The sequence below is a fragment of the Myodes glareolus genome, chromosome 12 (genome assembly GCF_982192425.1).
Source record: "Myodes glareolus chromosome 12, mMyoGla1.1, whole genome shotgun sequence".
NCBI classification, from domain to species: domain Eukaryota; kingdom Metazoa; phylum Chordata; class Mammalia; order Rodentia; family Cricetidae; genus Myodes; species Myodes glareolus.
In genome coordinates this window covers 58,004,564-58,076,652 of record NC_142037.1, presented here as the reverse complement: position 1 = coordinate 58,076,652, position 72,089 = coordinate 58,004,564, and positions in this window count along the sequence as shown.

The window sequence follows — 72,089 nt, the reverse complement described above, 5'->3', positions numbered from 1 at the left end:
GGCATAGGCAAGGGGTTCCCTGTAAGTTCAAGGCCAGTCTTGTCCTACAATTTTAAAAAAAGTCATTTCCATAAAAATCCTTAAATTTGCCTTTGTATTTGATGGACTGCATAAGTATTTAGAACATACAATATATACTTTAAAATATGCATCATTTATGTAATGGCTCTAACAAATATAAAAATATGCATTCTTTCCCATATATACCATTATTTGTAGCCCTACAAGACAAATAAATATGAAGTACTTTCTGATAATTTATTACACACAGAAAAATAAAAAACTTGATTGAAGTTGTATATGAAGTCTTAAAAGGAAAGCAGAATTGAGAATGTTGTATACTGGAAACAAGAGTATAAAAAAGTGGAACTGGGGGACATGTTGGTCAAATGTTGTACAATTTCAATTTAAAACAACGAATACCCTACACGCAGTTACTACTTTAAAAATATATTGATTTCTATAAAAGATATTTGCAAAGTAAACAAATTTTAAATATTTATTCAGACATGAGTTTCAGAATGAGTCTACATATGCCAGGGATAAAATCAAAAGCAGTATCAGCTATATGGGCTTTTATTTCTTTGAGCACTTTATTCTGCAAAAGACTCCAGGTGGTAATCTAGAAAATTTAACTGTGATCTTAAAGAATACAAGCACAGTACTTGGTAGAGACAAGGTATAGAAGGATGCTGATGTGAGAAGACATGCACAATGAAGCCAGAGTGGAATGGCAGCATATAGATATCTTATAATCAAAGGAACAAGTATTTGTAATAAGTGACAATATGAATAAAGGGTTCACTCTTTGCACTTAATAGCATTTGTTGGGGCCAGAGAACTAGCACAATCCTTGAGATGCAAAAATCTTCATTCACCAGAAGGACATCTTTAAAATCAACTTCTGGAATATAACTAATAAAAACTTGGTCATGTTTTGTGCCCTATTGGCAATAAAGATGACATTTCTCTTTTCGTTGTTCAAAGGTTATCTTGTTCCTCATATTTTTAGCTGCTGAAAAGCAATATAATTCTAGTCTAAAAGAAAAATGTGTTTAGTGCTTTGTTTGAAACTAATTAAAAATTTTTACTTTATTCTTAAGTATATGATTTCTTTGCCTAAGTGAAGAAAATTGGTATATACTATTTTAATAACAAATAACTATATTTAGGGGAAAAAGGCATTGTAACATGAGGAAAATTTTAAAATACTGATATTCACAGACACACATAAGAAAACTGAGCAATTTTATTACTCCTGGTGATTTTTATTTCTTTGACTTATAGACAGAAAAACATATCTATCAGCCTCTAATTTTACTCAACCATCATAACATATATAGACATTTATACATACACACATATGTGTACATATATTCAAATATATTCATATTCATATATGTGTATATTAAAAATTGAGCTATGATTCACTATGGTTTATATTAGCCAATGGCGAACTGAAGCATAGTAATTTCTAAAATAAACAATTATTGGGCTATTAACACATAATTTTTTAAATGTCTTATTTAGTAAGAGAAAGTAATGAACTAAACAGATGTGCAGTGTCCTCGTGGACTTAACAGGTTACAGAGGCTAAAAAGTCAAACAATAAAAATCATTTCATAATTAGCAAATGTGGTAAGGTGGCAGATGTTATTTAGAACAATTATGGGCTATTTCTATATAATTTTCCAAGAGACCTCATCTATTCAAGGGTTTGCAGTAAAGCTGTTTGAGAAAAGCTTGAAAGCAAGTAGCAAAAAGTGATTCTTACTATTTTATTAAGTTTTAGCACATTTCAAATTTGAAGCTGTTCATTTACAAAGGGAATATTTATTAAATATGCAATTGTATTAGGTATTTTACTGTATGTTGGAGATGTAATAATGAATTAGCTGGCACAATTCTTGCTATTTTAAGCCTGTAGTCTAGAAAATAGAAAATAGGTTGATGGTTTCAGTGTGCATGTTTTAGAAACAAACTTTTTTCTGCAAAGATTGTGAGCCTTCAATAAATCATTTATTTACCATTATTAAGTTCTTGACACTTTGATCTTACTTAAATACATTCAATATTAGGGATCTGGATATATTACAACAGGCTTGGAGAACACTTGAAATGAGTTCCTCCCTTGTAATAACCAGATTTCAAAACCTGGAATTTAAAATGAAGAACAGAATGATCAAAAGATTGGGTTCTGAGTCATATCTGTAGGTAGGAATGTGGCACTTTATAAACTTCCAGAAAAGTCTTAATGTCAGTATCTAGAACAGAATTACTAGTAAGTAACAAAGGCCTATAGTTATGGGTTAATGAGAAATGTCTATTAAATATCTGGCAGGGAAATAACCATTAGAGAAATCTATCTTAGGAATTTTAGAAAATTCATAGAAACAGTTGGAAGATGTAGATTGTCACAATTCTTGTTAGCTAGTATCCATTCTCTCTCATTGAGTATGTGTTCTCCACATAAAGAAATATTTGACAATTTTTCACTCTTCTCCCTTGAGAATGTCCCACTTTCCTTGTTAATAAAACATGCCTATCTTCATCATTGTGTTATGACATGCCTCTGAATTCTTTCTGTATAAGTCAAGTGGGTTAAGGTTAGAGAGACATTCTAGTAACCTTAAACATTCATCCTTCATTTTGTTCACTTTGCATATGTGAGTTGGGGTGTACTAGCTATTTAAAAGGTGATCCATAACCCACTAAAGAAGTAGAAGAAAAGATGCTTGATTACTTTTTATCTTCAAATATCAATATTTGCAGACATAGACGAAGGTTTAGTGCCATATGAGCTCTAATAAGAAAGTATTTGCATAGAAACATTCTCATTCATGTAAAATGCACACATAAAATTGTTTAGAGTAGATACAATGTTGAAACTACTGCAGGAGCAAAACTACAAACAAAATGATAAGCCCATCTATCATAGTATTTTTAAATCAATATCATATGAATATTTCGTTTGATTAAAAAAGAAAAAAAAGTTGTATAATTTTCTTTGTGGTTTTCTATATTCCTACTCTTATTGAAGTGAGAAATTTTGCCTCACATATATTTATAACATCAATTTCAAGAATGGGGTGGGAATGGGGTGGGAAGTAGGGGAGAGGGGGAGAGAGAAGGGAGAGAAGGGGATTGGGGAGAGCTTGGGGGAATGGGATGGTTGAGATGGAGGAAGGACGGATAAAGGAACAGGGAAGAAGACATCTTAATTAAGGGAGACATTTTAGGATTGGCAAGAGACTTGGCTCTAGAGGGGTTCCCACGTGTCCAAGGGGATGTCTCCAGCTACGTCCTTGGGCAGTAGAGGAGAGGGTGCCTAAACTGGCCCTGTCCCATAGTCTCACTGATAAATATCTTGAATATCATCATAAACCTGTGTCCAGCGATGGTTGGACATACAGAAAGAGACCCACATTGGAGCACTGGACTGAGCTCCAAAGGTCCAGTTGAAGAGCACAAGGAGGGAGAAGATAAGCAAGGAAGTTAGGGGTTGGTCCACCCTCAGAGACAGTGTGCCTAATCTAATGGGAGCTCACCAAGGCCAGCTGAACTTGGACTGAACAAGCATGTGATCAAATCTGACTCTCTGAATATAGCTGACAATGGGTGCTGAGAAGCCAATGATAACGGCACTGAGATTTGATTCTACTGCATGTACTGGTTTTTTGGGATCCTAGTCTGTTTGGATATACATCTTCCAAGGCATGGATGTAGGAGGGAGGGCCTTGGACTTTCCACAGGGCAGGGTACCCTTCCATGTCTTAGAAATGGACGGGATGGGGGGACAGTGAGTGGGGGAGCAGGAGGGAAATGGGAGGAGGGGACGAGGTGGAAATTTTGAATGCTATTATTTATAAAGCAATTAAAAAAAAAGAAAAACAGCTCCTATTTTTCACTGTGAAATGATGACAATAGCTGATTAACATAAGGAGAAATTTCTTAATTTATACATAGTGAATAAATAGTTTGGACATGTAAAAAAAAAACATAAAGCAAAAAAGCCAGCCTACAAACCACAATCCCAGAGAATTTTGACAACAATGCAGACACTAAGAAAGACATACATAGATATAATCTACATGGGAAGTAGAAAGTAGAAAAAGACAAGATCTCCTGAGTAAATTGGGAACATGGGGACCTTGAGGGGAGGATTGAAGGGGGAGGGGTGAGGCAGAGAGGGGAGCACAGAAAAATGTAGAGCTCAATAAATATCAATGAAAAAGAGAAAAAAAAACAAAAAGCTGTCAAGAAACAATCCAAGCTAAGATCAACCATTCAAAACTAAGAAAAAAAAGCTAAACACTGCTATGAATCATACTTAGCAATATAAGCTTGCATAGCTATAAGTCATTGTTTTCTTAAGATTTTATTTATTATTATGTATGCAATACAGTGTGCTGCCTCCATGTATGACTGCATGCCAGAAGAGGTCACCAGATCTCACTGTAGATGGTTGTGAGTCACCATGTGGTTGCTGGGAATTGAACTCAAGACCCCTGGAAGAACAGTCAGTGTCCTTAACCTCTGAGCCATCTCTCCAGTCTGCTGTAAGTCTTTCTTTACAATGACTACTTGACTCCAGATAGTATTCTTACATTTTATCAATTCCTATTACATGTTTCTAGTGGTTTTCTTTTCCTTCTTTCTTGTATCAAGTAGAATTATATATTTCCTATAATTACTTTATTTTAATACTCATGTTATCAATATTACTATTATGTTTATTAAGAATAATATTAATTTTATAGGATATAGGCCTACTTATTTTAGGAATTTCATAGTAATTATAAAATTAGGCTATTTCAATTAGAACAAACTTTACTCAAATTTAATTTTTAAATCTATAATGTTATGGGAACTTATGTTTGACAAAATTACATTGAAAACACTCTAACTATATGCCTCAAAAATCATACATAATAACATTGAATTTGAAAAGCTTTTGTTTAAGGCAAATTAAAACTCTAAGCAGTCAATTTTACCCAGAACCAATAATATTTATGAGAAAGAGAAATGAGCTTTCTTTTTATATAAAGGTTTAAATTTGATAGTGAAATTAAATTATACATAAAATAAAAAATAAAATTATTTTATATTCTCACAGTTTAAAGTTGTGTGGAAAATTATTTCAATTATTTTTGTTTTATACCTGTTTTTTATAAATTATCAGAGTCAAATACTTTATTCTACTATTCCTAAAGTTATGCCAAGAAATTGCTGCTAACAAACAACACTAGCAAGCTAAAACTATATTTGTCCTGAATTTCTCTCTGAATCCTATTATATTTTAACATCCTAAAACCAGACCTATTCTGCCCAAGGAAGCTAATTAAAGAGTATCTATACACCACAAATACACAGAAGAGGCCTGAATAATACATGAAGATTGACTGAAGTCAATTTCTTTATATTTTGTCTTTATTCATTAGGGAATTCTACAAGGAACAGGAGGTGGTAATGGAGAAATAAATCCTATAAACCTTGCAGTCATTTGTGGTGCAGCATTAGAAGCTTTAAAGCTACACATATGAAGGATATCTGGGCCATAAAGTAATCAACCAGAACAGCAAGCCGTGTATTTTGCTATTTTCACGTATCTGTGCCCTGTAGATTCCCTTGGTTTGCCACTGCTTGTTTATCATGTCCAAACTGTCTTGTATATTTGTTTCATCTGACATTAGAAATGATGCATACTATTATGAATGATGTTCTTTATATCTCTTTTGCTGTCCCATACTTATCTACACATCCAGAAATTTTATGATATTACAAAACTATACCAAAGCTTAGAGATACTTAGAACAGAAAACATAAAAATCTATACTCTAATGAACCTTATTTTGGTGGATTAGATAGTGATTATATTATCTAAGGCAAGTAACATTTTTACTGAGTATTAACATCAATTATAAGTCTTAGAAGAATAGAAGGATAGGAAGCTTAAAGTTTGAATAGTTTATATTTGCTAAAATAGTATATATTTTATAATATATAAAATAATATAAACTAAAATAGGGAGGTAAAGCATAACATTTCACCTTTGACTAAATTGAATTATTTCCTAATAATTGTAGATTAACAAGTTCAATATGTACCTTCATTCTGATTGGGAACCGTTCAAACTTATGATTTTTATTTACATGACCACCAGCAAGAAAATAACAAGATACACACAACATGAGCACACACAGGTCAAGAAATGATGAAACACAAGCCATATTCTTTCCTTTTCCTTAATTGAGACAAGTTAACTTTATGTAGGAACAAATAAGACATGGTATTCAGGAAGTATCAGACTACTTCTATGAACAAATTATGATCTCTTTAATTATTGGCTTTCTGAGTATAAAAAATCTATGATTCTGCATAAGACCTTCATGGACAAGCTATTATTTTGAGATTGAAGATGCTAAATTTAAATATTTATTTGCATGATCAAATACAGAAAATGAGAAAAATATGAATTTTTTTTCATTTTTAAGACATCAGACAGCAGTAAGAAATTATAAAACTGACCTTTTAAAACAATCTCACAATGAATAATTTTATGTTTGGATTTATTATATTAACTCAACATGCTTTTAAAATTCTTATACCTATATTGTATTTCTATATAACCCCCAACCATTATGTCTCAGGGACCTATGTGAAAGAGATGATGAAAAGATTGTAGGGGCCAGATATTGTGCATTACTTCAGGAAAAGGATGATTATAAGCAACTTGTCAGGTGCCCACATGGACTCAGAATGACTATGACAGCATGCGCAAGACCTGAAAAAAATCAAGTCATGTGAAATCCGAGCATGTAGAAAGGTAAGTAGGCATTAAATTCCATCCATAGCCAGTGGTGGTTAATTTTATTTCCAGCTTTCAAGAAGATAAGATTACTGGGTATCTATCTGTTCAGGTTCAAGGTTAACCTGGTATACAAAGCAAATTAGAGAACAGCTAGGGCTAAATAGTGAGACCCAGTATGAAATAAACAAAAATAAAAACGAAAGAAATCCAACTAATATTGATGGAGCTATCTTCTATTATCACCTCCATATATATTTATGTATCTCAGAGGATACTTCCACAGAAACTCAATAAAATAAATAACAAGTCTTCCTGAAAAAATTGTTCCATCATACAATGTATTCTCCTAAGATATCTGAAAATAACAAAATCAAAACAAATCAAAGAAAATCAAATAATTTTATAACCCTAAGCCATACAAATATGTTATACATGAACAATTCATAATTGTTTAGAAAAAGAGCAAGAAGTGTTAAATATGAAATGCAAAACAATCTAGGAATCTTGCATATGCTAGATCCTTAGGGATGAGCTGAATGAGACTTCAGGTATAAAGCATGGAAGAGATATAACTGGGAATATCATGCATTGGTACATTGCAGGATAGTCGATTATTGGTTCCTGGGTGCCCAGCTATTAGACCCGAAATAATCACACAGAAACTGTATTAAATAAATCACTGCTTGGCCCATTAGCTCTAACTCCTTATTGGCTAACCCTTACATATTAATTTAACCTATCTCCATTAATCTGTGTATCACCATGTGGCAGTGGCTTATCAGCAAAGTTTCAGCATGTCTGACTCTGGTGGAAGCTCCATGAGTTCTCTCTGACTCTGCCCTTCTTTCTCCCAGCATTCAGCCTAGCTTTCCCTGCCTACCTAAATTCTGCCTTGCTATAAGTCCAAGCAGTATCTTTATTCATTAACCAATAAGAGCAGTGCATAGACAGAGGGACCTCCCATACCATTTCCCCTTTTCTATTTAAACAAAAAGAAAGGCTTTAACTTTAACACAGTAAAATTACAAATAATAAAACAGGCATCAAACAAGAATTACAGTTACAATATTTATATCTACTTTATCTGTTATCACAACTAAGAAAAACTATAACTATAAATTCTTCAGCACCATTAAAGACTCCAGAAGGATATAATATCACTTAAGTAAACAGGAAGTACATTGTAAACAATTTCCAAAACTCTAGAATTGGCAGAGAAATGTCACTACCTGGACAGTCACACAAAGTTCTTCTGTATTGTTGAGGCATCCATCTTCAGCCTACTGGCCCATAGTATCTGGCAGAAAGATAACACAATAATATATATATAATCCAGACTCTTTGTGAATTTTTCATATTTATGTTGCTTATTTTTCTTACTCCTTTTAATTTATGATTATCTGTACTCTATCTCTTTAAAATTTTACTCTTTTTAAAAAAAAACAAAGCATTAACTTTATTTAATGACTCTCTATACTCTTTTTCTTCTCTTTCTAATCCTATGTACATTTGTCCGACATTATGACTCATCTGTATTTGTCTTTCTTGTATATCTGTAATTCTTTCCTGTCCAGGAGAGCTTTTTAAAATGCTAAGTGCTTCTTAAAACTTAAGCTGGGCCATTTCTATGGTACTTACTTCTTGCCTCACCCAGTCCAGCATGGCAGAGCCACTTGTGCCTTTTGTGCCTCTGTATCATGCATACTACCCCACTCCCAGGCACACAGCCAGTCCACTTTGCCACCAAACAAGTCGCAGCACACTGCTCACAAAAAGAGTCAGAGTTCATGCTAGCAATATGGCCCATGACAAGGAAGCTGCCAGTTTGAAACTGAGTGGCTGCTACTCCTGAATCATTAAGACCACTCTTAAAAGAACCACAGCATGCCTCCTCAAGCAAAGTCCATTTGGAAAAAAAAATGCTGCTAACCTTTGTTTTATAGTGTCTAGAATTACTTTTTAAGCTCTCAGGTTTAAAAGTGGATTTTAATTAGCCACATAGGTGCCAATCTTTTGAAGGGAGGTCACTGGTTGTGGCCATCCAGCTAGTTTAGACCTGAAATAATCAAACAGAAATTGTATTAATTAAATCACTGCTTGACTCATTAGCTCTAACTCTTTATTAGCTAACCCTTACATCTTAATTTAACCCATCTCCATTAATTTGTGTATTGCCACATGGCAGTGGCTTACTGGCAAAGTTTCGGCATGTCTGGCCCTGGCGGTGGCGCCATGGCTTCTCGCTGACTCTGCCCTTCTTTCTCCCAGCAATTAGCCTAGCTTTCCCTGCCTACCTAAATTCTGCCTTGCTATAGATCCAAAGCAGCTTCTTTATTCATAAAGCAAAAGAAGAAACACCTCCCACACCATTGTTAATGCTGGGATTTCTAATAAACTTTCAGCTACTCAGCCTTAGATGACTAAACTTATAATTTTTTTGTCTTGTGTGTCTTCATCATAATTTCAATGTGCAATTTAGAAATACGTGTTTTTAAAAAATAAATGAAGATATTTCTACAACATCTAGATTTTAAATAATTGTTATTTTCATTATTATTTTAATTTGATTCTCTTGGTAATTTACCAGAACATGGGTAATGATTTTTGAATTTGAACTGGATGACAGTTCAATATAATATATACTACATGCTGTTTCTTCTGCACCAATCTTAAATAGGAAAAAAAAGTCATGATTCAACTTTTTTGTATCCTAGTAATAATGAACTACTTTTTTATCCTTGATTTAAATAAGTGGTGTCCTACAAAAGACCAGACTCTTATATTTGTATCATTCAAGCTTATAAACAGACCTATTGTCTTTAGAATTTAAATTCTCCTAATATTTTATAAATTTAGCATGCACTGCCTAGTCATTAACTACTAGTATAATTTTATATTGACACCATAGAAACAATATTACCAATTTGTTTTAATCCATTAAGAGGCTATTTTAATGCAATTTATTAATTAGATAGCTATTTCACTAATTAAGTTCATAATCAAATTATTTTGATATATTATATTTATCTAATATAACATTAACTAGAAAAATATTGAATCTTAAATACAAAAATTAAATGTGAACAAAAAGATTGAAATTTAATAAAAGAAACAATTTGTATAAAATGAAATGTTTTATAACTTTTTGACAAGGATATTAAAGCATAAGGAATAGAGTATTTCTGAAGAATGACTTTGAGTCTCTTTATAGTGACATATTTTGAAATGAAAGTAGATCCATATCTATCACCATGCACAAAACTCAAGTCCAAATGGATTAAAGACCTCAATATTAATCTGACCACATTGAACCTGACAGAAGAGAAAGTGGGAAGACAATAAGAGCAACAATGAATAAATGGGACCTCCTGAATCTGAGAAGCTTCTGTAAAGCAAAGGACACTCTCAGTAAGACAAAAAGGCTACCTTCTGACTGGGAGAAGATCTTCACCAACCCCTCATCAGACAAAGGTCTGATCTCCAAAATATACAAAGAACTCAAGAAACCAGACACTAAAACTCTAATTAACCCAATTTAAAAATGGGGTACTGAACTGAACAGAGAATTCTCAACAGAAGAACTTCGAATGGCCAAAAGACACTTAAGGTCATGCTCAACCTCCTTAGCGATCAGGGAAATGCAAATCAAAACCACTTTGAGAAATTATTATTATGGTAATCTTACACCTGTCAGAAATGCTAAACTCAAAAACATCAATGATAGCCTATGCTGGAGAGGTTGTGGAGAGAGGGGAACTCTCATCCATTGTTGGTGGGAATGCAAACTTGTGCAGCCACTGTGGAAATCAGTGTGGTGATTTCTCAGGAAACTTGGAGTCAACCTCCCTCAAGACCCAGCATTTCCACTCTTGGGAATATACCCAAGAGATGCCCTATCATACTACAAAAGCATTTGTTCAACTATGTTCATAGCAGCACTATTTGTAATAGCCAGAATCTGGAAACAACCTAGGTGCCCCTCAATAGAAGAATGGTTAGAGAAGGTGTGGAACATATACACATTGAAGATTTACTAAGCGGTAAAAAACAATGACATCTTGAATTTTGCAAGCAAATGGATGGAAATAGAAAAGACTTTACTGAGTGAGGTAACCCAGCCCTCAAAAGAGGAATATGGTATGTACTCAATCATAAGTGGATTCTAGCCATAATTGAAGGACTTTGAGCCTATAATTCGTGATCCTAAAGGATCTAAATAAGAAGGTGAACCTAAAGAAAATTATATAGTTATCCTTGTGGATATTGGGAGTAGACAAGATTGTCAGGCAAAACAAGGGTGCATGAGGGTGTGGGTGGAGGATGTAAGGGGAATGGGTAGAGAGAAGGGAGAAGGGGAGGATTCGGGAAAGCATGGAGGAATGGGATGGGTGGGATGAAGGAAGGGAGGATATGGGAACAGGGAAGTAAATATTTTAATTAAGGGAGCCACTTTAGGGTTAGCAAGAGATTTGATTCAAAGGGGTTCCCAGGTCCAAGGAGAGGTCCCCAGATTGTTCCTTGGGCAGCAGAGGAGAGGGAGCCTAAACTGGCCTTGTCCCATAGCCACATTGATGAATATCTTGCATATCACCATAGAACCTTCATCTGATGGAGATAGAGACAGAGACCCACATTGGAGCACTGGACTTAGCTCTCAACGTCCAAATGAGGAACAGAAGGAGGGGGAACATGAACAAGGAAGCCAGGACCACGAGGGCTGCGTCCACCCACTGAGACGGTGGGACTGATCTAATGGGAGCTCACCAAGTCCAGCTGGACTGGGAGTGATGGAGCATGTGATCAAAATGGACACTCTGAATGTGGCTGGCAATGAAGGCTGACTGAGAAGCCAAGGACAATGGCACTGGGTTTTTATTCTACTGCATGGACTGACTTTGTGGGAGCCTGTTTTGTTTGGATCCTCACCTTTATAGACCTGGATGGAGGGGGGAGGACCTTGGACTTCCCATGGGGCAGGGAACCCTGACTGCTCTTAGGACTATTGAGGGAGGGGGAAAAGGGGAAGGGGAGGGGAAAAAGGGACATATTTTGTTATAATTTATTTTATTAATTTAATCAATTTTAACAGCATACACTTAGAAATTTCTTACTGTAGAATTTACTCTAGTAGTATTATATTGAATATGCATAGAGTCAGTATAATATATTTACATATTTGTTTTTCTTATTAACTTTTTAATTTGTTAAAAACATGATGAATACATGGAAATGATTTGAATATTATCTAACAGTAATTCCTTGATAAAAAGGAATTATCCCATGTGAACATTGCTGCAACATGGTTTGAATGGTAGGTCCTTTGTTTAGACTCTGGGTGCTGTCCCCTAATTTCAAATAAACCTGGCCAAGTGGCTACACCAATCCTGTTGCTTCTTTTGAGAACATGGGTGTAAAAATAATTATGATTTCTAAAGTTTTAATAGCTATAGTGGAAAGTGTGTATAGTGCAATTATTGCTGACACAGTGTTGTTGGCTGTTTTTTACTCTTTTATCTTTGGCATTTTGGGGAACCGATCACCAGCTCTCAAACAAATCACTCATGGAGTCCTTTCTTTCTTATAAATGCCCAGTCTTAGCTTTGGCTTGTTTGTAGTAAATTTTTCTTAAATTATCTCATCTACCTTTTGACTCTGGTCTTTTTCCTTTACTTACTTCTTTAATCTTATTTTCACTCTTACTCCATGTCTGGCTGTGGCTGGGTAGCTGGCCCATAATATTCTCTCCTTGTTCTTTTACCTTCCATTCCCACCTTTCTTTTTTCCTCCTTGCTATTGGTCATTCAGCTCTTTACTAGACCATCGGGTGTTTTGGACAGGCAAAGAATTAAAGCCTGATAGAGCTAAACAAATGCCACCTAAAAGAATGCAGCACACCTTTGCATAATTAAAACATATGTTTCACAGCATAAACAAATGTAACACATCTTAAAAATAGAATTCCACAACAACATAGTAAGCCTTTATTGAAACCAATAACATAAATTAAAATCATAATACTTTAGAATATTTTCTACTTTTGAGTCTAAATATTCTATAACCATGTATGTTGTTTTAGTTTGATTTTGTGAAACATATTTACATGTTGCTGCATTTTAAATGGTGTTTTTTGGTATAGTATAGACAACATTTATAATTTTCAACAGTTTAAGAATACTGTACTACGGCATTAATTATTTTAGAACTTTGGATAACTGTCAAGACCACCAACCTCCAGACATCTTTGTCTTCCAAAACAAAAACTTCAGACATATTAAACAGTAATTGCCAGTTCTTCGACTGTGATACACTTTAGCAAATAGTATTTTACTTCATTTTGCTATGAATCCCATTGCTTGGGGCACTCCTCCCAATTGGGACTTAGTCTTTTTGAAAAGCTTTTTCTAATTAACAAGACTTTGTTATTTTTGTCTAGTTTACTTTTAAAAAATCATTTGGGATTAGCTCCAAAGGCATAAGTAGAACTGAGCCACCCTTGCCCAAGTCACTTATTTTTGTGATTCTAATTTCATTTCTTGACTACTTATTTGCCTAAATGGCCTAAGTATTATTATATTGTATTCAGTTCTTATTTAGTTTCACAGAGTAGTAACTAAGTGTGATAACAGAGTTTTAGAAAATAATATATTTATCAATATGGATGCATTTATTTATTTGGGAATATTTACAATGTTACTGTGGCCCAACAAATACCATACATATATTATAATTGACAGATGAAACCAATAAAGGTAAACTACTATGTTGAAATCAACTGTTTATTGGCTCCTCATTTCTGGTCAAGCAATTAATAATACATCTATTGCAACAATTTTTTAGGAACTATAACATAAAGCGGTTGACAGGAGAACAAAACAATGGTTAATTTTATAATCCTTCTAATAAGGATAATTAGTAAAAAGGGAGTTTTCCCGAGAAAAATGTTAGATTTTAATTAAAACTGCATGTGGATAAGATATATGGTAAGCTTTTGAAGGAAAGACAAAAATACCAGGTGTATGGACTTCTTGTCTCATGCAAATGTAGTACAGTCATTGAGAGAGCAGGAGCTGTGGGTAACAGTAAATCTCCCAAGTCATGGACAAAGTATCTAGTACCCATCCAAAACAGCACTTTATTGAAAGTTTGCTGCTAAGGAACACAATGTATAAATAGAAGTGTGTTGATAAGCAGCATAGCTCATCATCAATGCTAAAAATGTGTTTGTTAGTGCAATAAGAACATGGGCCACCATCAACTTCTCTAGCAAGGAAAAATCAACATATTTCAATGGTCTGTTTCTTTCATAATTTCCCGATGATGAAACATATCTTAGAAATGTAAAACCATATCAAAGTTTCAATAGATAATTATATTAATACTGACAAAATAGATATTTATATCTAAGCTAACAATATTCCTAACAATGATATATTTATTTAGACATTGTTCTATAAACAGCAGAAATTTAAGGCTTACAGATCTTCATGTAGTGTTTGGTATGAAGGATATAAAATATATTTACATACTTCTGATTTGGAAAATAAAAATGTGTTATAAATAGACATGTATCACACAAATTTAATTACAATTACAGTTATTTGTATTTCTGTTTCTTATTTTCTGCATTGCAATGAATTGTGTTAAATCTTGAAGTAAATGGTAGTAACATGAAGGACAAAACTATTCTTAAAAATAATGATATTTAAGGGCAAGAAATACCTGCAAGCCAGAATAAAAAAAATCAATTGAGAAAGCCCACTTCTCCTTACTGAATGTATATCATTCTGACAGACTTCCTTTATCCTTTAAAGAATAAGCTTTTACCATGTTCAAACCTAAACTTAACAAACCAAAACCTAAACTTGAACAATCAAAAGAAATAAATTTAAAATCATAGCACTATCTAATGACTCCCATTCATCCCATGACTTCTTGAACACTGGTCAGCAGTTGTCACAGGAAAGGCAGGCTAGCTACAGAGTTCTAACCAGCATACTACCGAAATGACCATAGAAGGAAGTCTGTTGAATTTTTAATTGGAAAGAATTTTTTCATTTTATGTGCCAACCAGAGTTCCTCTTCCCTCCCCTACTCCTGCTCAACCCCCCTTCCACAAGCTCTCATCCACTCCTCAGTAAGGGTAAGCTCTCCTATGAGGAGTCAAGAAAGTCTGGCATATCACATTGAGGCAGGAACAAGCCCCTCCACTGTGTATAAAAGCCATTTCATGCACTGAGGATAAATACTGCTCCTACTGCCAGTGGTCGCACAGACTACCCTAGCCACAGAACTGTGACCCTCATTCAGAGGCCCACGTTCAGTCCAATGTAGGTTCCGCAGCTATTAGTCCAGAGTCAGTAAACTCTCAGTAGTTTGGGTCAGCTGTCTCTGTTTCCCCATCATGGTCTTTACCCCTTTGCTCATATAATTCCTCCTCCCTCTTTTTGACTAGAATCCATGAGCACACCAGTGCCTGTCTATGGATCTCTGTATCTGTTTCCAAAAGTTACTGGATGGATGTTCTATGATGACAATTAGTGTGGTCATCAATTTGATTACTGGGGAAGGTCAGTTCGGGCACCCTCTTCACTGTTGCCAAGAGTCTTAGTTTGTGTCATCCTTGTAGAGTACTTATTTGTTTATGTGATTATCCTTTCTTTTTGAATTTTATCTTAACTCGTTTTTAAAAAGCTTTTATTCATTCTTTCCATAACAGAGGCTCTCTAAAGACAGGACAAAAATGGAATATCCAAGAGGAGTTCTAGAGTTCATTCATTATCAGTGGTGTAGCAGAAACCAGAGGTCTTGACCCAGACCAATGATTCATGGCAAAGAACAATTAAACACGTGCACATAAAGACAAATTGACTAAAGGGTAAACTGTGATTCAAGGGGCGACCAAGCTTCCACAGCAAGGTTCTTAGTTTTCTCTCTCTCTCTCTCTCTCTCTCTCTCTCTCTCTCTCTCTCTCTCTCTCTCTCTCTCTCTCTTTCATTTGGTTTGTCTTGCTTCGGTTTCTTTTTATTATGTTTGGTTTTTGGTTTTTCTTTTAAACTTGGTTTTGTTTTGGAGTAGAGGCGGAGATTGTAAGAACAGCAGGCAGATAGAAGAGAATTGTAAAATGAGTGGAATCTGAAAGCATGATGTGAAATCCCATGGTATGGGTGAGGGAACGATGCCCTCGCTGCTTTCCAACTTGCTTCCTGCAGCAGAACAGAGAACTGGCCGCCATGGGTCCAGCACACAGGAGAAGCGGCTCACCCTGTTAAGGCATAGATAAGCCAGTCCTGAAGGCTTGAGAGCAGGAGAGCTGATACCTTCCCTGCCTCCTCATATGCTCCCTACAGCAATCAGGAGACAAGGTTCTTTACCTTGCCTGAGCAAAACAGTAGAGACGGCCCCAGTATTGTGAATATGGGTGACCAGGATCTGAGGAGCTGAGAGCGGAAGAACTGTCCCTGATCCTTGATGCAGGCTGCATTGACGGAGCTAGTCTGGGCAGGGCTAGAGAGATGCCCTGGGAGGGAGATTGAGGGAAAACTGACCTGTTCATCAACCCAGGAACCACCCAAGCCCAGAAACAGGACTTTGAGTTGTCCCACCACAACATCCATCCTATCTATTTACTGTTGGAGCATATGAAAAGGATAAAGTTACGGAACTAGTTTTTATTGGTTCCTTCACATCAATAAATCAATAGTTTCTACCAGTTTACATGTGATTCCATTTTTAAATATGTCTTTATTTCCTTAAAACTAAATTATTTGAGTGCTAACTTGGGTCTGATTTTTTCTGGGATATATAAGCTCAAAAGAAATTAGAAAATAATTCCATTTTACATACTATAATTTGTAAGGAAATGAGAGAATTTTAAGATACTTCTGGAAACATAAAATTAACCTGTGAAAGAATTTTCAAAAATAAATATTTTAAAATTAATTCAATGATTTGAAATGTAATCTATGTGCATCTTGCAAAATTTTAAACATTGTGTACATAAATTATAAGATATATCTATTTCTCACATTCTTCTTGATAATTAAAAATATGAAGCAAATCTCACTGGCATTATCATCCTACTATATCTAGCAACAATTTACTTCATATTTATTTTTCTTTTGTAGAAAAACGATCCTACAATTCTCCATTTAGTGATATGTAACACAATTTCTGTCATTTTATTTAAATTATATAGGTAGGTTTCACTTCATAACAATTGCATAGTCAATTATAGTCTTGAAAATAGAAATTAGTTTCCGCAAACTTAATCTTCATTAATCATAAAGAATCTCATAATTATAAGAGAGTTTATGATATCGTTTATCTTTAATCAGAAGTTATTTTAAGTAAAAATTACATAATAGTCAGAAAAGACACAGACTAATTCAGAAATTGTAAATTTTGAATAAATAGATTTGTTCCCCATACAGGTTGTACAGTCATTAAAATTATTCTTTGATCAAGCTAACCATAGACTAGATTATAAATCATTATTAGATAGGTGAATATATGTAGAAGTAGAAGCAGCTAGTTCATATGAGTTAAGTAAAATAAAAAAATAAAAATTAAAAAAGGAAAGGTCATGACTCTAAAATTAAGTGTGGCTTAAGTAATAATCTCTTAAAATAAAATATAAGGTGATACACAAAATAAACACATTTTAAAAATATTGGAGTCATAAAAGTGCATGTACTTTAATGATTCTCCTCAATCACATTAAATTATCCCAAGTTATTAAATCTTTTAAATTTTGCTATTATCTCCTTCACAAAAGACAATAACTGGAATATTCATTGTGTATATGCATAACTTTTTCTATATGTTAGTAAGAGTTCACATATTCTAGTTAGCATATATCACAAATAAACACAGACAGATATATGTATTGCATGTGTATGTATGCATGATTATGTGTGGACATGACTTAAGCTGTTATCTGTGCTTTAATGGAGCTCAAAGCACAAAAGCAAGTATTAAGACCAGATAAATCTTTGCCAACAAAATAAAAGAGACCATAATATTAAAAGCTGAAAATGTTATAATATTTTGCTAAAGTTTTCTGCCTTGTGAGAATTGTATAAATTCTTAATATCCATGATTCCCTTTGACCATAAACCTTGTAACACTAATAGTGAGCCTTTACAGGAAAAAAAATCTGTGTATCAAAATAGAATGATTTTAAGAAAATTTATGCATAATATACCTACACCTGACAAAGTTTAAAAATCTATTTTAACACATGGTACAAAACACCATGACATGCAACGATAATTAAAGGAAAATATCTTAGGTAGAATTTGCAGGAGTAAAAAAATAAAGATTGTGCTTAATGTCTTATTTATATTAACCTTGCAACATTACTTTTTGATCATATATGTCACTTTTTATAATACTTTTGATTAAGAGACAAAAGTTCACAAGCTATATATACAAGTTAGAACTTTCTAATGAAGAAGTTTGAAGACTTCAGGATCAGTTTAAAGCCTTTACAGATGAGATAAATAAATTACATTTCTATTTCAGGCATATCAATTGAGAGCCAAAAGAGAATATCAAAAATAAATATTAGGGGCTGGAGAGATGGCTCAGAGGTTAAGAGAACTGGCTGCTCTTCCAGAGGTCCTGAGTTCAATTCCCAGCAACCACGTGGTGGCTCCCAGCCATCTGTATGAGAACTGGTGCCCTCTTCTGGCCTGCAGGTACATATGGAAGGAATGTTGTATACATAATAAATAAATCTTTAAAAATAAATAAATAAATAAATATTAAAGACTATCTATTTATCATTTTTAAATAAAAATTTTGGTAAGCAATATATCATAAATATTTATAACTGTTTTTTAAGAAAAAACTACAAATAATTACATGAAAAGTTTATAATATTTTAAATGCATTAATTAAATGGATTGAAATATGCACTGACAATTTCTACAGGTATATTCATATATATGGTTGAAAGTAGATAAATTGATAAATAATGTATAAAGACAAATCAATTGAATTTATTAAAGTACAGACCATATTTTCACTTGATAGTGACAGAAATAAAAATATTCACAAAAAAAGAACTCATAAAACTGGTACTTGGAAGAGAGATTGAAGAAGAAATATAAATTTGGAAACACAGTCTCTCAAAACCCAGAGTACTATGAGTACAATCTAAAGGATCCCTTTAGTGGGAATTCAGAAAGTCGATTACCAACACAATTAATTGAAGGCACATTCTAGACATAGACCTGTGAGAACTGATGCCTGTCTTGCAGGATTTGTTTTATTTTATTTTTGTTTATTTCATCCAGTCCTTTCTTATTATGAGCTACTTAACTTGTTAGCATGAGAATGTCTATTCTGTACCACTGTTTACTTAAAGTTTGCTTTGACTCTTAGACCAGCCTTTAGATTAATTTTGGTGAGTGTTCACACTGTTAAGACTACAGACTATAGACTTTTTAAATTGGAGTAAATGTGTTTCGCATTATGATTCTTCAGGAACCATGGATAGGATATTCTGGTTTATCCCCTTGATAATTTAAAATAACTTACCATATTTGAAAGACAATGCCAGCTAGGTAAAATGAGCCTAGCATATATTATGAGTTGCAGAGAGGCAGGTCTCTGAAAGTTACACTAATTTTCAACTCTCTCATAGATTTTTTTTTCTGTTTCTCACTTTGTTACTATATGAGGAGTCCACAAACAATGACACAACTGTGACTTATTTATGTACACTTTTACCATGATTTTCCTGACATTTGCCTCTGAAATGATTGGAAAATATAAAGTCTTCTTCTGTTAATTTATGTCATGTTTTGGACATATATGAAGTATGAAAACAAACAAAATTCCTAATGCATTTTCTTATCTTGGATGAAGGAAAAATAATAGTGATTATGTGCTTTCGATGTGGCATGAACTGTGGTAATCCTTTTAATGAGTAAATTATTCAAGTTGAAATACCTAACTTTTCTTATACTGTATATAAAATGGTTTATTTAAAAATCATATGACTCAACAAAAGTCATTTTCCTGCAACTATCTAGCTTGTCAAGTGTAATATTGATATATTTTTTTCCTGTGTTCCACTATATTCTATCCTTATCACTTCTTTTCCACAGGTTTTTCAACTTGCATTTCTTCAATGAATTTTTAATGTCTTCTCATTTAATTAAAGCAAATGAAATGAATCTATATAAAACATGTTTAAAATATACTGTCTTGCTTGGAAATTCTCTATTCTTAATTAATGGCACAGACTTGGCACTGTGAGGTGCATCAATTCAATTTCTGAGACAAACTATAGGCTGTCTATCTCTTGAAGAAAAAAATCTATATATTTGTTTTTCCTTTCCATTAGCCATCTATCCTTTGACCATTTCATTGTCCATTAAGTGTTGAAGTAGGCAGCGCAAATGAAGTAAAATAAATATAGGACAAGAAATCCAAATCTCTGACAGCTTTGGTGAAAAATAATATTGAATCTAGACAAATGAATTAGGTCATGGTAAATAAGTCAGTCAGGAAATTGGAGTTTTAACTCATATTTCCACTTAAGATTAGAGTCAATGTACCCTTAAATCATATGCATGAATATTTTAGTTACATGGATTTTTCATTTAATTAGAGAATAAAGATTACTTCATTGTAAATCATTATTTAATATAGGCACTATTATTTCCAGGGTGGAATTTTAACTGTTGGAACTTTGCTACAAGTATGAGCATGAATATTAAGCTTGACAAGGATTCAATGATTGCATTACCTGTTTTTTTATAGATCTTTAATTTTTAATTTATGAATACACTTTACCAGTTTAGAAAACTTGAGAAATTATTATTTAAATTTTTCATAAAGTCACTTGATAGAGAGTTACTAATAGTTCCGAAAAATCTTTTTTAAAATATATTAATTTGCTATTTCTGTAATATGCCTTATTGTGAATACATTTGATTTCCTTTTTAAAAAATTAATGCCAATAGAACATGGATAGGCAGCCCTTTGTTTTTTCTTTTTTATTTAAAATTTTTAAAACTTTACATACTACCTTTTGCCCTCACTCTCCTTCTCCCACCCTACACCCACCGCACCCCATTCATTGCTCAGAGTAGTAGGTAAGGACTCTCGGGGAGTCCACAAAGTCTGTTATACCAAGTTGAGTCAGGACTAAGCTCCTCTTCCCGTACTAAGGCTTATTAAGGTGTCCCAATATAGGGAATTGGTCCCAACAAGCCAGCTCATGCAGTGAGGTTAAGTCCAGATCCTACTGCTAGGGTCCCTCCCCCAACAGATCAAGCCACATAACTGTCACCTTCTATCAGAGGGCTTACTATGATCTCATACAGGTTCCCCAGCTGTCAGTCAGAGTCTATAAGCTCCCACTAGCTCTAGTCAGCTGTGTCTGTGGTTTTTTCCAATCATGATCCTGAACCACTCCCTTGCTCTTATGATTCCTCCTCCTCTTCTTCAACTAAGCTCTGGTGGTCATCACAGTGCTTGCCTCTACAGCACTGCGTGTTTCCATCAGTTACTGGATGTAAATTCTATGATGACATTTAGGTTAGTCACTAATCTAAAGACAGGGTTTGGCCAGTCCAGGTGCTCTATTCACTACTCCTAGGAGTTTTAGCTGGGGTGAGCCTTGTGGATTTCTGGGAATTTCCCTGGTATCTACTTTCTTTCTAGCCCCATAATGGCTCCCGCCACGAAGATATCTCTTTCATTGTACCCCCTCTTCATAACTTCCCCCAAAAGGCCATCTCAAGCCCTCATATTCCCATCCCCAATCCCATTCCTTATACTCCCCTTCCCAGTACACCCAGGAGATCTTTACTATTTCCTTTTCCTGGGGGTTTCCATCTATGGACCTCTTAGGCTCCTCTTTCTCACCTCACTTTTCTGAAGCTGTAGATTGTAGCCTGGTTATCCTTTGCTTTAGATCAATATCCTCTTCTGAGTGAGTAGATACCGTGTTTGTCTTTCTGGGTCTGGGTTACCTCACTCAGAATGTTTTTTTCTACCTCCATATATTTGAGATAGGCAGTTCTTTATATCTTTTTCCAGACTACAAACTGACCAAGTTTATCAAAGAACCTTTTCAATTACAAAATTCACTTTGTAAATATTTACAATATACAAGCTTATATCTTTCATTAAAATTATTACAGCATCATCATTATTATTATAAAATGTTCTTTGAATGATAAGAAAATTATAGCATAGCCAAGGACACTGCTGCTTTTCTATTTTTTTCTTATTTTTTTTTTCCAGATTTAGTTTCTCTATGTAATAGCCTTTGCTGTTCTGAAACTCACTTTATAGATCAGGCTGTCCTTGAACTCTCAGAGATCCACCTGCCTCTGCCTCCGGAGTGCTGAGATTAAAGGGACTCACTACCACTGCCTAGCCTAATTTCCTATAAGTTACACAGACAATAAAATGTAATTATAAGAAATAACAATAAAAATAGGAAAAATATCAATGTCTTCTAATTTAAAAATTGCCGTGCAATTTCAAAATACGAGAACTTTATAACTCAGAAGGAAATTTAGTTCTGCAACACATGTAACCACTATAGAAAGCCACATCCGATCAATATGCAGAGCTGTGGAACCCAGTCCCAATAAATACATATGCAAAACACTTCCCCTGCTCAGACTCAGGGAACAATACAGTAGATGGCGTAGAAAGTTTGAAAGAGTTAGTGGTTTGTGGAATATTCCTTTACACTATGTGAATATCTGTGGCTGTGCTTGGTTTAATAAAGGAACTGACTGAACAACAGCTGAACAGGATAAAGTTGGGCAGGAGAGCCACACTCAAAATGCCAAGAAGTAGGACAGACCTGGAGAGTAACCAGCAGACTCAGAGAGAATCAAAATGGGCATGCTGTACTGAGAAAACGTACCAAGTCATGTGGAAAAGCATAGAAAAGAAATATTCATTAATTTAAATGTAAGAGTTAGCTAGTAAGAAGCCTAAGCTACTGACTAAGAATTCACAGTTAATATTAATACGCTAAATAGTTGTTCTAGAGTGGTTGTCAACACAGGAAAACTCCACCTACAGCATCAGGGACTTTCTGTCTCCTAATATCATAAGAAACAGCACCCTTGGAGTATCACCATCATGACCACAAAAATTCTATGTGAGAAAGAAAGACAAGAATGACAATGACAAACTACATGGAGATAAACCCATGAGGCTTCAACCCTATACAATGAAGTGCCTGTAACTTAGTCAAACTGGTAGCAGGAGAGGCAGTCTCACTAAGGAAGAACACAGTGAGCCAAATGGTTATTCCCGAAAACATACATACAGGTAACATACATGAACTCAGAAGGTTACATTTGTGATAAGTATATGCATATACAAATACATATATCTATGTAGTAGCAATTGACATAAAAGAGGCCATGAATTTGAGAGAGCAACAAGAGATACACACAAAGGAGAAATGGGAAAGGAGAAGAGTTGTAATTAAAGTACATTCTCAAGAAAGAACTGAAACATTTTTCAATCAAACTGTTTTATTCCTTTCTTTTAAATTTAAAAACTTAACTATGTAAACAAAGAAAGGAAAAGAAGGACAACTTCATACAATAACTTAGAAAATATTAACTTGAGAACAATTACCCCTTTACTATTAGCAGCTTTCAAATTCCATAGCACATACATTTGTATGCATTAATAGCTCTTTCTTTTACTCTTTGTAGAAACTATGTTTTACTCTTTAACATTAAATATTGGTATTTTCAGAATTATTTATAATTTCTAATTTAAACAACTTTAACATATCCAGAATACATAGATTCATCCTATACTCATAATCTCAGTGATTTCTCAGGTGTGATGTCAGAAACTGTCCAATTATTCTAGATGCTATTAATTAATGACTCTCTGTAAGCTTGAGAGTTTTGGGAGTTACCCTAATTACAGCCTAACACTCCTTGCCCATTACTATTTCATGGATGTTTGCAGTAGAATGATAATATCTTTTTCAAACACAAAAAAAGTAGTCAGTGTTGGCTCACATCAGGTTTGCAATACTTCAAAATTCATTGAGAGAGAGAGAGAGAGAGAGAGAGAGAGAGAGAGAGAGAGAGAGAGAGAGATCAAACCTTATATTGAACACCTGCATTGTCAGTGAGAGGAGCTGGCACAGGAAAAGTCAATTCAGGATATGTGTTGTTTTTCCCCCTAAAAATGTTCTTTGAGGGTTTCATAAATGTTTAGACCATATGTACTGCCTTCCCCCAAATATTTAAAGATCCTTCCTACTTCGCTACTCATTCAGCTATTTGTGCTTTTCAATTTTTTTTACCCCATCAAGACAAATTTATGTTTGCTAAATATTCTTGATTTTATGGTATTGGTTGGAACATATTTAGTTTAACACAAACTACACTCTTGCAGGAAACAGTCCCTCCCTCTCCCAGAAGCTAAACTTGTCAATGGCTCCAATTGAGGGCTGAGAACCAGTGATATGGAAGATTCCTCCCTGCTTATCTTTCTCTGTGCCTGGAGGTACTACATATTACATTGGAGGAGAAAAGTAGTTATCAGTCATACACAGTTCTGAACACTGTGATTTACAAGAATGTCTTAAATTTTTAGAAAATGAAAGGTAATCCTGTTTTTAATCTGGGCATACATATTTTATTTAAAAGTGTTTCATTCTTAAGTGCACAAATCCTAAGCCTGTTTGCAACCAGTCAATCACTTACTCCTAGTTGTCTCTAACCTCTAAAAGGCTTTTAAATTACCAATTGTTTTTCATAGTTGTGAACACTAACCTAAATCAGATTACCTCACACTATCTCATGAGATTATGAAAAAGATTCTTATCAATCTCCCTTTAAGTTTTTCCTTTAAAATTATTGAGAATTCATGACTCTTAGCTGTATAAAAGATATAGGTAAACAAGAATAGAATCTTTCAATAATAACTTAGAAAAGATAAATGAAATATTTGCCTTCTTCCACTACCCCTCACATGTTGATTGAATATAAAATCTAAATTATTTTATTTAATATATTATATATTATAATGTATTACAAATAAATATATTATAAAAATATAATCTAAATTATCTTTACACTATACAATCTCAATCTGATTCTACTACAGTCATTTTTCTTGCAAATCTTATTAAAAAGACTAATTTAAGACTCTCACCTAAATTTATATTTTATAGTCACTTTATTTACTAACAAATAGTTCATCAGTAGAGCTTCTATTGCATATTGGAAACCACTAAATTAAAATATGCTAGATTTCCATATTTTATTTCTAAGACATTAGATATATTTTAATTTATTAATGGCACTCACTCAATTTTTCCTGATGACTTTAAATTCACAAGACTATATTTCATTTAGTTTTACACTTAGGACTGTTTGGTCATGACTACATTGAGATATAAATCTACATTGGTGGCAGCTTTAACATACTTCTACTCCACATACTCCTAGAATATGATATTTCTATTTTTTTTCCTCTATTTATTTTCCTCAGTGAGAAATGTGGAATGTTTGCTGTGTTTTTACCTTTATTAGGGAATAATTTTAATTAGTTACCAGTAAAGGAAGACTCTATCACTGATCCCCCATCTATTGTAATCACATACTTTGTATAGTTTCTTGATTCATTTTTACTCATAATTTATTCATAAACATTTATTGTTCTCTACATCTTTATTATCTTTATCACTGATAGACTATTGTGAAATACTTATATTAATGCTTACAGTCACTTCTAGCTAAAACCATAATTTAAGAAGTTGTTCCTAATACTAAATTACCAAATCATGAGACTTCTGTTGGAATGATTAGGTACCTATATCTTTACTCACAACCATACTGTCAAAAAATTTAAAACATTCATACATTGTTTTATATGTGTTATCTTAAATAAATATTCTTTAGTTATTGTTGATTTACTAACAAAAAATCAAGTCCTAGAGTAGAATAACTCAGGCCTTATAATTTCTGTGTAATAGCTTTCTCTCTCTCTCTCTCTTTTTCTCACAAGGTACATGGCCAATTTCTGTCTTTAGGAACAAAAGACCAGGAAAATATTCCATTTAACGATCCATTTAAGTAGCAAAAACATCAGCAAGTAAACAAAAAGTGTCAAATGTCACACTTAGTAGAACATTAAAAGGGACATCTTCATTCTCTGTGGGACATCTAAAACAAGAAGGCAGGGTGACACTTGATTGGACAACACCTAAACCTATATGGATGTGGATTGAAAGGATTTAGGTTTGTTTGTTTTTTTTTTCACATTGGCATGTCTGTAGGTGGCTGGATAAGTGTTGAAAATATTGTTTTGCTTTTTAACAGCAAATGCTAGAATTATCCATAAATTTTTTAAAAGATCAGATATTTGAAAGAATAATAATGTGTTTTTAATGTGTATGTTTGGTTCTATCTCCACAGTGTTCAGTTCTAAGAAGAATATCTAAAGCAGAGACACTTTTTCCAGTACTCAGGCTTCATTGCAGAAGCTGGTGCTGAACTGTGTGAGAGCAAAAAGATGTGGTGGATTAATGCAAGGAAACTGTGTCCTCTGGATACAGCGGGGTATCTTACAGTAGTTGCAAAAACATGCACAAAATCTTACTAAAAAATTGCTTACCAATCCAAGAGCAGGGGAGGTCTTTCCATTTTCTGGTATCCTCCTCAATTTCTGATGAATATTTTGCTTATCACCATAGATCCTTCATCTGGCAATGGATGGAGATAGGGACGGGGACCCACGTTGGAACACTAGACTTAACTCCCTAGGTCCAAGCGAGAAGCAGAAGGAAGAAGAACGTGAGCAGGGAGGGCAAGATCAGAGGGAACCTTCATCCGACGATGGATGGCGATGCAGACGGAGACCCACATTGGAGCACCGGACTGAGCCCCCCAAGGTCCAAAGGAGGAGCAGAAGGAGGAAGAACATGAAAAAGAAAATCAGAACCGCAAGGGGAGCAATCACCCACTGATACAAGGGGACTGATCTAATGAGAGTTCACCAAGGCCAGTTGATTGGGACTGAAGGAGCATTGATCCAACCAGATTCTCTGGAGGAGGCTGGATTCCCTGAATGTGGCTGGCCCGAAGTCTTTCTAAAAAGCCATTGACAATGACTCTGGGACTTGTTTCCTCTGCATATTCTGGATTTTTGGGGATCCAGTCTGTTTGGATACTCACCTTCCTGGACCTGGAGGGAGCGGGGAGGAACTTGAACTACCCACAGGGTAGGAAACCCTGACTGCTCTTAGGGATGGAGAGGGAAGAGGAGAGGGAGTGGGGGGAGTGGGAGGGTGTTGGGAGGAGGGGCAAAAATGGAAACTTTTATATTTAAAAAAAAAATTGCTTACCATGGATACCATTCGTTAGACTTTTCCAGTAAGTTACGAATACCTGCTAAGAGCAGCAAATATCTTACATAGCAGATACACTTTTTCCTTTTAAGGCCAACTAAGCTTCTTGTTTATAATCTTATACTGTAAACAGGTCCTGTTTACAGGATCTATTTTGTGCCATGTTGTTACTATTTCTGTCTGCTGATCATTGACTTCTGTCTCTTCTGATCCACTGTTTTGGTCTGTTCTTTTTGCACCTGTACATTTTGTTCCTCCACATAACACTTTTTATCATGACTTCACAGGCAATGCTGAATTTTTTATTTAGCATTCCAGACTTTCAGGAAATCTATGATGTTCTTCACAGAGAAAGTTCCTTCCTTAGATAATATTCCTTCAGGCATGAGTTATAGTGCTGTTGGTAGTGTTTTAATGTTACAGAATCAGCAAAGTATATTAAACAAGGTGTTTTAAACAAAAACACAGATAAAGGAAGATTATTAAATAATTGGATTATGGAAATGATGTAACCAAAGGCTCACAAAAATTAATCCTTTATTTTCTCCAAGGATCTGAATTGGCATTTATTATTTTTGACTTTTTTGTTTTATAAAACATGACTACAATAAATAATAAGAATTTACTACAATTAGCTTCCAATAAATATTTTATAATCAACAATGAATGAAAGGATATAGGAAATGAATTTATTAAGGATGTGTCTCTGACATTGGATGATAAGATTTTAATCAATTTAAGTTTTCTTTAATCTGTAGGGGAATGATGTGGGATTTCCCTCTGTACACTGTGATTACCATTATGAATAAAGAAACTTCTTTGGACGTATAGCAGAGTTATAGGGGAACAGAGCTAAGCAGGGAAAACTAAATAGAATGCTGAGATAAAGGAGGTGGAGACAGAGAGAAGCCATGTAGCTCCGCCTGAACCAGATGAAATTTTACCCGGTAAGGCACAGCCACGTGGTGATACACAGATTTTTAGAAATGGGTTAAATTAAAATGTAAGAGCTAGCCAATAAGAAGTTAGAGTTAATGGGCCAAGCCGTGATTTAATGAATATAGATTCTATGTGATTATTTTGGGGCTGGGCAGTGGGAACCAACAAGCGACTCTCTCCTCATAGAGGGGAAGAATAAAAGAAGTTTATGGAATTGGTTCATGAGGAATATGTTTGAGATATAACTATGAAGAATTCAGAATAATTTTAAGTGCTAAGAAACCATTAACATATAATTTATTAGGAATATTGGCTATATTACTTAAAATTTGCATATATATTAAGTATTTATCTGCAGGAAAAGAAATATCTAAGTTTATTTCTTTATGAGGAGTGACCTGAAAGCTTCATTAAATCAGTGGAAAGATATGAGGAGAAACATATATTTAAATTACATTTTACAACTTTCAATAAAATTAAAATAGCAAAGGACATATCTTACAACTGTTTATCTTTATAGCTGTAGGCTCAGAAGAACTGACAGTGTTCTAAGTCAATATTCTCTTTAAAGTTCATACCAAATGAATAATATTTAATTAATTTTCTTCTATAAGGACATATGTATTTTTAATGTTATTAATTCACTATCCTGCTACCTATATTTTGGATTTTCTCATATCAGTTTACATAATACTAAACACTTTATCAAACATTTCAACCAAAAAATGGCAAGTTTATCAATCATGTAATCAATTTTGCAGAAACCCTGATATATTTGTGCATGTTATTACACACACACACACACACACACACACACACAGACACAAACATACATACTGTGTTTTAAAATAAATATTTTCATATCAGTATGGATTTTAATTTACAAAAAGCATAGGATGTAAAAATAAAAATGTAAAAACATTTTAAAAATATTTCTACATCCTAATGCCATTTCAACTGAACTTTTTAGCTGAGACTTAGCTGGTCAGAATTATGTATGGTATTTTACCATCTATATGCATTTAGACTTTGTATTCTATAAAGACGTTCATAGTTGAATATTTGATTGCCTGACAACATGTAAAAGAAATTTACTGTTTTGCTCATGGTCAAAATCTTTCAAGTTTATTCAAACGTTAATGATCACAAAGTCTTTGATATCACATTTTAATATACTATCAATATAATTCCTGTTTTCTTCAAAGTTCGTTTGGCCCTGAAAATATTCCGCTTGCCCTCCCACTCCCAGGCCTCCTGGTGGACTATTTTAAACTTCTAAGTCACTGACAAAGTTAAAACTTTAAAGCAGTCTGACTGGCTCTGAGGTCACGCTGAGAGTAGAGAAGGAATACATCACTTGCTTTAAAATTCATCCTCTTGAGGAGCATGCTTGGGAATGTTTAAAAGCAACCTCAGCTTCTCTATTCTCAGACTAACACCATATTTCATTTCAGATAAGTCCAGCCATTTCATGAAAGGCAGGAATCTTTTGGTGCACTTTGGGCATGCTCTCTCAGCAGCTGGATCACGTATGTCTTTCAACTGCAGATTATCTCTACCTCCAGAGAGCTTCAGTAACTCTTGTCATGAAATCTTTCTTCAGGAAGTGAGATTCTTTAAGGAAGCATGGACAGAACCAAATTACATGGAAATATTAATGAAATAGTGGTATATGTATTATTAAGAAATGTTTCAAAATTCAATTTTATTACTGATGAATGCATGTTATATTTTAATACTTCCTTACGAAGTGAATTAGTTGTTCTCAATATTTTATAATTTAAGTGTGTTTATTTTACCTTTTTATATTCAGAACAAATTTTCAACCTAGGGTCTCATACATAGTGATTTCACTCATGCTATACTAACATGACTCTATTGAGTTGTATCCCCAGGCTTCTCTGAAATTTTTATTTTGACAAAGAATCCCAATAAGTTGCTGATGCTGTCTTCCTTGCACCAGACCTTGAACTTGCTTTCCTGAAGTCTCAGCATGCTTAGAAGCAGGGATATTGACCTGTATCTAGGATGGTTTTAAATACGATTCTTCTATATAGACTCAGAACTTGTAATTTGCAATATGTGTGATTAATATGTATATTAATATATACATATACAATATATAGTATATTATATATATAATATACATATATGCAATATATATTCAAGTTTAGATGACAATTTTTAAATTTTAGGAAATGTAATATATATAATATATAATTTTCAATATATATAATTGAAAACTGATTTTTTTTTCTCATAGAATACATACCAACCACAGATCACAAATTTCCCTTCTTTTATCAGTCCCAGCTCCCTGCAACCCCTCATTATTCCAGAGTCACTTCTTTCCTTTCCATTTCTCTTCAGAAAAGATCAGGCCTCTAACAGACAACAACCAAATATGACAAAACAAGATACAACAAGGCAAAACAAAAGCCTAATTGTAGACTGGACAAGGCAACCAGGTAGGAGGATAAGAGTCCTAAGGGAAGGCAAAAGAGTCGAAGGCAAAAGAGTCAAAGGCATAGCTGCTCCCACTATTAGCAGTTCCATAAAACAACAACCCAGCAGCCATAACATGTACACAGAGGACCTGATGCAGACCTATGTAAGCCCCATGCTGGCCACTTCAATTTCTGTGAGCCATTTGAACCCTGCTTAGTTGATCCTGTGCATCATGTTCTCCTCCATTCAATCTGACTCCACATATCTTTTCTTCCAGTTTTCCACAGGGTTCCTCAGCTCCAAGGTGAGTATAACTGAATATAATTAGAAATCATGTAGCTGATTTTTTTTTGTCAGTTGTGGTAGATTCTACCCAAGGTATCTAGGCTATCAAATCTCTGGTTCCTGCAGATTAAGCAGTGTAGGGCATGGGCATCAGGTTACATCAGATATTGGTTCACTACTCCCACAAGGTCTCTGTTTCCATTGACAAAGCTCTTCTTACAGATAGCACAGATTGTAGGTCAAAGTTTTTGTGACTCGGTTGATGCCCAGGCTTCTCTTTTGGTAGCCTTCATGCACTAAAAAGACTTACTTCATCCTGTGTCAAAGCATGTTTACAATTATAAAAAATTGCAAAATATCGTAATCATTGTAACATTCTGTTTTATTCAGGAGAGTGTCTAATAAAACTGATGACACAAGAACTGATGTGTTTATCATGAAATATTTTTAAGAAAAAAATCAAGTAGAGGATGTTATGCTTGAAAGCTCTGTGTAAGCAATACTGTTTCAATAAACACATATTCACTTCAATATCATTGCTATTTTGATGGCAGAACATGTACAAGATGATGATAGAAAATCATTCTATATCATTCATTTATTGGAAGAGTCAAAATTCATGTAAACTTGAATGCTTTATCTTGTGAACATCAGTAAATAAATAATGTGAAATTTGTTAACATCAGTGGGTAACTCAGAGAAGAAAATTTAAGTAGATGAACATCCCATATATGCTAAATGGTCATTCTCACTTCCTTATTAACCTAGAAATATTTCTGTTTAGATTTGCAACATTTTAATAAATTATAATGCAAACCACAATCTCTTAAGGTATTATTATTAATTAAAATTCTCATTTGAAATATTTTACACATACTATCTTGATATTTAATATAGAATATATTAATTAAATATGAACTATATTGCTCATGCCTTGGATAAAAATTTTAATATAAACTATGCATTAGAAAATTAGCTCAAACATTCTATTTTTAACTATATTACATAATTCTGTAATATAATATACATAATATTAAGTAGCTATGTAATATATCACATTATATAAAAATTTTATATAGATATTACATTAATGTATTAAATCACAGGAATGCTGAACTAAAGTATATATTTTTTATTAAGAATAGAACTATTTCAGGTATACTGGCATGATGACTTGTGAGACAGAAATAATAATTTAATGCTTTATAAAAGAGATTAAAAGGTCAGATATTATATACAGTATTTTAATAATATAAATTTGTAAAAGGTGTTTCATTATGATAATCTTTTTTGTTAATTTACTGGTGCTATAAATTACAACAATCAAACAGTTACAATAAGACCAATATGTCTATAGAAAAAAAGTACATTGAATAAGAAAAAAACAACAACACGGGACATATACAGAGAACGGCAGGTTTCAGTTAGCTTTGGCAGTTATTTAACAAGCTATATCAATTTTAAGGTCATGAAATAAAACAATAAACAAAGAGTATAGAGTTAAACACAAAATGAGTTCAATTGACCTTGTTAGAAGTCAGAATCTGACCTTGGAGCAATTGAAACTCCTCTTTGTGTCCAGACAGAGAAAAGTAGCTCTCAGTATGCAGAGAGAAGGTTACAGTAAAGACAGTTTGGGAATATGAGCTATAATTGATAACCACCTCCATTTCACACATGCCACCTAACCATTTATTTCCAAACTATCCGAGATATTGATGAATGGATTTCAAGATCAGTTTTAGCTATTATAAATATACATTCAGATTATCTTTAGAATAAATGTAAAAAATTCTCAACAGAGCCATGCTTTTAGAATACTGATATTAACATGTTTATCCAGGTGATAATATTGCTTTTTCTCTGGTAACTCGTCATCAAAACACCTAAAGAACAAGTGAGAGATCTTATTGTACTGAGTTCCTGAGAAAATATTATATTCATTTTATAATTTCCTTTTAGAATAAGCCTTTGGATTGAGGGTCAGAAACATGACAGTAGTGAATACATTGCTTGCCTTAGAAAGAGTGAAGGAACAGGTCATGGGTAAGGCAAAGGACAAGAGGCTGAAAAATTGAATTTTTTCCCTCTTGAAAATAATTAAAATTTCTGCAAGTTCAATTTTCTACAATTAAGAAAGTATAGCTTATCCAATGTGTTTCCAAGAAATAAATTCAGTGATGGTCTCTAATTCTATAAAGGTTATTGTATGAAACCTTTGTTTGTGCACATAATTGAAAGGGAGAAAAATATCTCTAAATAGTGATTAGCTACAGACCTGACAATAAATAGTGCTCATGTCTCAAGCCAGTTTCATTTTTTATGTTATGATTCATGTAAAGAAAACTCTCAAATGTTCATGTACTGTTACTTAACTGATTCTTGAGACAGAGCACTTGTTTAAATTGCCATGTTGATAATGCAGGCATATTGATGATACTGAGTGGGTGTATTCTCTCTGACATTTCGAGGAGACATAAGCTGACATCAAATTACTGCTTCTCTGGCTCTTACAATCTTTGTCGGCTCTCATCTGCATGATTCTTGAGCCTTTGATGCCGGAAATGTTTTGCAGATATATCAGTTAGGACTGGACTCCAAATTTATGGATGTTTATTTTTTATGGTTTTCTTAAAGGGTCTCTATCTGTTGCAAAGAGAAGTTCCTTACAAGAGGAGTGAAAACTAGATATACTTGTGGGTATAAAGATAGATATTTAGAATGTTATTAGGAATAAACATGGGGGGAGGAGGAAGAAGGGTAAAATAAAACCTTCAGTTCGGTTTATTCTTAGCAGGAATCTGTATTTTATTTCTGTTTAGGAAGGAAGTGGAAGTTAAAATCACATCACCAGCATCTTCCCTACAGAAAATATGAGCATGCTTTTGCTTTTGTTACAAAACCTTGGCATTCACATCTGTTATTGGCAAGCAATTGTATTAATATCAGAATAAATTTTTAGCTTAATTCTTACTTGAATTTTTCTCTTTGGCTACAAAACTATTGTTCATTGATGCATTTTCTAAATGACAGACAAAATCTATTATGATGTAAAATTTTCAAACTAGTTAAAGATTATCTTTTCCCATTGATGTGATTGTTTTCTTTCAACATAATATTTTTTAGGTTTGTTTGTTGTTGTTAGTTTTGCTTTGTCTTTTTAAACATTTGATAAAATATATCCTTTCCTCAAATGTGGCCTTATTTAACAACTGATTACGATTTGTTCTCGAAAATGTTTATGTATTTTTATTGCTTCAAAATCTTGCAATTTGGGGTGTCTTTCTTAAGAATATGATTTTGGAGTATCAGGACCACAGTGTAAAAAAAATCCATGCAGTAAAGAAGCATGTCCAAACGTGAAATCATTAGAAAGTCTGGGTCAACATGCCTACTATACACACTTACTCTCAATGGCTAATACGAAGAAGGTACTTTATTAGTCAAATAGTTATAATTGTGTGCATTTTTCAACTGAGGTTATGAGGAAGAGGTAATGTACTTTCCAGATCAATCCTAATCTGGACAAGTTGTTTCATTTTGCTTAAAATAGTCAAAGCCATGCCATCACCTCAATTTGGAAATAAAAAAATATCATATTCCCATGTTTATTATTCTCAGTGAGAATTATGCTTCCTCACCATACTAATTATACTGTTTCAGAGACAGAGTCATCTAATATTCTGAAAACCACAGGACAATCGATAGAAGACCGCGCTGAGTGTCTCACTGGCTATTAGCCAGTCCCAGAGAGGGAGGAAAAGTAAGTGGTGTGAAGGAGTATCAGCTTCCTCTGCTCAGAAACATGAGAAGCTCTTCTTAAACCATCATTGGAAAAAGACTCAGACATTTCATGATCTAACTTTGTAATGTATCTTCTCCAGAGACATTGTGGAAATTTACCAAACAAACATTTGAGACAAGAGATTTAATCATAAGTAAAAAAGTCAAACTAGAAATACAAAGAGTTTGATATGAACAATGGGATTTTCAGTAAGGAATGTAATGGTGAACAATTTTAAGAAAAGGTATATAATTTAATATATAATTTAATACAAGATATATGATTATGTATAAGGAAATTTGGACAATACACAAGGTGAAAAAATCGCATATATTTTTGAGAATTCTGTGAGGAAAGCTGAGAATAGGAACCATGTTTGTCACTTCGCAATTGTTCACCAACAGCAAAAATAGGCAAGATATGTAAGTGCTCTCTGTCTTCAGAGGTTTTGTGACTTCTCTGATCCAAGGAAGAGAGTGACATACACAGGTCAGAAATAAAAAATTGTTTCCACCTTTATAGTTATGAACTTAAGAAAATTTCAAACATCTTCGCAGTGACAGAAGCTTCTTGTTTTATTTAATGAAGCCGATAGCTAACCCATCACATCTTTTAGGTACAGGAATCACTAAGAAAACAGTTTTATTTTCCTTAAGAATTGATGTTTGTTTGTTTATTAGATATTTTTCTTTCTGTGCATATGGGTGTATGTATGTTTGTGTGTCCTCTAAGTGCTGGGTTGACTGTGCATGTTGCTGCATCCGCGTTTTATGTCAATACTAAAAACACAAACTTGGATGCTCCTGCTTGCACAGTAAACACTGTATAGCTGACTCCATCTGCCCAAACTGAAATTTTTCTACATTATAAAGTTATTCACATTGTATTGTTAAAATTTTCTGCTACAAATATTTTATTATTATGTGTATTATATAACTATCATATATTTATGTAAAAATAAAATATAAGGAAAGAAAGAAAGAAGTCCTGATAGAAAGTAAAAGTAAAAATCTTAGAGAAGTTCCAAAACAGTATTTAACCTAGAACTCCATCTTGAAGTCAACAATAGCCAGTATTTATTATTTAATTGTGATCCATTTTTTCTTAAGGCATAGAGTAATAGAAATACTGAATATAATGAAACTTTGATGTTTGCTTATTTAAATATCATTTGAGATCTTGGAGGAAAAAAAACGAAAACTATAGGGAAAACAGACCCAATGTATACACAAAGGTATGCAAATGATGACTGAATAATTCTCGTATTTTCCAGGACATGTTTTTTTTTTTTTTTTTTTTTTTTTTTTTTTTTTTTGTGTGTGTGTGTGTGTGTGTGTGGTATCTTTCCACAAGAAGTCTTTTTATGCCAGGCAGTGGTTGTACACATCTTTAGCCCAAGCACTCAGGAAGAAGAGACATGTGCATCTTTGTGAGTTCGACACCAGCCTGGACTACAGAGTAAGGACCATAACAAGCTCTAAAGCTACACAGAAAACCTCCATTCAAAAAACAAAAATAAAAAAGAAGTGTTTTTATTGATGTTTCTGATTTACTTAGGTGAATATTGTGTATGCCATTGATAATAAAGTACACGGATTCCAAGCAACATTTTAAACCTTAATTTTAGTGTTTTCTTACCAAATACTGTTTCAACTTCAAAAAAGAACCTTGGTTAAATGACTACAAACCTGTTCATACATCTGGATTTCTCTGTAAGTTATTGAACATATTAAGATAAAGCTAAGTAATTGGGTACAGAATTATTATCAGGACCACAATCAAATGAGTTTATTGAAAACCATTTCTACTGAAACAGCTTCCAAAATGCAACACTACATGGTTTGCTTAGTTCTGCAGCACTTCTTTGGCCCATGACTTTCTCTGCACTGTTTTCTAGTTTTCAATATGGTTGCCAAGAACGTAAAGGTTTGTTTTCCTCTGTTTGTAGTATTTCATTGATAGCATCCTTGAGTTTATAGTTTTATTTTATTTTACTAAACACATTTATCATTTTGATTTGTATGACAAGGAAGTCCAATATAGTAGCAGTGACCTTTCTGTGGTAGGTAATTCTTGTGGGCACTTTTTCAGATTTTCTCTGCCTAAACTTTAACATATACTTGTAAGGTTTTATAAGAAAATTAAAAACAAATGATGAACATATACATTTATCTTATATATATTTTCAGTAAATAAAGAGTGCATGAATCTTAGTCACTATATTTTTAAGTGTTTGTGCTTTTATATGTACAAGTTCCCAAAGAGGCAAAAATGGGTGCTGGGGCCTCTGTAGCTAGAATTACAGGTGGTTGTGAACCACGTGATGTGAGTAATGTGAAATAATTCTGGTCTTTTGCAAGAGAAGATTTTTGCCATTAATTGCTGACCTGGCTCTCCATCCCTAAGCTCCATATATATATTTAATGAGCCGTGGCATCCCAGTTCCTAGAAATGTTTCTCAAAACTAGTGGTTGCCATTTGAGAAAGTTTTCTCCTTAAGGAAGTTTATGACACTTTTGAGGGATATTTTCTCTTTCCACAACAAACAAAGAAAGATTTGTGGTAATTTTGACGTAGAGGTCAGAAGTATCGCTTATTATCTAGAAAAAGGCCCTAAGATGGACACTATTTACAAATAAGTATTTGAATGTCAGCTGTGTGACACTCAGGAACTCTTGCCGCACACCTGCGGATATTAAGATTTCTTAGCTATAACAATAGAATGACACTGTGAAAACTTATACTGAAATTTGAATAAATCTGAGAAAAGTTCAAATTTTGAATCTTTTGGTAATGTTCAATTTCATGACAGTTGTATTCATGGGTATAACTCCCTCAAAAATACATGGGCCCACTGAAATTTTAGCTTATTCTTTAACCTTGAACCTAAACCATACCATACATCTGCCTTTTCATTAAATGTGTTAACAGTCTTTTACATTCATGTGTATGCATTCTGATTTCCCTCATTACTCTCCCTCGCTCATTCCCCCTTCCACATCATCTTTTTTAGAAGTCCTCTCCCCAAAACAACGTCGTGTATATCCGTGTGTGTTTATGTGTGACCCATTTAGTTAAACACAAATATGTATTGGTCTTTGGGTTTGAAACTTTCCATTGAAATCTTGTGAATTAAGGAATGTGTACACACCTGAAAACAACATCCTCTGTATCCCAGAATTTCTGTTGCCAAGCAACACACACACACACACACACACACACACACACACACACACACAAACAAACAAACAAAAAAGCCAGGAGAGCCAAAACAATCCTATACAATAAAAAAGTTCTAGAGGCATCACAATCTCTGATTTCAAACTGTACTACAGAGGTACGGTACTGAAAACATCCTTGTATTGGCATAAAAAACAGAAAGAAAGACAAATAGAACAGATTCAAAGACCCAGATATTAATCCACACATCTAAGAACACCTGATTTTTAACAAAGAAGCAAAAAATATACAGTGAAAAAAAGAAAGCATACTTAACAAATGATGCAGATATAACTGGATATCAAAATGTAGAAGAATGGAAATAGATCTATATCTATCACCATGCACAAAACTCAAGTCCAAAGGCATCAAAGACCTTAGCCTAAAGTCAGCCACACTGAACCTCATAGATTAGAAAGTGGGAAGTACACTTGAACACATTGGCACAGGAGACCATTTCCTAAATATAACCCCAGTAGCACAAACACTGAGAGAAACATTGTTTATTAAACAATTAATATATGGAACTTCTTGAAACTGAAAAGTTTCTGTAAAGTAAAGGACATGGTCAACAAGACAAAACAATATCCTACAATATTGGAAAAGATCTTCACCAACTCCACATTTGACAGAGGTCTGATCTCCAAAATATACAAAGAACTCAAGAAATTGATCATCCAAAGAACAAGTAATCCAATAAAAAATGAAGTACAGACCTAAACAGAGAACTCTCAACAGAGGAATCTAAAATGACTGAAAGACAATTAGGGAAATGCTTAACATCCTTAGTCACCAGAGAAATGCAAATCAAAACATCTGAGATTCCATCTTACACCTGTATGAATGGCCAAGATCAAAAACACTGATGACAACCAGAGAGGTTGTAGGGTAAAGGGAACACTTCTGCATTGCTGGTGGGAGTGCAAGCTGGTACAGCCTACGTTTCAGAAGGGAAAATTGTCCTATATGTGTCTCACTTCTTAATGACTAACTGTCCTCGGAGTAATTCTTTCATGTATCGACTCAGTGCAGCGAGCAGCAGCAGCTCAAGGTTTCTAAATACGTCACTATGTCATGTCGAGATGCCATTTTGTAGTCCTTCTCATTTCTTCCAGCTGAAATTCTTTCTGCCCCTCCTTGTGAAATGTTGCGCGAGCCATCAAGGGGGGACTATAGATGACTTGTTTAGGGCTGTACTCTTTGCCATCAATTATTCTCAGTTCATTGGCCAGGCACAAGCCTCTAGGTCAGTTCACTGAGAACAGTGAATTTCCTAATTGAAAGTGAGGGAAACATTCGCCTACTGGTATACATGCTAGCATGTGATAGTACTGAACGTCTGTCCTGGGCAGAACTTAGGTCCCTTCTCTTTCCCTCCTCTCCTCTCCTCTCCTCTCCTCTCCTCTCCTCTCCTCTCCTCTCCTCTCCTCTCCTCTCCTCCCCTCCCCTCCCCTCCCCTCCCCTCCCCTCCCCTCCCCTCCCCTCCCCTCCCCTCCCCTCCCCTCCCCTCCCCTCCCCTCCCCTTCTCTTTTCTTCTCTTCTTTTCCATCACTCTTGTCCTCAGGGACCAGTTTCAGGCCCTTCTGCATGGTGTGACTCTTTTCTGCTGATTTTTAAATAAATAATACTGTTTCCTTGAGATTTAGCTGGCTCTCCTGCTATTTCATCCTGTCTGACCAGCAGTTTAGGGCACACAGGGAAACCTGCAACCCGGTTCACATACAGCTTTGCTTTGCCATCAAACAGAACACTGGGCCCCTACACCAATACTGACATTGGTTAAACACCTCCCCTCCACCCTTGGCTATTTTACAAGAGTGAGGTCTGGTATCTCTAGCATAGTTTCTCATAACAAGCAACCAGAACTCTCTCAGAGCCCTTGGCACTTGTTCTTTGCTTAAGGACCAAATGGATCGAATTCTCTGCGAATTCCTGTGACACTAGGAATTGCAATTACTTCTCTGCCCCACTCAAGGTAACTGTGTCCATCTTTGCAGCCATACCTGGTCTCAGTACCCCGTAGCAACCCCAATGGCTGCTTCGCCATACTTCTAAAACCACAGAGGTTTGTCCCTGTGGGAGGGAGGGGGCGACGGAGCCTTGTCCAGCCCAAGGTGCTCCCAGCCTTGTTTCGTGCCACAGCCCAACCGACCCAGCCTTTAGAATCAATCCTTATCCTGAAGTTACAGATCTTTTATATTTTATGGGACCTTTGCAACATCCTGTCAGCGACCCGATATGAAAGTATCGCCCTTTTTCTCTTTCACTCTTCGGTTTCCCCCCTCCCACAACGAACCTCTTACACTAACTGTTGCATAGAGCATGTGTACTTAGTGGCAGGGCCCACTGAAAGGTCGTCCCTTTATGAGAGCCTACCCACCTGCTCAACCCTCAACAGATCTGCTGTCTTCCACCTGCAGCAAACCTACTTTCTCACTCACTGGCAGCTTTGCCTTCCATTCAGTACTGGCAATTTGGTCTTTGACGTGGCTACCCGTCTCTGACCACTCCTCTGAATGAGGCTTCATTCCTCCGGCAAAGTCCTCTCCTCACTTGACTTTCATCAAAGTCCTGGTACCAGGTGACTGTGTCTCTCTCAGGCCCAGAACCCTTGGCCCCTGTTCTTGTGTGACGACACACGGGGAGCCCTGTGCCTCTTTAATCTGATCCTCTCTGAAATCCTGAGATGCTAGGAATTGCAGATCTCTGGGTCTTCCTCTGCCTCACTCTTGTGAACTGTGTCATTTTCTATACCTCCTCGCTCCCATTGGCATGTCTTTTGGAGACTCGCTGACCACTCCTTTCCAATCAAATCTGCCCTCAGTATTCCTTAGACCAGGAATACTGGTCCAAGGCAGTCAGGGAACAGAGAAAGAATTCTCCATTTCCTTTTTCTTTGTTTCAAAACCTGCTTGGGTCTGTCTGCTCTCCCTTTCTAAATGTCTTCTCTGGCTCTGCTGTAAATGGGAGTCAGATGGAGAAGCCAGTTTTCTTTCGCTCAGGACACACCGGTTTTCTCTTTCTTTGTATTTACTCAACTCCTGTCTCCATTTGGCCCTGGGGATCTTTCCCCTGTCACTTTTCCTTGCCTTCTCAGGAGAAAGCTGAAGCATGATTAATAAAAACTCAGAGACAGAAATTGGGGTTCAACCTGAAAGTCAGAAAAGCAAAGCAGCCAGCCACTGGCTCTTTGACCTCAGTCTGAAATGACAATCCTGCTCCAGGAATCTCAGCATGAGACTGTATCTGAGAGGTGTCTCTTCCCGTTTTATATTCATTTCTAATTCTGGGATTAAAGTTGTGCACCACTACTGCCTGATTTCTATGGCAAACTAGTGTGGCTATTGGGATTAAAGGTGTATCCCGATCCCCAGGCAAGCTTTACTTATTAAAATGTAAATCAAATGCCACCACAAAAAGCCTTAATTCTTTGGTACAAATTAGCTCTGTTTCACTTTTTACTATTGATTGCCCTCAGCAATCAATCCCCTTGTCTGTCCTGGTAAAAAGGGTAGAAAGAGGCTGTCCAGGTGATGCTGTAGTGATGGGAAAGGCACAGGTGCTTTAAATCCATGTGAGCTCCAGGGAGTCGACTTTTATCCACCTCAAACAGCATCTTGCCAGATCCAAGAAGCACTGAATGGCCCCATAGAGCCTGGGCAATGAAGTAAAACATCCAGATGCTCCAGGATGTTGCGAGCACCCCAGGTTTTCATGTCCATCAAAGATGCTCGACACCCCCGGGCCAGCAGGATACAGTCTCAAGAACACAGCATCCTCATCACTGCCTCATTTACTACCCTGTTCTAACTCCTCACCTTTTTATTTATTTTTTCCCCTCACCTTTTTATAATAAACAAAAGGGAGGAGTGTTAGTATTCAGGCGCCTGTACTAGCCGACCCTTGGGGTCCTGACAGGGGACATCGCCAGTGGCAGCCACAAAGAGCACCTCCTGTGCACATTTTCTATGTTCCCCTTTAAAAGGAGAACCTTGACCACTTCCCGCATCTTTCCCTCTCTGTTTCTGTCTCTCCCATCTCTCCCTCTCTTTTCTCTTCCACCTCTCTTCACTAGGGACTGCCTCTGCCCTCCCCCCCTTCAATAAACCTATGTGAGTCCTGTCTGCATGGCATGACTCCGTCCCACCAATTTTTAAATAAAAATAAGAGTATTGCAAGTAGTCTGACTCTGTACATTTAGGTAAACAGCGATACCAAGTTCCTTCCAGGCCCTATGAACTACCCAGGCATGGAATCTGGACTAAGGTTACAACATCAGATGTAGACTCTGTTCTGAATTTGCCTCATATCTTGGTCAAATGCACTTGCTCACCTCCATAGCAGTCAGGCGATTGTGACACTAATAGACACGGGGATATCTTACCTGGCAGGTGAGTGCTGGAGATCATAGAATTCACAGCTGTTTACAGCTGTTGATACCTTTCCCTCCACAGAAGCCTATAACCTTGTGACACAGTGAAAGACAGCCATCAAGACGGACATTTCCAGTTTACTTTCTGTTCAATTTATGTAGATCTTGAAAGCTGGGTGAGTAGTGTCTTCGGTAATAATATTTTATCACCTTTCTGTGCGGTCAACAAAGATACATAGGAATATTACGTATTAGTTGGGGAGACAATTTAAACCCGCTGATGAACAGCCACTGTGGAAGTCTCCTATACCTGGGGCTTGTATTTGACTTAGTAATCCACTATTTCTAACAGCAACAATAGCTATCCATAAAGCATACCACCTTGAAGCGCTTTTGATCATATATTTTAATCACGTTCCAATGTAGTTGCTAAGTATGACTTTCAATGAACGTTGAATGTTTTGCTAAACTTTCCCCCCTCTGTCCCCTCCTATCCCTATTCCTCCATTCCCCTCTCCATGTGTAAATCTTTTCATATCTAGTGCCCATCCACTGTGAATTAATTGTACTTCTGTTCTATTATCCTTCTAATTCATGTGGTGTAACATAAGAAGACAATGGGATTGTATGATGAGCTACAAGTCTAATGACCTAATAACACAAGAAAAAAACTCACCTCAAAGGCTCAATCACTTCCTCAAAATCTCTGAACCATTATTTCATTTCTTACTCATTTAAGGGACATTCAACATCCAACCACAATATGCCTTTCTGTCTTCCCTAGTGAGTTTATAATTTCAAATGAAATCTGTAATGCTACAGTTTTCTTTTCTCTAATAATCAGTGAAATTGGAAAAAATAAAACTGCCAATTACAACAGATATTAATCCTTAGAGCTTTCTTCTGCCCTCAATCTGTCCTGTTTATTCCTGAGGCTGAATTGTGTATAAAGGGATCAATTACAGAAGAAAAACTGAAATGGCAGTGTAAGTCTTCTGTGACTTGATTATATATAAACTTTCTTAGTTAAGCCAGTGAGATGCTCCCTACAGACATGACTCCTTGTGACAGGAACATCACCAAGACAGATACATTAAGAGAAAACGAAAGAGCTGTGTTGCTTATGTTTAATGCAGAACTCTGTATCTCTGCAAAGAGCAGAGTTTGGATCATGTTCAGATCATTTACACCTGTTCTTTACTTCTTGAAAGCATTTGATTACATTAAAACCATATATTAAGAAATCCTTAATTCATTGTACAGTGTTGATATCATTCTTAAAGGATGATATGCAGCTTGATAGTTCCAAATTTATTCGCTGTTAACTTGTCTAAGTATTTTTATTAATTCTAGTTTCTTCTAAAAATAAACTTTTCAAAGAATAAATGTTATATTTTCCTAATAAATACTAGTATTCAAATATTGTTCGTTTTAGCTTTTTTCTGATTTCAAACTGTTTTTAATAATTTTAAGAATACATTTGTCAAAGAACAGAGAAATGAGTACGCACTTAAGAGCACCTACTTCCTTTGCAGAGAACCCAGGTTTGCTTCCAAGCCAGCAGTAACTCAAGCTCCAGGATATTAAACACTTCTAGCCTCCTTGAGTACTGTGCATAAACGTGGTACACATCCATAATTCCAGTTTAATATCCATAACATCAAAAATAAATCTTTAAAGCTTGTTGTCTTATGACATATCAATGAAGCTTTTAAAAAATTAATCATAAGGACTGAAATGATAGCTTGGCAGTTAACAGCACTGAATGGATGTTTTTCTAGGGAACAGAGTTATACCCCCATTTACAATATGGTGGGTTAAAACTCCCAGCATTCAATTCCCAACCTCTTCGACTGCAGTCGTAGGGAATATTACACTTTCTCCTGACATAAAGGTTCCCTAAACACTTGTAGTACACACACATATGTATACATGGAAACAAACCCTATGCCAAACATAATAAACTAGAAACAAGACTTCATAAAAACTTAATTTTAAATATGGAAAATTTTTCCAAAAAATAAAAGTAAGTGATTCATACGCAAATGCATATAGATATCATGCAAGAAAACCATAAATAGATGAATTATTAAATAAGTAAAACAATAAAATTCAGATAATCTGAAAATTTTTATTTCTTCATGTCATAAAGATATTAATAAAGTGAATTGGCTCTGATCTTACCAGAAACCTTATTTACAAACCAGGAAATTATAATTAACAGATTATTTCCATTAGAACAGGAATGAGAAAAAAGCTCTGGCGTTAAATATTATATTTACAGGGAGATGATTTATTACGGCTTATTCTTTATCAGGGCAGTTACCCAATTCAGACAATTGTTAGTGACTATTATAGTTCTGGTAAGATACTCAAAGAATCAAGTAACATGAAGATTGAATTCTGTGCATTTATTAGACACTGAAATGATAAAAGGCATTTAAATGCTTATGGATGATTGAGGTTATACAAACATTGTCAGCATAGTAATGCCATGAGTCTTTTATAACAAAAAGATTTGATCTATAATACTGCATTTGATACCACCTGGGATATGAAACTTGCAGAAAAAAATTGCATCTGAAACTTTCAAATGCAATTGACTTCATCGACTGAGTCTCAGATGAACTTGGAATCATTAGCTTGCTGGATATTTTGTTCACTTTCCCTCCCTTGATGCTCTAAAATTCAGTACTTTAAAAGATATTAGACAGTCTTTAAGGTTCAATTAAAATCATTTTCTAACAACTACGATGACATTCTGGAGAATTCACATGAGAAGTTTAGCCACTTATGTATAAATAAAAACATAGTTCCTTCGTGTTTCATTATCAAAGTTGCTCAGGTTTGAAACAAGATAATTGACCAGTAGAGACCAGTTCAATCCAACAAGATAGAAATAACTATAAAACTTGATGAATAAAATTTACGTAAGGTAATTTTGAAACCACACGATAAGACTTTAATGAAATAAATTGGATAGTGAATGTAAAATACATAAAAGTGTTTTCTAGTGCATTTTTGATAATTTTATTAAAATCTAAATACTAATCAAGTCAATTGTTGAGTTTTTATCATATTTAAATGTTTTTATTAGCTTTTTATCTCATTTATATTTGGTGTGTTACAGCACATGAGAACATATGACTATCAGCTTGTCCTAGGAACTTAGAAAAAGTTCACAGAGATTTTTTTAAAAATACTGTATTTATTTATGGTACTCAGTATTGTTTCAATAATTTAGCCAGCCCACTGGAAATAATAAGTGGCACTAATATTTGATAACTTTTGTTGTATTATTCTAAAATCTGAATGAGCTACCCAAAAAATAATTCCAGTGCACTCTTCATTCTTCATGAAAAAGTGTATAAATTATAACTGTACAAATACCATGTTATACAATGTACACTGTGAGACTCTTCCAAATTTGTATCGATAACAAATTTGTGCTTTGTAAAATAACATAAATCAATTTTCAATAATTTTGTTTCAGTACTTTTGATATTTTGACTAACCTAAAACAGTTTTTTGATTAAGGAATAAAAAACCAGAAAAAAATTGCATATAAATTTGTACGTAATATGGAGTTGGAGTTACCACTTCAGTAGAAATTCAATACACAGCGAAGACACAGATACTTAGAAGTAGAAAGTCTCTTGTACAATGAAAGAACAGGAAGCAACACTAGCTCTTGATGTGACAAACACAGCTAATCTGGTTTTCTTAAATTGGTGAATAACAACAAATGTGTAAATATATCCATTTACCCCCACCTTTCTTCTTGCTCAAATGTGATAATTCATTCATCCGCATGGAATCAGAAGACCCCTGTAAATCCAAAGCTCATGTTCAGATGAAGGAAAGATGTCAGAATTGCAAATATTCTAGAAAATCCTTTGAAAGGGCAAACAGGGTTTGCAAGTGATCTCTTTACACCCAGGTATAATTTCACTGTTTCCCCAATACACTCACATGGTGCTTTAACTTCTCAAGACAGAAACTGCTTGAAAATGCCAGAACAGTGCATAATTAATATTCATTTAAGACAAACTATGCCGTGCACATTTATCTCTTCAATCATGTGTGTCTACACTGTTCTTTTTATTTGTGTTTTTTAGGAAAATAATTCAGCAGCAGTTGAAGGTAGGAGTTTATGACTTTTCTTCAGTGCTTTTCTAACCTTGTGTTACACGAAATTAATTAAGGTTTTTCCTTCTTGTTTTTATTTAATTTATTCTTTTCTTGTATAATATATTTTAAAAAAGTTTTCCCTCCAGTCATTCCCCAAACCTCCCATCTGCTACATATCCACTCTTCTGTTTCTCTTCTCAAAAGAGCAAGCTTCCCAGGGGTATCAATTGAATATGGTATTAAAGGATTTTTTAAAAAAGGCATAAACCTGCTGTGGGAATATTCTTCTGTATGATATAAACAAGTATATTCAGTGGTTATGTAAGTAATTCATATTAAGTATGAATTCATATTAAGTAATTCATTATAAGTATATTAATATTATATACTTATAATATTAAGTAAGTATATTCATGGGTTAAAAAAGAAGTTGCTTTGGTCTATAGCAAGATAGAATAGGCCAGACTGGAAATCCAAACTAACAGTACAAAGAGGAGAAGGGATGAGTCCGTCAGGACAGCGAGCCTGCTGCCCAAGAAGGCAGGTGCCAGCAGACTGGTAAGAGTCACAGCAAGGAAACAATACATAGATTACAAGAAATAGGCTAATTTAAAGATAAGGGCCAGTAAGGAATAAGCCTGGACTATATGGCAAATATTCTGTAACTGATATTAAGCCTCTGAGTGATTATGCAGAAGTGGCTGCGGCATGGAGAGGGACAGTAAACCTCCGTTTTCACAAACCTTCATATACAGGCTGGATTAGAAAACCGAGTAGGAGGAAAGGGGTCTCATATATAGAAAAAACGAATCAGAGATATCCTCGCTACGGCAATTAAACACCAAACAAAACAACAGTAACATATATGCAGGGGATTTAGTACAGACACGTGCAGACTCCTCGATCGTTGTTTCAGTCTCAGTGAGCCACTATGAACCCTGCTTTTTCGATTCTATGGGACTTCTCTGTCCTTGACCCCTCTGACTCCTACAACTGCCACTCCCCTCCTTCTGCAGGGTTTCCTGAGCTCTGCCTAATGTTTGGCTGCGGACCCCCGCAAATGTGCCCATTTGTTACCAGGTGAAGCTTCTCTGATGATGATTGAACAAGGCGCCACTATCTATGAATATTTTTAATTAATTTTTTTTCTTCAAATAGCTTTTGGTTCTATCCTAGAACTCTGTGCTACCCATCCTCAGTTCCTGACCATCGAGGTAGGATCCCACATGGGCTCCCTCCATAGACTTCTAGTTATACCAATAATTGTTTGAACACTCATGCAAATTCGGTGTCGTAATTGCCCCATCATGCTACAATCCACAGACCCAGAAAGGCTAAGAAACAGGAAGAATTCTAGGGCAAATACATCATTCTACTTGGGAAGGGGGGATAGAATAGATTTTAGAGGAAGACTGAGGTTGGATGGGGATTGGGACAGGAGGATTCAGTTGTGTGTGTTTGGGGAGATATGGAGGGAGAGTATGGGGAGATATGACTGGAGTTAGGGAGCCCTTGGGGAGCGATGGGGAGACCTGATGGAAACTTCCTGGAATCTACAAAGATGACCCTAGTGAGATTTTCTTGTAATGGAACACAGGGAGCATGGAGCAACCATCTTCTGTAACCAGGCAAGGTTTCCAGTGGTGGGGCTGGGTCACCAATCCAGCCACAAAACTTGTCACCTGTAACTGTTCTTCCTGAAAATTGATATTCGGGGTTTTCAGTGTCTTTGCTTATAATTGTAAGATTTACCATGAAGCAAAGAGAGCATTTAAGGTATTGTCATATTGGAACACACTGGAGACCACTGATGCCTTGTCTTAAGCTGAAAGGTTAATTTGTTTTTGTTCGTTGCTCAGAGTTTGCCTGTGCCATCTCTGTAACTATATTGAAAGGTTTTATATTGTGTTACTGATTAGGAAAGCTGGAGCCCTGGCCTACTCTTTATTTTCATAATTTAACAATTCCTGTAAAATATTTTGTCACCTATAAAATTAGACACTGGGCCTTTAATTAAATGAGTGACCTCATGCACCCAATTAAACTGTAAATAAAGTTGAGACACATCAACTGGCTGCTGCTTACATTCAAGAGGCAATGGTCAGTTACCCAACAGTTAGCAAAGGTAAAGCAGGTTCTTTCATGAGTATAATTATTGAAGCTCTCAGCTTGTCTAACATTTTGTAATCTATGTGAAAAATGTTGCAATGTAAATTAAAAGTAGATTGCTTGCATATTTGTGCCTTCAGTGCTGATATAAACTTCTGAGTACAAAATTGTACACTCTGCTGGGGTTGTCAATATCCAGATAGACCAGCGCAAAGGTACCCTGAATATCTAGAGCTTGTGAAGTCTCCATTTCTTTGAATAACAGTAATCTTATGACATTTTAGGACAATTGTCATTAAATTCACACATGAAATAATGCCTTACTATTTGTGTATTTTAAGGGTCAGCTGTCTAATCTGAGGTGGTAACAGTAAAAAAATAAGCTAAGTTAACTTAACATGTATAGAAATTATATTAGTTATTTTTGTAGTTGCAGCATCTTATTTTTCTTAAATGGAGATACAGAACTCATCTAATTATTATAGGCAACCTGGAATAATTGTGCTTGACAAACTTAAGAGTCCCTAAGAAGCTCAATATTTTTCTTTTGCCTGACTTATGGGGGAGGTGGAAGTTTCAACAAATCCGCAGACAATTAGAGATGACTTACTATGGAAAGAAAAGAAAGTCTGACTTCTGGGACAGTTATTGAGATGACTTTTTGACTCATTTGGCATTTTCCCATGTCATTACCCTGTCAAATGATAAACCCTGAGAAATAAAAACAAAAGAATCTTGTTGAAGATTGTATAATTTGGGGAAAATTAATTTTTGACACAGAGATTTGAAGCAATCACTAAGAGTCTAATTTGTGTCCTGTGTGAACAGTTGACTACAAGAGGGTGATGATGTCTTCCACTCAGGATACTGAAGCAGCTTCCTGGTACAAAGGCATAAAAATGTCTAAGTAAATTATAAAGATCTCTTAAGAATGCATGCTCTCTGCAAGTACTCAGCACATCACTATGTTATTTTACAAACAAAAGTAGTGAAAATTTAAAATTTTATTCATTTTAAAACTTCTAAGGAATATTCCTAAACTTTTAATTAAAACTGAGTTATTTTAAAAGTTAAAATACTATGTGAACTAAAGAGAAGCTAGATTATATGTTGTTATCTTAATGAAATGGAAATTATATTTTGCAGAATTTTAAACATTTATAAACTGCCTTTTTATACATTTTTAGAATAAACTAATTGTATTTTGAAACCTTAATTAAGATTTTTATATGTAACTAATGAAACAGAATAAATTGATATATCACATATTCAAGGTACATACCAAAATCATCTTTATTACTCTTTGTAATTCATATCTACTATAATCATTGCTACTACACTATTAAACACACTGCTTCATGTCTGTAGGAGGCAAATATACATATATACATATACATATACATATATGTGTGCATATATATACAAACATATACACACATGTGTATATATACAGCGATCTTATTACAGGTATATAACCAACATTCTTACTTGGAGTTAAAATTGTAAGTTAATGATAAAGGATACATTTTATTAACAATTTTACAGAATTAAAAGTATCAAATGTAACTTGGCTAATTTTCTCATTGTTCTTTCTAAAGTGTTTCCAAAGTAGCTGGAACAAAGCTGAACTAACGGAAATGAGGTGTGATAGAACATCACAGATGTCATGTGACCTTTTTTACCCTGCGATTTGTCCGACTTTGCCTCACAGACTGAAACAAGCAAAGGGGGGAAGAATGAGGAGATGTTGGCTGTAATGTCTCAGAAAAGATGCTGACCTAATCATTTGTCAAATTCTGCGTTTTCTACAAAGATTGATTCCAAAATTCATTACAGCTCCCGACTTTTTAACTACTGCTTTTAATCCACCGTAAGCGAAATCTTTCTCTACAGAGAGTCTCTCACTCTGCCTCCCACTCCCGATTCCTTTGGCAATATTTAAAATGATTTTGCCTACATTTTCCACAACATTGTCTCTATCTTTTCCTATATAAAGCTTTTAGTTTCTTCACTGTGCAATAAAAATCAGGAGTAACACTTTCTGTAATTGCACTTTTCTAAAGTATTTACAAAGCTGTTCCTCATCTTCTGTAGAAGAAATGAACAAATTGATGCCTCCCAACAAGCAAACTCACCACCTGCTGGCTTGCGAATTGTATATAACTGCTTTTATACTATACAGACAGAAGTTAGCAACTCTGTCTGAAATCATGTCACCTATGAAAGCTACCCCTAAATGTAGTTTGCAAAAAATTTTTTGCTAAACCTTGCTCTAGATACACTATGGGACAATGGTTTGTACCCTGTCAATTGTATTTTAATAAAACGCTACTGTTTGGTCAGTAGCCAGGCAGGAAGTATAGGCAGCACAACCAGACAGGAAGTGGAGGCAGGTCAATGAGAACAGGGGGATTCTGGGAAAAAGAAAGTACTAGTCTGCAGTCGTTATCCAGCCACAGAAGAAGTAAGATATGATTGCCTCACCGAATAAGGTGCCAAGCCACATGCTAACATAGACAAGAAAATGAGCTAATATAAGTTATAAGAGTTAATAAGAAGTCTGAGCTACCAGGCCAATCAGTTTATAACTAATGTAGACCTCTGTGTAATTTCTTGGGAATAAACGACTGGGGACCTGGTGGAACAGAAAACTCAGTCAACATAGATATCTGATTTGCAGATACAGTTTAGATCACTGTGCTCTGAAAACATTGAGAAAAGCACTGAGATTCTATTCAGACGAGTCAACAAGTTTATGCTCCTCTGAGAGGTTATGTCATATTTTATCCTCTGTCACTGGTGAATGCACATTTGCAACAGAATCTTGGATAGTTTTTTGACCTGGGAAGAGTTTTTTTAATAATTTTTTTTTATTTTTAAATTTTATACTATTTAAAAAAAACACCAATCAAAATTCCCACTCCCTTTCCTCCTCCCATTTCCTACACACACACACCCACCCCACCCCCATCTAATCCGAAGAGAAAGTAAGGAACTTTGCTTTGTGGAAGGTCCAAGGCCCTCACTACTTCATCTAAGCTGAGCAATATATACACCCAGAGAGAATAGGATCCCAAAAAGCTATCATCTCTCACTTTGGTTCTTTAAATCATCAACTAAAAGGTAGTAAATTTGCTCTTGTGCTGTTCTCTTTTTCAGAGTTCTTTAAACCCAGTTTCAAGTACTATGGGACTCATGTCAACTGGGACTGGGGAATGAATTTCTAATTTAGTGAATTTGTAAGGAAAAGGAGAGAGACAGTGCAACACTGTCCGATTTATAACCTTTTGTATTTTGTGTAACCAGATATTTCCAGGTCTTTTCATTTTTAAGAATATATCAGAGGACCCAGAAAAACAATATAAATTCTCCATACATTTTACACTAATATCATACTAATATCATATTCTATATTTGTCTATATCATATTCATAGATATCTGTCTATCTTTCCACATGAGAAGTGTGTGAGACTTCACTTTATTACTACTATATTTCTGCTTCATGTATTAATTATGCACAGTTTTAAGCATAAAATTTTGAGATAAATATTAAATGTCTTTATTATGGCATGATAACAGGACTGGATAATCCAACTTGTTACAATTAGATGGTTAAGTCATGTTAAGAACTGGATGGATGACTTCTTGGACAACTCATACATTGAAATATATACGTTCCAATGTCAGAATTTGGAGGTAAGTCATTTTCCACAATTAATCCATTCAGCTAGAGCCCTTGTGAATGATATTAGGGACCTCAAATTAATCCCAGTGACCTGAAGCTCTAATTTTTCCAATGGTGACAATAAGCAGATGGTACTCTGTGCCCAGAATAGACAGGTCCTGCCCAGAATCCAAAAAGTGTTCTGTTCTGATGTCAAATATCTACACCAAACCACTATGAATGATATATGTACCTTGTTTATGAGTTACTCAGGTTTCAGACCTTTATTAGTGCAGCCTAAACTAAGATATGCATATTCACTGTGAGACATTCTTGGGACATTTAAAAATGTCCTAAAGCTTTAGTAGCCCTTTCATCTTCCTTAAAGAAAATAGTAATTCATGGAGTTCAATAAATGTCTATTTTTCCATCAGGGGCACATATAGAATTCCATAGGATCTGATTATACAGCTGAGAATTTGGTATTAGAAAGGGAAAATGCCATTTAAAAGAAATACTATTTTCTTTCTTTGTTTCTTCCATTCACTCATTCTTCTACATTTATCCTGACTATTTAAAGGTAACTTTAGGTGGTTTCTATATGTGATAGACTGAATAGGTCTTGACAACTCTTTACCTGAAAAGCTTGTCATAGCTATAAGCTACAATTCTATTATAAAAATATATATGCACTACTTTCAACTAACTGAATGTAAAAGTACATGAAACTTCATGCCACATACTGATTATAATGAAATAAAAACTATGTAAATCATTACAAAATATCTGTATACAAAGACAGAATATATGGCTTTGAAGTCCTTTAAAGCGTTTGTTGGAGGTAGATTTGAATTTTGTTATTTTATTATTTCATGTATCACATCATTATTCGTGAAATTATAAATAATTTGGAACATTTCAAAATATCTTTTAAACAATCATATATAGTTTAGGGGAAAAGCTCAGCTGGTAAAGTGCCTGTCTTTTAACACACAGCCTGAAATTCATCTATAGTACCCATCATTTAAAACAAACAGCTAGATGGTGCACATTTATAATATCACTTAAGAGTAGATACGGACTATTAGACCCTGAGATTCACTAGCCAGCCATTCTAGCTATCCAGGAAAGTGACAGGTCTTGTCTCCAAAGATAAGAAGGATCCTGTGAAATAATACCTACCTTGCTACACACATGTACTAGTACACGTATTTGAAAATAAAATCAACTTTCTCTCTCTCTCTCTCTCTCTCTCTCTCTCTCTCTCTCTCTCTCTCTCTCTCACACACACACACACACACACACACACACACACACACACCACCACACAAAGACATACAATAAAATAAAATAATTGTTTCATAAACTTAAACGAGATGGACTTGGGGACTATAAAAAGTTAACATTACTTTTTTATGTGACTGACCTTTTTCATTCTTATCAGCCATAAATTGGTTTCAGCAATCTCTTGATTACTTACAAATCTCTATATCTAGTGACTAAAACCGAGCGAGCAATCAATATCTTATCCCAATATAGCAGACAATAGTATTAAATTTTATCTAATTTAAAAAGTGGAACAGTAAATATATTTGAGTTCAGGTAAAATGTGAACTATTTTATTCACAGATAGCATCTCTCCTCTTTAGGTGATTTCTATTTTGTTAAATTGTCTTGAAGAGTTTATAAAACAAATACATATATGCCTATACTCAGAATCATACTTAGGTCCACAAAATTGCATAAAGCCAGCAGTAACTCAATGCTTCTAATAACAGCTTTATTCAGCACACAGAAGATGCTTTAAAGAGGAATATGATAAAAAGCATCAGAAATCTATATCCTAGTTTTGAGACTTCACATTGATATCTTAAGAATTATTTGAAATATTCCTTCACTACCACTTGAACATTCTTTTGAAAGTGGGGCAAGAATTGCATAATTAAATTACAAAATGAAAATACAGAGATGCAAACGCTTTCTACAAATGATCTTAATTTAATTCCTTAGTAAATATTGAAAATTTGAGTGTTAAGATTTGACCAAAGTCAGAAACCCTTTCTGATTTGGAAGACTAAATTTCACGCTTCCTGGATCCTGAAAAAGTAAAAATAAAAAGCATCAAAAGCCAAAGTGGGACTGGTGAGATTTATGTCAGTCATATAATTATTTTCAGATTCTACTCAATAGCATTTCCCTTCTCTGTATCCTTTAAACACAATCACTTCTTTTGCCAAAAGTATTCAATGGCTGCAGTAGAGTCTATCTGTGGGATTTCTGGCAATTGACATTTTATGATAAGCATGCAAACATAAACTGATAGCTTTAGTATATTGGCAACATTCAGCATTTGTCTCATACAAAAGAATATTCTTTTGCTCCGTAAACCATGAAAAAATTTAGAGCAAATATTTTAAAAGAAATTTTAGTTACCATAAGTGACACTTCAAAAATATGAGTTCTATAGGTTGTTTTGTCTATCTTTCTGATCAAAATCTATCATAAGCAAATTGGTAGATCATAGATCCAGAAAATAGGTTCAAATATCTAGAGATGATTTAAAAACTCTTCCTTGTACACAAAACTTTAAAAAAAATATATTTAACGTTTTAAAATGCAAGACAACATAGCACCCGTATATACATATAAAAATATTTTGTACTTCTATATAATTGTTTGTTCATACAAATGGTATTAATTTACTTAGCAAACTATATTTTTCCTTTTTTCCTTTCCTCTTATTCCTTTCTGTTCTTCTTCCCTCTCTCATTCACTCATCCTTCATTGCTCTCTCCTTTTCTCCTCTAGCTTCCTTTTGTAAAAAATAATGAAGTATTATCATTACTTAAAATGAAGATAAATTTCTGGTTGCCAAAAATAACTTTTCATCATTTCTTTCCCTCAGATACCACACCACTAACAATGACAAGATAAAATAAAATGGAAATGTGAAAATGATTTTTATAGCTGCTCAAGTTATATTAAAATATTTTATGGGATGTTAAATAAAATATAAAGAATTAATTTTGGACTAGTATTGGACACTGATCAAAGACTTATTTAGAGGAAATTACTTTTGCTACATACTAAGTTTAACTTGATTAAAAACAGAAATTCAAGTTGTTCATGACTCTATTCTGTAACCTCTTCCCTTCATTACCCCATTCTCAGTTTGCCCTTAAAAAGGACAGATTTCTAAAATAGATAATTTTATGAGACAAAAGCATTAGTGAATCTACTCTTCAGCAATGTGATAATATACTAGAATTGCAGAGCTTAATCACAATTACAAAAATGTGCAGTACAATAATTTTGTTAAGGAGAAGAGATTTTTCTTTAAAATCATTGTTTCCACATTCCAGTTTACTTGGATGTGTTATACTAGTAATGAAAATCTGTATTATCTTCTAATCTAGTACACATGATATTTGAGAGCAAATGAGGTAACATATACAATTGAACTGAGAATATATTAAAATTTGAAAGAAAAAATCCCTTTTCTGAATCTATGCTTTCTTCTTAAGAAAAATGATATTCTTATAAGCCTTAAAGAAGGCAGATCCAAAAAAAAAAAAGTCAGATCCCAAAAAATTTCAAATTACTATTTGATAAGACACTTAAAGCATATAAACAAACTCTAAGGAATATAAGATGGATTCTAATAATACCCAAGTAAACGCAAAAGTTATTGATGATGCATACATTTACCTCTGGAGCAAGAAGCTAGGACTCTCCCCGACCCCATAGACTCCCAGGTCAGCCTGCTCTGCTGGCTCCACCCTGCTAGCTTCCCCGCCAGCCATCCCAGCTTCCATCCAGAGGGCCTTCGGAGTGGTGAGTTGATTCGGGCCCCCACGGGCCCGGCGAGGGGGAGCTAGGACTCTCCCCGACCCCATAGACTCCCAGGTCAGCCTGCAGTGCTGTTTCCACCCTGCTAGGCTCTCCCACCTGCCATCCCAGCTTCCATCCAGGTACAAATTTCTATATTTCTCCCCTCCCACTGAGCCCATAAAATTTCCCAAGTTCAGCTGCCTTGCACACTGGGCCTGCTCTGTAGGAGCATCCCGGAAAGAGGCAATGCCTGTGGTTCAATACCCTGCTTGGGGAAAGGTAGGCATTCTATCAGTGAACTCCCTGCCCAACAAGGGAACCTGACCCGATACCAGAAGTTCCAATAGAGAGCATTTGATCGAAGAGATGGGCAGACGCCAAGGCAAGACCTCCTCCAACAATCTGAAAAACAACATGAAAATATCAGATCCCAACGACCCTACAACAGAAGGATTTGAACACTCTAACCCAGATGAAGTGGAAAAAGTGCCATTATGAAAACAATAGAGTCCCTTAAACAGGATATGAATAACTCCCTTAAGGAACTGGTCGAGAAGTATAACAAAAAGTTTGAAGAAATGAGTATAGAAATGGATGAGAAATATAACAAAAAGTTTGAAGAAATAAGTAAATCCGTGAGTGATACCCTGAGAAACCAAGAAAAAACAATCAAACAAGTAAAGGAAACAGTCCAAGAATTGAAAACTGAAATGGAGGCAATGAAGAAAACACAAAACGAGAACCGGCTGGATATGGAAAACCTAGGTAAACGAGCGGAGACTACAGAATCAAGCATAACCAATAGAATACAAGAGATAGAAGAACGAATCTCAGATTCTGAAGATACCATAGAGAAAATAAATGCTCTGGTCAGAGAAAACGGCAAATCCAACAAATTCTCTTCACAAAACATTCAGGAAATCTGGGGCACAATAAAAAAACCAAATCTAAGAATAATAGGGATTGAACAAGGAGAAGAACTGCAGATCGAAGGCCCAGAAAATATATTCAACAAAATTATAGAAGAAAACTTTCCCAACCTAAAGAACGATATTCCTATGAAGGTTCAAGAAGCATACAGAACACCGAATAGATTGGATCAGAAAAAAAACATCCCCGCGCCATATAATAATCAAAACACAAAACATAAATATTAAAGAAAAAATTTTAAGAGCTACAAGGAAAAAGGTCAAGTAACATATAAAGGTAAACCTATCAGGCTTACACCGGATTTCTCTATGGAAACCATGAAAGCCAGAAGATCCTGGATAGAGGTACTGCAGAAACTAAGAGACCATGGATGCAAACCCAGACTACTATACCCAGCCAAGCTATTGTTCACTATCAACGGAGAAAACAAAATATTCCAGGATAGAAACAAATTTAAACAATACGTAGCTACTAATCCAGCCTTACAGAGAATATTAGAAGGAAAATCACTACCGAAGGAATCCAACATTCCCAACACGATCTACAATAACTCGAACATCTAGCGACCATTCACAAGCACAAATCAAAGAAGAAAAACACATACACTCTACTACCTAAAAAAAAAAAAAAAATGACCGGAGTCAACAACCACTGGTCATTAATATCACTTAATATCAATGGACTCAATTCACCTATAAAGAGGCACAGACTTAGAGATTGGATACGAAAACAGGATCCAACATTCTGCTGTTTACAAGAAACACACCTCAACCACAAAGACAGACACTTACTCAGAGTAAAGGGTTGGGAAAAGGTTTTCCAAGCAAATGGACCTAAGAAACAAGCGGGCGTGGCCATTCTAATATCTAACAAAATCGACTTCAAACTAAAATCAATCAGAAGAAATGGAGATGGACATTTCATACTCATAACTGGAACAATTCATCAGGAGGAAGTCTCAATCCTGAATATCTGTGCTCCTAATATAAAGGCACCCACATATGTAAAAGAAACTCTTCTAGAACTCAAGGCAGTAATCAAACCACACACACTAATAGTAGGAGACTTCAACACTCCTCTCTCACCAATGGACAGGTCAATCAGACAGAAACCAAACAGAGAATTGAGAGACCTATTGGAGGTATTGAATCAAATGGACTTAACAGACATCTATAGAACACTCCACCCAAATAGGAAAGAATATACCTTTTTCTCTGCAGCTCATGGAACCCTCTCGAAAATTGACCACATACTCGGTAACAAAGCAAACTTCCACAGATACAAAAAAATATTAGTAACTACCTGTGTCTTGTCAGATCACCATGGACTAAAATTAGAATTCAACAACAATGCTCCCCCCAGGAAGCCAACAAACTCATGGAAACTGAACAGTCAACTACTAAATCACCCCTGGGTCAAGGAAGAAATAAAGAAAGAAATTAATCTCTTCCTTGAATTTAATGAAAATAAAGACACAACATACTCAAACCTATGGGACACTATGAAAGCAGTGCTAAGAGGAAAGTTCATAGCACTAAGTGCCCAATTAAAGAAAGCGGAGAAAGCACACATTGGAGACTTAACAGCACACTTGAAAGATCTAGAAAAAAAAGAAGCTGATTCACCCAGGAGGTCTAGAAGACTGGAAATAATCAAACTGAGGGCTGAAATCCACAAAATAGAAACAGAGAAAACAATCCAAAGAATCAATGAATCAAAAAGCTGGTTCTTGGAGAAAATCAACAAGATTGACAAACCCCTATCCAAGTTAATCAAACGGCAGAGAGAGAACATGCAAATTAATAGGATCAGAAATGAAAAGGGGGACATAACCACAGACACAGAGGAAATTCAGAGAATCATTAGATCTTACTATGAAAGTTTATATGCCACAAAGTTGGAAAATGTAAAAGAAATGGACATTTTTTTAGATAAATACCATATACCAAAGTTGAACCAAGAACAGGTGAACAATCTAAATAGACCTGTAAGTCGCGAAGAGTTAGAAGCTGTTATCAAAAATCTCCCTACCAAAAAAAGCCCAGGACCAGATGGTTTCAATGCAGAATTCTACCAGAACTTCCAGGAAGAGCTAATACCTATACTCCTTAATGTATTCCACAATATAGAAACAGAAGAGTCACTGCCTAACTCCTTTTATGAAGCTACAGTTACCCTAATACCAAAACCACACAAAGACACAACCAAGAAAGAGAATTACAGGCCAATCTCACTCATGAACATCGATGCAAAAATTCTCAATAAAATACTGGCAAACCGAATCCAAGAGCACATTAGAAAAATTATCCATTATGATCAAGTCGGCTTCATTCAAGAGATGCAGGGCTGGTTCAACATACGCAAATCTATCAATGTAATCCATCATATAAATAAACTGAAAGAAAAAAACCATATGATCATCTCACTAGATGCTGAAAAAGCATTTGACAAAATTCAACACCCATTTATGATAAAGGTGTTGGAGAGACTGGGGATACAAGGATCATACCTAAATATAATAAAAGCAATATACAGCAAGCCGACAGCTAACATCAAACTGAATGGAGAGAAACTCAAAGCCTTTCCACTAAAATCAGGAACGCGACAAGGCTGTCCACTCTCTCCATACCTCTTCAATATAGTGCTTGAAGTTCTAGCAATAGCAATAAGACAACATAAGGGGATCACGGGGATTCGAATTGGAAAGGATGAAGTTAAACTTTCGTTATTTGCTGACGATATGATAGTGTACATAAGCGACCCCAAAAACTCTACCAAAGAACTCCTACAGCTGATAAACACCTTTAGTAACGTGGCAGGATACAAGATCAACTCCAAAAAATCAGTGGCCCTCCTATACACAAAGGATAAAGAAGCAGAGAGGGAAATCAGAGAAGCATCACCTTTCATGATAGCCACAAATAGCATAAAATATCTTGGGGTTACTCTAACCAAGGAAGTGAAAGACCTATTTGACAAAAACTTTAAGTCTTTGAAGAAAGAAATTGAGGAGGATACCAGAAAATGGAAAGACCTCCCCTGCTCTTGGATTGGGAGAATCAACATAATAAAAATGGCAATTCTACCAAAAGCAATCTGTAGATTCAATGCACTCCCCATCAAAATCCCATCAAACTTCTTCACAGACCTTGAGAGAACAATAATCAAGTTTATATGGCAAAACAAAAAACCCAGGATAGCCAAAACAATCTTATACAATAAAAGAACTTCTGGAGGCATTACCATCCCTGACTTCAAACTCTATTATAGAGCTACAGTATTGAAAACAGCTTGGTATTGGCATAAGAACAGAGAAGTCGACCTATGGAATCGAATAGAAGACCCAGATATTAACCCACAAACTTATGAACACCTTTTTTCGACAAGGGAGCTAAAGGTATACAATGGAAGAAGGAAAGCATCTTTAACAAATGGTGCTGGCATAACTGGATGTCAACCTGTAAAAAAATGAAAGTAGATCCATATCTATCACCATGCACAAAAATCAACTCCAAATGGATTAAAGACATCAACATTAATCCGTCCACTTTGAACCTGATAGAAGAGAAAGTGGGAAGTAGTCTACAAGATTTAGGCACAGGAGGCCTCTTCCTAAGTAGGACCCCGGCAGCACAGACAATAAGAGAAACAATGAATAAATGGGATCTACTGAAACTGGGAAGCTTTTGTAAAGCAAAGGACACTGTCAGTAGGACAAAAAGGCTGCCTTCTGACTGGGAGAAGATCTTCACCAACCCCTCATCAGACAAAGGTCTGATCTCCAAAATATACAAAGAACTCAAGAGACTAGGCACTAAAACTCTAATTAATCCAATTAAAAAATGGGGTACTGAACTTAACAGAGAATTCACAACAGATGAACTTCGAATGGCCAGAAGACACTTAAGGTCATGCTCAACCTCCTTAGCGATCAGGGAAATGCAAATCAAAACCACTTTGAGATACCATCTTACACCTGTCAGAATAGCTAAAGTCAAAAACACCAATGATAGCCTATGCTGGAGAGGATGTGGGGTGAGGGGAACACTCATCCATTGTTGGTGGGAATGCAAACTCGTGCAGCCACTGTGGAAATCAGTGTGGCGGTTTCTCAGGAAACTGGGAGTCAACCTCCCTCAGGACCCAGCAATACCACTCTTGGGAATATACCCTAAAGATTCCCTAACATACTACAAAAGCATTTGTTCAACTATGTTCATAGCTGCACTATTTGTAATAGCCAGAACATGGAAACAACCTAGGTGCCCCTCAATAGAAGAATGGTTAAAAAAGGTGTGGAACATATATACATTAGAGTTTTACTCGGCGGTAAAAAACAATGACATCTTGAATTTTGCATGCAAATGGATGGAAATAGAAAACGCTTTACTGAGTGAGGTAAGCCAGACCCAAAAAGAGGAACACGGTATGTATTCACTCATAAGTGGATTCTAACCATAATTAAAGGTCTTTGAGCCTATTATTCGTGATCCTAGAGAAGCTAAATAAGAAGATGAACCTGATGAAGATTATTTAGCTATCCACCAGGAGGTAGGATATAGACAAGAGTCCCAGGTAACCTCGGGTGCATGGGGGGGTGGGAGGGTCGATGGAGGGGGAGAGGGCTAGAGAGAAGGGAGTAGGGGAGGAATGGGGAAAGCTTGGTGGCCGGGGATTGGGGGGGGGGGGGGAGGGAGGTAGGATGAATATGGGATCAGGGGACAATATATTTCAACTAAGGGAGCCATTTTAGGGTTTACAGGAGACTTGATTATATATGGGATCCCAGGTCCAAGGAGAAATCCCCCAGATTGCTCTCTGAACAGAGGAGAGGGTGCCTGAATCGGCCGTGGCCCATGACCATACTGATGTATATTTTGCTTATCACCATAGATCCTTTGTCTGGCGAAGGACGGCTATGCAGTCGGAGGCCCACATTGGAGCACCGGATTGAGCCCCCCGAGGTCCGGAGGGGGAGCGGAAGGAGGAGGAACATGAAAGACGAAATCAGTACTGCGAGGGATGCTATCACCCACTGATACAAGGGAACGGATCTGATGAGAGTTTACCAGGGCCAGTCGGACTGGGACTGAACGAGGACGTGATCTAGCCAGATTCTCGGAATTTGGCCGAATTCTCAGACTGTGGCTGGCCTGGGGTCTTTCTGAAAAGCCATTGACTATGACACTGGGACCTGTTTCCTCTGCATATGCTGGATTTTGGGGATCCAGTCTGTTTGGACGCTCGCCTTCCTGGACCTGGAGGGAGGGGGAGGGAGCTGGAGCTTCCCACAGGGCAGGAAACCCTGACGGCCATGGGGGACGGAGGGGAAGGAGGGGGAGAGTGGGGGGAGTGGGAGGGTTTTGGGAGGGGGGGGCGGAAATGGAAACTTTTATAATTTAATAAAATTTACTAAAAAAAAAAAAGTTCTTATAGCAAACAAGCACAGCATAGATATTCTCAAATTTCATTTTTGAGACTTATATTGATACCGAATGTTACCATTTAACATTCCCATCTTATTTTTATATAGTATGAGCTGATGTCAAGCACAGATTTCATCATTTCCATTTATAAGGGAATATACTTTCTTTATAAAAAGAAAAAAAAAAGTCCATAGTAATATAAAGAAGAAATTATACAAATAATTGCAAAATTTCCTGTTAGTTATTTATGTATTTGTTTTCCTGGATCTATTTCAAGGCATCAAAAGTCAGAGAAAGTTCTAGTAATAAAAGAATTCTATTCTTCTTCTAAACTTACACATCCTTCTGTACAAAACCACTTTATGCAGTATCAGCTTTGTTTAGCTATGCTTTCCATATTATAAACTTTAAGGCAAAGCATTGCTCTAAACGCCTTGATCTTGTCTGACTTCCTTTTGAATGTATAGCCACAAAAAAGAGAGTTCTGTCCCTTTTCTGAGCCTCTTGTTCACTGAGACAGCTGTAAAATTCCATACTGCTGATTCAGTTCACTGGCTGCAAATCAAAAGCTAGATTTTCACCATCTTGAGTAAAGTTATCCAGAGCAATGTGTGTGTGTGTGTGTGTGTGTGTGTGTGTGTGTGTGTGTGAGAGAGAGAGAGAGAGACAGAGACAGAGACAGAGACAGAGACAGAAACAGAGAGACAGAGAGAGAACTTCATGTTCCTTCATCTTTATCATACAGCTAAACGTAGTATAGACCAGGTAATGAAAACAATGTGTTGATGCTCTCTCTTACTGAATTCCTATAGATGTCTGCCTTTCTTGTCACTATTTTCCATTGAGTATTTTTTACATTTTCATGACTGCAGTCCAGTTTTCGTTTGGTGAATTCTGAGAACATTTTGCTAATCTATATAGCTTTTTGTAAGTGAAAAGAAAGTTAACATAAATTGTTACTGTGTTTTCTTCTTATTTAGGATTTTAAAACCCAATGTAGACTAATAAAATACAAGAATGTTCAAAAATCAAGAAGTTTCAAAACAGAGGAATGTCCCTCATCTCTATCACCTGGAACAATATTTACTTCCCTATCACCACTGGCCAGTCAAGAACCTTATGTCAGGCCATTGCTCACTTGCTCACTATCTATGATTTATTCAAACTACTTATTTGAGAAAGGACGGTATTCCACTTCCATTCCCATCTACATGAAAAAAATAGGTTACTTTACATCGCCTTAAACAGTATAATTTAAACCATTATGTTGTTTTTGGGAAATAGAGAAAAGACATCAGTCTCTTAGACTGTGCTCACTTCTCATGTTAATATACCCAATCCCAGTTAGTATGTGAGAGGTATTAGTGTACTTTTGGAAATGGTGTTAACAGAAATAGCTGGGGAAGAAGCAAAACTGGTATGCATGGGGACTGTCGGCATGCATAGATGTAAACAAACTCACATTGGAAACAGGAACTGAGAGACTACTGAGGGGCAATGTCGCTGCTACATTTGTAGCTCTGAACTGTTACTCTGGTTGTTAGCCTGAGAGATATGAAAAAGATTATGCAACTTTCTATCAGTCTTTTCCATCATTTACAGATAGGGACAGAAGTGTTCATGATTTCTTTTGGAGTCTCTACTAAATTGTCTCCAGGGCAACTGATGCAAGACAAGGACCTAAAGATTTTAGGAAAACAACCTTAATCTTTTCTTTGCTCAGAGATGGTATGAAAAACCATCTGTGAAGATGATTTAGAAAGCCCCTAGAGGGAGAAAGAGGTTCAAAAGTCTCCCTCGTGTTCAGGTAACAATTCTTTTACCTGGAAAACTACTCCCAATCACTCAATATTACAGACATATCCAAACATATTCTGGGTACTTGAAAAGTAGCTGACCATCTCCAGATTAGCCCCGGTTTATCTCAATTTAGACACTGGTAAATAGAAGGCAAGTACTTCTGTCTGCTTTAGCACACTTGAGTTTGACTGTCTTTTATGAATATCTGTATAAAGTGTAAGGAACTCTGAGAGTGGGGCTGTAAATTCATGTGATCTGCTCCTTATGGTTCTCTAAACTGCAAAAAAAAAAATCTTTTGTTTTTTATCAGTCCCTATTAGACTCAGCAAATAAGACTCCTTTGGAGACTACTATGAGTAGTAGTAGTATTCTTTGAGTGCAGACAATTTTCACTAGAAGCAACAGCACATTTCCTAGTCAGTGTTGACAGATAAGCCTTTACAGAGGTAGATGGGCGATGTGTTGGATCCTCTCCTGAATATCCAACTGCGTCTCTCAGCCAATTATATAGCCAATTGTAATAAATTCTGCCTGAATTGCACAGAGCTTCATTGTCTTGCAGACAGTGTATAGAGTGTATAAAGTATAGAGTTTTGGAAAAGACTGAAAGGAAGGGACTTCACCTGTTTAGCTGTAGAAAATCATCACCCATGGCCAGTGACTACTATGTGATGCAACTGTGTTGAGACTATCCACATTTCTTTCTTCACCCCCTTACTCATACTAGGTAAATGAGTCTAATATACTCATTTGTTACCCGGGTGAACTTTGAAAACAATAAAGCTTCCAATGCTCATTAGAACCTTATAAGAAGGGAGTGGACATTGCTTCTCCCCTCTAGGGAGAAAATTTAAATAACAGATGACAAATTTATAAGTCAATGTTACTTTTCCTCCTAGTATAAAAAAAACTATTATGGATATTTTATATTCTGGACACACTATGGACATTTACATACAGAACAAAGGAAAGCATTGCATCACTCCAAGCCTCACCTAGGAGGAAGGCTTTGCCAGTTTTCTATAGGACTAAGACTTCATGCTTTGTCACAACCCGGTCATGTCAATAGCATATACCCAATCAGAATCTTCCAAACCAAAGACTTCCTTTGCTCCCAACAATGATCTTAAACTCTACTTAAATCAATGGAATTCTCATTTGCTATTAATCTAGTCTCTGTTACATTTGTAAGTATTGATATAAAAATGTGTGCCTAATCAAGGCTTATGTAACTCTTTTTGGTTTCTCCTCAGACTTTATCCAAACGTTATACAGTAGTTGAAAGGACAAGACTGGTGCATCTGACCTTCTTGGTGATTACATAATCACAGGAAGATCTGTATTAATGTGGACAGAAGCATAAAAATTTAAAGATATCTCCCCTTGTCCTCAGTGGTTAAGTAAATCCCCAGAAATTTAGAAACATTTCTCAGTTAATCCTGTATTCTTGACAAACATCACCAGACCTCTTGTTTAGAGTGGACATGGAGACCTCACTGGGTTGATTCTAAGAAATATCCAGTTTACAAAGGACAGACTCAAACAGAGGAAAATAAAAATAAAAATAATGCTGCTGCACTTCTAATCAAAATTAAGTGAAGTAGAAACTTTGATTTATCCTTACATAGGTCGACCATTTGGGAAAAAAAAATTAAAAGAATGAGATGGTTTGAACAAAAATGTTCCCATATGGCCATTTATATACTTTATATTAGTTGGTAGAAATTTTTGGAAAGAATTGGGGTGATGCTCTTTTCAGAAGAGTGCCAGCGAAAGAGGGCTTTGAGGTTTCAAAAAGACTTCGCAAATGTACATGTGAATCTCTGTCTTCTGTTGGCATATCAAATTGTAAGCTCCCTGAGGTCATTGTCACCATGCCTTTGCATTGCCATCATGGACTCTAAACATCTGAAAACATGCTAAGTTAATGTTTCTTTACTTTGTTGCTTTAACCATGGTATTTTGTCACTGTAACAAAAATATTAACAAGAAATCAGAGACTTCATCCAAACCCAAACATCCTCCAAGTACCAGGTTATCAAATGTTTTTTAATTAAAACAAAAAAAAATTGTGTTAACTTTGGCAACCTGCTTGATCTTAAATACCCATCAGAAATATATAACCAAGGGCTTGTACTATTCTACTATCAAGCTTAAACATATGAGAAATTATTTAAATAAATATTGTTATATAAACACATTATCAGTGATTTTTTACTCTAGATAAGGAAAATGCTGGAGATATAAGACATCATGACCTTGATTCAGTGTCAGGGACCATTGTCCTAAGAATGATAACAGATATATCAGGGATCATTGTCATAAGAATGTTTGCAGAGAAACCCACACCCCAACTATCTTGAGAACTGTTTGTTAAGGGAACCACAAAAGAATGTTTCTGCTCACACAAAAACACCAGGTGTGCTAATTGGTGACCTTTGCTACCCTGCCAAGTTCCTTCTTACCCCTACCCTCCACCCCAAGCCAAGTTCCTCATTCAAGGGCTATATAAGCTTTAACCATTACCCTAATATGTTGTGAATATGTTTTATTACCACTGTTTAATAAAGAAGCTGTTTTGACCAGTGGCTTCACAGAATAGAGCTAGGTGGGAAAATTAAACTGAATGCTAGGAGAAACAAGGTTAAGCTAAGGGAAAAGCCATGTAGCCCCTCCAGAGACAAACGCCAAAAACATTACCCGATAAGTCACAGTCATGGATACACAGATTAATGGAGATGGGTTAATTTAATATATGAGTTAGCCAGAAATACACTTAAGCTATTGGCCAAATAGTATTGTAAATAATATAGTTTCTCTGCATTTGTTTCAGGACCGTGCAGGAGAGAAGCCTCCCCCAAAAAGTATGTTTTACAGGTTATGGAACATTCTTTCTCCCTTCAACATTACTTATTACAGCTGGAAACTATCTGTAACCTAATCCCCATGTTTTCTGATTGAATAAAAGAGGCTACTCTTTACCCTGCTTTAAAACTCTTTGTTTTGGGGAAATTATTCAGGATAACCCATGTGGTTTTCGGGAAGCAACACTAGGAAGATATATAAGACCTACTGGGTTTGCATTTCTCTCTAAGATTTTTCAATTTGGTGATATATCTGATTGTGGGCCTTCAAAAAAACACGGGAATCCAGATTTAATTCAGGTTTGACTCATAGTGTTAATCTTAAGCCTTCCACAGAAATCCCAGCATTTGTTAGTATAGATCAGTATAGACAGAAACAACCTTTCTTTCTTTCTTTCTTTCTTTCTTTCTTTCTTTCTTTCTTTCTTTCTTTCTTTTTTCTTTCTCTCTCTCTCTCTCTCTCTCTCTTTCTCTCTCTCTCTTTCTCTACCTCCCTTCCTTCTTTCTTGTTTCCTTCCTTCCTTCCTTCCTTCTTTTCTTTCCTTTGTTCCCTTTTTCTTTTTCTTTCTATTTTTTTTTTTTTGTGTGTGTGTGTGTGTGTGTGTGTGTGTGTGTGTGTCGGGGGGGGGGAGGGTGGTTCGTGAAAATTTTTCCTCTGTAGCTTTGAAGTCTGTCCTGGAACAAACTCTTGTAGACCAGACTGGCCTCAAACTCAGAGAGAACCACCTGCCTCTGCCTCCTCAGTGCTGGGATTAAAGGAATGTACCGCCACCACCTGGCGAGGCCATTTCTAACGCTTTCCATCTTGGGTCTGGAGCTCAGGATCCAGCCAGCTGCACCATTACATTTTAGCTTATTAAACAAGAAATATTTGGTTTGAGGCCAAGTCATTCTGTTGCTAACCTGTGTGCTTGTCCCATCTTTCTCCACAGATAATTTCTCTGTTTGTCTTGCTATGTGTGTTCTTCACTTTTAACATACGTGTTAATGCTTCCTGTCTACCATGTATGGAGGTTTTACTAACATTTAATTCTTTACTTGGCAGAGAAAGTGAAGATAAAGAAGACACTTAGAGAAGAGCTATTTTCATAGTTCCCACCAAATTTTATACTTATGAAATTTTGTTATAAATACAAGATTCCATAAAATTTTTTGAAATTTTCATCTATATGACCTAATGAAAAGAGTACATTTCATATTTCAATGAATTTTTGGTGATGCTTGCTTTCTGAAATGATTTTGTTGGTGAGAAATTTTTACATGAAAACACTTGTTTTAATAATAGGTGATTGTGAGTCATCCAACGTACTGGAAACTGCACACTGATCCTCTGCAGGAAAAGTATGAAAACTCTATCCAAACCCATAACGTGATTTTACATAAGTCATTTGAAACATGGACCATACATATTTGAAATAGGGCAGTCTTTATTTAACATCAAACTCCTGGAATTTTTTGGGGGGGTTATTTTTGGAATTAGAAAGTCACAATACAATAAAATGACTTCCTGAAAAACAAAATACCAGAAACATGATAGTATTAGTGTCTTTAAAATCAGTCCTTAGAAACATTTAGTTCCAGGATTATCCATTTTATTATCAACGTTCATTAATATTGAACACGGTTAGAATGCAGGTATTTTCTGAATAAATCCGAGGGTTTGCATTAGTGCCTGTAAGGTGTAGTTTTGTTTTGGTTTAATTGTTTTTTTGTTTTGTTTTGTTTTGTTTTTCCACCAGAGATAGAGACTAGAAAATTTGAGACAGAGAGCGAGGGAATATTTTTGCTAGTATTAAGTCAGTAGTCCTTCATCAAGCAAAACCACAATCCATCATGGAGATAGGAAAGCAATGACAAAGACATACTTAAAATTCATTGCAGGGAATTTTTCATGAAACTCATTTCAATGAATTCAAAAGTGCTAAGGCAGTGCCTCTTGTGAATATTCTGGTTTCACAGGTTTACTCTTGACCAGAATATTGACAAATTACAAAGAAAGTAGAGAACCATTGTCAATTTTAGTAAATCCTCCAACGCCAATCTAAATTGAGTGCAATATCCCTATACTGTTCTTGATAGTTAAAAATATGGTAAAAAATTATTGAAATTGGATGGTGTGTAGGAGGAGGGGGTGGGTTAGACAATAGTGGATGATCAGAAAGTACCTGAGATTATTTTCAAGCAATTTACAGGATGATTCCTTTTAGTCTTTCCTCATATTTTAAAGTATGCTATCAGTCACTGACATTACATAAGACCTCCTTTGCATTTATTTAAAAAGTGCTTTTCAGATATTTAATAGACCTAAATCTTAATTGAAACTCCCATCTTTTATAATTACTTAAATCCTCTGCATTTTCTTTAAGTAATTCTTCTTTAGTGCAGAGTCCTAATTTTAGAAAGACTGTGTACTCTGAGAGTTTCTGGGAATAAAGAGTTTTAAACCTGCTAGATGTCTAAATGAGAACTTCGGGAAATACCAAGAAGAATTATTATTAAAAAGTCTCAAGGCATCATATATTCCATATAGAGTGTCTTGTATGGCAGTTATAAAAGTTATACCAGTTTTATAGGTCTAGTGAGTACTCTGTATTGTACCTTCTGGACTGATTGCATCTCCACTGAGAGATCATACACTTTGATTATGATTTGACAAATTCCCTTTTAATATATTTTGATAATCTCCACTAAGTATCATGTTATTCTTATTAGTTAAAACTTTAATACAAAGGACTTCAAAAAACAAACATATTATGCACTTTAATTGACTACATACAGTGTCTATACCAATCACAATCCAGGGCATGCCGAATGCTCAAAAGTAGTTGGCCAACACAAACTCCCTGTTTTACTCTGTTTTTTGTATGTTTTTTGTTTTTATTTTGTATTTTACCTTGTGTTTGTGTGTCTGTGATACTTTTGTTCTGTTTTGATTTTTTTTGTTAGTCTATTGATTGCTTTTTCTGATTTCCAGGTTTTTCTAATTTTGTGTTTTTGTAAAAGGAAAGATTATAGGGCTGAATTTCGTAAGGAGATGTGATGGTTCTGGAAGGACTTGTGGAAGTTTGAAGCTATGAAAAATATTCTAAAAATATTTTTAAATAAAAAATATATCTAAAATTATACTTCTCCATGAACCTCCATTTGCTTATAATGTGGAGTGTCATGCTAGATTTTCCAGTTTCTCTAACAAATACATATTTAGCCAACTGTTTCTATTTTGACAGATTATACTGTACCCAAATGTATATATTTTCAAACACACAGAGGCCAAAATAGATACATGCAAACAAACCTAGTATTTATAAATACTGTGTTTTTTTAAAATTACTTTTCTCCAATGAAGTGTCACTGAATGTATCAATTGCAATCCAGAACAGGCCCTACACCTAGTAATAATTAAGCAATATAATACAAACTCTTTGATTTATTTTTTTGGGGGGAGAGGTACTTTCATTTCAGATTTTTTTAGCTCCCTTTCCCTCACTTAATGGTCATTTGCTTTTTCATTTTAATTTTCTGTATTATCTTTTGGTGAATTTTGTTATTTGTGTGTGTGTATGTGTAGGTTTGTGTGTGTGTGTGTGTGTGTTTCATTCATGAAAAAAAACATAAAATTTGTAGAAGGGAATATCTGGGAAGAGTTACAGGAGGGAAATAACAGGATCAATTATCCTACAACACGTGTAGGATTGATTGAGAAAATAAAATCATGAATACATAGAAGATTTTTTGATCTCAGACTATTAAATAAATCCCTTCCCTTTGTCTTTCATGCCTAGGAGGAAAAGAGTACTGAAAAAATGCGGACATGTATAATTACAAGGTTTTATGTAATTTACTTTCTTAAGAGACCCCCACTTGTCTAGGATTCTCTAGCCAACCAACAGATGAATTTCCTGCAGGAAGGCTGCTCTAACACCCCCATTCCATCCATCGGACCCTGAAAGCCACAAGTCCCACTCTGCCCCCAATGCTTTCGATTCCTCCCCTCTGCAACCTCAGTGGAACTCTGAAACACAGTCTGCTAATACATAGAGAGGACCAAGAAGTAAGTGACCAGCCACCCAACAGGACACCCTACACTCTAGGCCCTTCATATCCAGGCAAAACCTCAGGCCCCTCCCCTGCTTGCTTCATCTTCTCTAGTCAGCCCAGCAGGTGAGTTTCCTGCTGGTAGGCTGTTCTAACACTCCCATCCCTTTCATTAGACCCTGAAAGCTACAAATCCCACTATGTTCCTCAACCCTCCTATCCACCCTGTGCAGTATCAGCAGAACTCTGAAATACAGCTTGCTACTACACTGAGAAGACCAAAAGATGAGTGACCACCCACTTGGTGGATGGTCCCACTCTATAGGCCCTCCATACCGGGCAAACCCCGGGACCCACCCTCATTGGCTTCTCTAGCCAGCCAGCAGGCAAGTTTCCTGCAGGAAAGTTGCTCCAATATCTCCATCCCATCTTCTGACCCTGCAAGCTATGAGTTCCACTCTGCCCACAAAGCTTACAATCCCCCGTGCGCAGCCTCCACTGAAACACAGAAGCTGGAACTACACAGAGAGGACCAAAAGAACAGGTGAGAGGAACTCGGAAGCACAAGCTGTGACTGCACAGAGTAGACCAAGAGATCAGGTCAAAAGAGAGGGCCAAGAGAGACCTCAGTCTCATTGTGAGACACAGGCAGTGATTGTACAAAGCAAATCAAGAACATTTTCTAGAGACACAGATAGACACTGCATGAATTGGGTCAAGATGCAAAGGCACTGCCAGCACCAACTGAAAGGAAGAGATGGGTGGGCACCAATGCAAGAATTCATCCAACAATCTAAGAAGCTACAAGGTAACACCAGAATCCAGTGGTCATGAAACAGGAAGACTTGCTCATCCCAGAATCAGCAGAAGAAAACGATTTTAAACATAACTCTATGAAGATGTTGGAGAATATTTAAAGAGGATAGTAAAAATTCTCTTTAGGAATTGGAGGGAAAGACAAATAAAAATGGAAAAAAAATAATAAATACTTCAAAGGAACCCAAGTAAGCAAAGAAAAAGTAATCAAACAAATGAAGAAAGCAGTTCAAGACTTGAAGACAGAAATAAAGGC